General features: G+C 46.0%; 3 protein-coding genes across 3 annotated transcripts in view; 2 read left to right on the top strand and 1 right to left on the bottom strand.

Moving 5' to 3' along the window:
* Positions 1-19512: 19512 nt before the first annotated feature.
* Positions 19513-37674, bottom strand: prodhb (proline dehydrogenase (oxidase) 1b). Its single transcript, XM_086169927.1, has 14 exons — positions 37343-37674; positions 35444-35637; positions 31965-31984; positions 31737-31871; positions 30616-30680; positions 30410-30526; positions 30241-30314; positions 29757-29838; positions 28371-28463; positions 27208-27354; positions 26627-26802; positions 24411-24509; positions 24185-24273; positions 19513-21910 (listed from the first exon to the last, which is right to left on the bottom strand). Exons 1-14 carry the CDS (start codon positions 37571-37573, stop codon positions 21720-21722), a joined length of 1713 nt encoding a protein of 570 aa, XP_086026053.1. The 5' UTR covers positions 37574-37674; the 3' UTR covers positions 19513-21719.
* A 5354-nt stretch (positions 37675-43028) lies between these two features.
* scarf2 (scavenger receptor class F, member 2) lies at positions 43029-59511 on the top strand. The gene is made up of 11 exons (XM_086169938.1): positions 43029-43757; positions 46156-46214; positions 46297-46398; positions 46974-47493; positions 47919-48137; positions 48222-48350; positions 48595-48698; positions 49668-49782; positions 49876-49973; positions 55016-55171; positions 56667-59511. Exons 1-11 carry the CDS (start codon positions 43642-43644, stop codon positions 57896-57898), a joined length of 2850 nt encoding a protein of 949 aa, XP_086026064.1. The 5' UTR covers positions 43029-43641; the 3' UTR covers positions 57899-59511.
* Positions 59512-70012: 10501 nt separating this feature from the next.
* Positions 70013-71390, top strand: part of selenoe (selenoprotein e) — a 2431-nt gene continuing 1053 nt past the window's right edge. The window contains exon 1 of the mRNA XM_086169937.1: positions 70013-70822. Coding sequence (XP_086026063.1) covers positions 70697-70822 — 126 coding nt within the window. The 5' untranslated portion in view covers positions 70013-70696. The remainder of the gene's footprint in view (positions 70823-71390) is intronic.

The raw sequence follows: 71390 nt of genomic DNA, 5'->3' as shown, positions 1-71390 counted from the left end.
TTCTATCGCTTAGCAGCAGCTAAGCTTAGCTTCCTGCTCCACATTGGGAACTCCCGCCCCCAGCACCAGCTGCTCTCCTATTGGCATAGATGTCGTCACAGCGTTTTGACGCTCGAATTAAAAATGTTTTAAATCGGGTGTCAAGCGTCAAGGCGTCAAACGCCACCCTTGCGCGACGCTCTGCGCTCTGTCGCTGACGTCGCACATACACAATGGATGGCTGCGCTGACGCCACCCAGCGCTTGACGCGTTCAATGTGTAGCACCTTTAGCGGTACGTGCGCTGTATAACGGGCCGGCGGGCCAGATGTAATACATATTTGAAATCATCTCGCGGGCCAAATATAATTGTAGTGCGGGCCAAAATTGGCCCGCGGACCTGAGTTTGACATGTCGGCCATACGGAGTCGTACAACAATCCACCCTCTCATTCATACGGAGACCATTTGAGGTCTTCCATGAACCTCCTGCAGGCTCTGGACTGCGGGAGGAACCCGGAGAACCTCGGAGGAAGCCCACGCAGACACGTGAAGAACATGGGGACAGGAAGTGGGAACCCAGAGACAAAACGGACCCCACCTCATCATCGGTCCATAAAAATACCCGATTGCTTGCTTGCTTGATGTTGACGCCCGCTGTTGTACCAGACAGGAAGCGTCTCTTCAGTTATTCACAAAATCACAGCGCCCCCTACTGGCCCGGCATGTGTACTACAGCGTTTCCAGGCATTTTCTGATGCTTCTCTTGCACAGAGATCCTTGTCAAACCAATGGAAGCGGAAACAGAAATCTGCCTTAATATTTACAAATTTAGCCAGCATGACAACACACAAAGACTCCATTGTAAATTGTCGCGTCAAATGAATCATCGTGGCAAACCAAGCGAATTGAGATCTATTTCTTCGAAGTTCAGCTCACCAACGCGACGAGGTTCCGGGCCCTTGCGTCCAATCGGTTAGTAGCCGCTCTTTACACGACGTGTTTTTTGTCTTTTTTTTTTTTCTCGAGGATCGCGTTTTTCTCTGTTTCCAATTATGGGGACGAGTCAAGAGAGGCGGCGCCGCGAATCCGGCCGATTGCAAACAAATAAACCGCGCAGTCGACAACGCACTTTGAAAACCCCCCCCGAAAAAAAAAAAGGCGATAATGAGAGAAATTGCCCGCAGACAACCCTGCAGCCACAGCTATCGGATGCCGCATCTACAGCGATTCTCCCGTCTTGCTCATCCGTGGAGATGGGAGGAACGGTGCCAGGAGGGCCGGAGGGCTCGGGAGGGGATCCCTGTCAGATCGCCAGCGATTGACTGGCTTATATGCGGCTTATTGCTCGGATGGTTAATTCATGGGGGAAATTAAATAATTGATTTCCGGGGTAATTGGCCCATACATTTATTTACAGTGTGATATTTTTAAAACCCCGCCACGCACACCAGAGGGGAAAATACTCGTGATATTTCACTTGCAGGGGATTACGGCCCGATCGGGGTTTCGTGACACGATACGAAATGAGGTCTCCGCTCCTGATCCCCCCCCCCCCCTTGTACGATGAGCGACGCGAGACGAGAAATAAACCGAGAAGCTTTTTTTAACAAAACATCAACTTTGCCCCAGCCTGAATCCACGCACGCAGGAATGTTCACGGTCGGCCCCTCGGGCCGGTAACGAAAAATCCTCGGCAGGGAACCAGACGCCGATGAATCCCCCGGACTTCCGCGCAGCTGCCGGATAAACTCGGCCTCGCCGAAGCGGAGAACGCCCACTCGCATCTGCAGCGTCTGCTTCATCATTTGAGTGGAAATCCCACCCACCCAGCCTCCCACACACAAACATTTTGTTTTGTTTTGTTTTTTTTTTTCTTTCCCTCTCCCCCTCCACCTCTTCCTCTCGCCCACGCCGGTACACCCAAACACTCTTAACACTAAATCGCACGGCACTGATAGCGTCAAACGCTTTAAATGCCAAGCCGCCTTCCCCGTATGCACCGGTTGCAACCCACGTGTACAAGAGGGAGACGGTCAGAATACAGATGTGGTGTTTCTGAACACACACACACACGCACACACACACACACACAGTCGTGCAGACAGACACATACAGTGTCCCGGGGTCCTTGAGGATGGGGGTTAATCCCCTTTATTTCTCTTCCTCACACTGTTCGGCTCAGCTGCTTCCACGCGGCAGGCGTCCAGGGAATAGGGGACTTTTTAATCTGCCGGCCTCGATTCAACCCTCCTCGGATCACATGACCCGGGTGACTGAGGATCTTGAGACGTTTCAACGTTTTCGAGATTTTAATGAACGTTCCAGAGGTTGTTTTTCTTTGTTTTTATTTTCTTTTGTTGGAACTTTTCTACTGATTTTCTGTTTCAAATTAGTGAGGTGCACTAGTCTTTTGGGTCTGCTTGTACAATACCATCATAAAGTTTTTTTTGATGTTTTTTTTTTTTTTCCGCCAACAGATAAAGATAAGAACATTCGGTGAATATTTGGGACCTTAAAAGAGGTCAAAAAAAACTAATCAAAACAAAGTATTAATTCAGCTGATTGATCTGTCTCAACTAGATAGAAGGGAGGCATTTCTACATCTTTGTTTGTTGGCTTCGTCATTCGGCGTTTAAATCCGCGGCACGTAACACTTTATTCTTTTTATTAAATTAACAAAGATCCTTAAACAAAACAAAAAAGAAAATATAAGCTGTAAATATCTAAATGGCCACGTTTGAGGAGATAGACGGCTTATTCAGTTACATTTCTTGTCATTTGTGTTGTTTTTTTTTTTATTGCGGTGATGTTTTCAAATGTTTCTTTGTAATTGAGAATTGGAAAAAGAGCCTCTATTAAATGTAAAATAGAACTGTTATTCTATTATCTTTTTTTTTAATGTATAATTTATGAGAACGCAGTTTAACAAAGGTTTTTGAGTTTTATTTTTATACCGCTAGGTGTCGCTGCTGTGCCGGATCCAGCCGAGAACAGCCGCTCTCAGCACCCGCCGGTCGGCTGGTTTACTATTTGGAAAGACCAGCCGTATCCTGTCGCTCCACGGGTACGTAAAATGCGATTTTAAGCCGTAAATATGTTTTCTATGCACCGTTAGGTTGTTAAACTCTCCCCCTGGTTTATTTGTGTGTGGAATAAGCGATCAAAACCGAGAGTTTTGCTCCCCCGGTGTTGTGTTGATAGCCTAGCACAAGCTAGCAAGCGTCGTCTTCAATGTTAGCAAGCGATCGCTTTCAACGCAAAACCCGGAAGTTAGCAGGGTAGCGATTTGCTATTTTCTTCGTATAAACTACTTGGAGAAAAAGAAGGATTCATCTTTACACGTTTATTGATATTTATGTTGTTTGACATTTGATGCGACACAATTTAGTTATGGACCTGTGCTATTATCTGTTTTAGCATACTGAATGCTCATCCTATTGTAATAATGTTACCATGTCAAAACTGTGTATTGTTTTTTTCAGTGAAATAATATATAGTGTGATGCACTTCCTTGTAAGGATTATGGATGTTTATTGTGAAACTATTTGGTTCATGACAATTGTACTGAATATGGAAGCCTTTTGACTTGATAAAGGAAGATTAACATGGTACTTGAAGTGGGGCAAGTTTAGGCTGTCATCCAGACAGGTACTTCCATCCATCCTTCCATCCATACATAAAACTGTGTTTTTTTTTCGTCACAATCAAGAGAATCCTGCAAATTCTCAAAGACGGCACTGCTGTAAAGAGCTTTTGTTTGAAATGTCTTGGAAATGGAACAAACTAGCACAAATAAAGCGATTATGACACCAGCGGTGGGTTTGATGATTGTCACGCACTGAATGATTTTCAGGTCTGTTTTGAAACACGCTTGTCCTTAAATCCCACGGTGATATTTGTTATGAAGCTAGATCTGATTAACTCATATATCTGTGATACATTCAGGTACTTTTACAGCTGATAATGGCAGGGAGGGAGCCATTACTGCTAGGTGTTACAGTTGACAAGATTATTGCACTGTGGTGTGTGTGTGTGTGTGTGTGTGTGTGTGTGTGTGAGCAAGACACACACACACAGGACAAGAGGTGGGTGGATCATAGAAAACACTATTCTGTTGTATGAGACCCAGTTAAGTGTAGGAAATTGAAAATCATTTAGGTGTACCAGAAGTGTGTGGGAGAGAGACAGTGAATGAGAGACAGTAAACTCGACACTTGGTGTCATGATCTAGCTTCTGAATTATTTTATTGTGAAGATAGTTGGTCTCTTTGATTTCATCTTGGTCAGCTTGTTTCATATTACCCCGCATCTTCGTTGTTTATGTTCTTGTTACGATCCCTGTCTCCGGGGTGGTTCCCGGGGCTTCTTTGCCTTATTGCCTTCCCTGCCACGAAGCGTGTTTCATCTGTCTGTAATCAGTTCCACTTATTCCGCCTCCGATCCTCCTGTTCTCGTCCAATCAGCTCCCTTATCTGGCATTTACCCGTTTCTTCTGTGGATGGGTTTGTGTTACACCCTGTCACCGGTGACGGTCAGACTCCACGATCCCCATGCCAGTCCTTGCATTCTCTTGTATTTGTCGTTCCCGGTCCTGTTTCAGTTCGCTCTGTTTTGTCGGAGATATTTTAATGAATCCCCGCGGATCCCTGGCCGGTAGGTGTGTGTTTGGGCCCTGTTACCGCCAATACCGTGACAGCCAGACCACTTACTAAATGTCAACCCCGGCCTCATCCTAAGGTCAACTGAGACACTCCTGTCCAACTTACATTCGCCTCGAGAAATCGCATCGGAGTCCAACGATCATTCCGGGTGACAGCGAATGTGAATTTGATGATGGGATAAAGAATGAGATGAATTTATATGTCAGTGTACGTGTCGCTGAATATATTTGAGAAGTGACTCACTGCTCTTGAATTACTCTGTTTACATTCGGAAATAGTCTTAGCGCACGTCGGCCACACCTCGCTGCTCTTTTACGCTGAAACATCGCCAGCGTCAGAGGCAAATTTCCAGAGCAGGACTCTTTTGCCAAGACGGAGTACAAGAGTAGAAACAACGGGTAAAATACTTAAACACGCTCCGTGTAGGATTGTGTCTATATGTCATTGTCAAATGAGCTGAGATAATAACCACCGCCGCTGTGCCTTGCCTGCGCTTTGGCTTCCTATCTACTCCTGTGTGCTACATAACACAACAAACACACTTGAAGACCTTGGAGGCAATTCTTTCTTTCCTTCTTATGCATCTCAGCGTAAGGAGGAATAAAAGTTGAAATAGCTGTAGGCCAGGCTATGATGTACTATATATATAGATATATAAATATATCTATACACAGCCTCTTGCCACACGTATCATATATCCAGAAAGCCCACGTGGCTTCATGTATGTAGGCTAGACAAACACTGTTAGTGAGTCTTGCGAGCTTCGGGAGCTCATGAAATGGAATCCTGCATTACACCACCGTCCTGCTACCTGTGTTTACTGAGCGACTGCACACCGATCCAAGGGGGGATGATTTGATCATTCCGCTCTCAAGAAAGGGAGATTTTGTGGCATGAATAGTATCATTTGAATGAAGCCGAGACTTGAGTGCCTTTTTTTGGTGAGGCAGTCACTTCTGTTATCTTTAAATGTGCTCGTTGATGGGATTCTCGCTTGTGTGTAACAGGAACTATGCGGAGAGAAGCCCAATTATGCCCCGGCTCGCATTGTGCTGAAACTGAAACCTACTTGTTTACACCTCTGCACCTAGACAATACAGTGTGTCGTTTCCCTGGCAACAAGAATCTGTACTTCCATTTTAATGTCAGCTTTTCAGGGTTTTTTTTCCTCCTTTTTTTTTTTTTTTACTGGTTAGTTTGTGTCTTGAAATATGAGTGAAGTCCGCAGTCCTTATCTCCTACCCTCAGCTGCCGCGTATCGCCGTAGCAAACATGTTGGAAATGTTGAATCGTTAATTTCGACTTTCGATAGCGACTCTCACGTATTTTCATCTTTGAAGGCCCTTCTCTTACTGTCGGAACCAACAAATACTCACTCGACACCAAACCACGAATCAGAGATCGGACATAGATGACACGGGGGAGGGTAGGGGGATTTTCAACATTTTAAACAGAAATATTACTTCTGCTACTTTTCAGACTCATCGCGTCGTCCTCGCAAAACATTAGATAGGTGCTAATAAGTAAGACTCGATAGAAGTTTACTGCACAACGGTGCGGAGGTTTGAGGTGAACCTGCTTCAAGCCAAACGCATAAAAATTAGATAACTTTTTAGGGCGTCGCAGAGACTCAACGGTGGTTTGCCGGGCTGATAAAATAGACAACAATTCCGGATTCTGAAATACACCGCCGGTGACCCGACGAGCTGAACCGTCAGTGCTTTCGCCCAGCTTCTCGGACGCGTTCCCTGCAAATGCGTCCTCTTCATCACTGCCATGCCGCTGACCTGTGACATCAAGCGATCTTACGACGCGACCCCTCTCAGAGAGCACAGCCGCGTCTGAAGGTTTCATAACCCGTCGTTTTTCTGGAGATTGCTGGGAAATCAGAAGAGAACAGCCCCCTGGCAGTTTTGTGAAACAAGAGATCTTACAGTGTGCTCCTAAAGTTTACACTTCATAAGCTTCGCCGTCTCAGGTGACTTCACATTTTGGGCTAAAATTAGTATTTATTTACCCTCTAGTAATACAACATTTTTTCAAGAAAAGAAAGGATGTGTCAGATGATGTCACGGTAAAAAACTTTTTGATATGTAGCCCTAGTGCTGTCTGGCACCGGTGATTGATGTCATCCCTGCTAAAAAAGAAAAATCAGATAATGCAGTTTTACATTTCAGAATTATATTTCATCCTGATATGATGATATGAACAATTAGATTTCAGCTGTCTGCTTTCAAAGATGAATGAATGGCAGACTGTCAGGCCGACTCGGTTCGCTTCCGTGCTTCTCCCATGTGACATACGTTGAATCCGTTCGCGTTTCTCCGCTGTCGTGCGACAGCTCCGTGCGGCGCTCTTGCGCAGAGAAGCGAGCGCAAACATCAGGCCAATGATCACCGACGCGTGCTATAACCTTACGAATCCCTGCCACAACATTTCTCACGATTGTGTTTTTTTTTTTTTTTAAATACCTCAATCATCCCCTCTTCTCGTTCCGCAACGAACAAAGACGCTGAACTGAAATTAGCATTAATAATACCTGCGGTACAGTAAAACCTACATGTGCCTGATTAGCATCACAAAGCGGTCGCTCTCCGATGGAGCTTCCGCGCAGGGGGGGGAGGGGAGGACGGCGATGCATTCGGCGAACGGAGCCAGATCAAGGGGCGAGGCGGCTGCGGTGCCCACATGGGCCGGAGCAGGCGAGGAACAATGGGCACAGGGGAGGTGTGTCGAGGCAAAATTGTTTCCCAGAAACAGATTTGTAAACTGCCGGAGCAGCTTGTAAGCCGCTTTCACTCCGACAAAACAATTCCAGCAGCGGCGCACATCTGCTTGCTCATGAGACATGTGCTTTCCGCGGATGAACACGGCAAACTTACAGCGTGCATCCGCTCTTATCTCGCGCACTCCTTGATGGGAGTGGAGGCATTCCTGCTCGCCACCCCCGTTCTATGGGATACAATTTCTACCACTTTTTCACTCATACTGTGTTTCACAAATATATAGGTATTTGCTGTGAGTAACTCGGGGGGTGAGGAGCCATGCGAGGCAGAGGAAGCTATAATGATGTGCTTCACCGTGAGTGATAATGAGAGTTTAGGTAATCCTGGCCCGGGACCACGCACTCCTGCCGGGCAACAAACACACATCACACTCGCGGAACAAAATGCCACCAAGATGCCTCTTCCTCTCCGCCACACACGCACGCACACACACACACATTTAGACACCCGCTACATTGGTGCCTGTGTCTTATCAGTCTGGATACTGAGTAAGCAGGGAAATCAGAGCTGCACAATCTTGCCCCCAGGAGCTGAACTTGTGGCCCCTCATAGGCTGTTACGATGATACTCAGCCTCCTTCCTCGTCTCCCAACAGCTTTATTCTTTTTATCACACAGGCAATCAGGTAGATAGCGGTGCTCTGAAATCCTTCCTGCAGCTCCGTGATGGGGGACTGCAGACCGAGGACCCCACTAATGCAGCCCCCCCCTCCCATCCCTAAGCCTGGGGCTTGTTAGCCGGAGCCATTTCTGTAAAAAAAAAAAAAAAAAAAAAAAGAAAGGTAGGAAAAGGAGATGAGTGCTGAAGTGAAGAGGTGTGTCTGGAAAGAGGGCAGTGGAGTTTTTACAAGTGTGTGTGTGTATGTGTGTGTGTGCGTTGTGCTTGCAGAAGGGACACAGTTGTACTTCCATAGATAAAAGGAAGGAGAAGTGAATCTCTCTCCCATGTGTCATGAGTCTGTCCTTTTGAATGAGAGTTAAATCCATCAAGTCAAAGTAAAGGAGCGCTCTCTCTCTCTCTCTCTCTCTCTCTCTCTATCTCTCTCTCTCTCTCTCTCTCTCTGTTCCCCTCCTCCTCCTCCTCTCTTTCTCTCGCTCGCTCACTTCCTTTTCCACTTTGATCTGATTGTTTCCCTCTCGCTGGACCAAATCAATCTGCCACCCACAGATCATGTCCGCACGTACCCAAGACGAGGCCGCACGTGCCTCCGCCTGCCCCGCACGACACTTTATGGTTATTTCCTCATGGCTATTAGCGTTTGTTTAAGCGTGCACAACCAAAATGATGTTTGTGTGTGTGTGTGTGTGTGTGTGCGCCCCCTTAATGTCCCATCGCATGCACGGTAGCGGCCTCCCTGTTATGCTTATGAATAAAGATGATATTAATCCTAAAACATGGAGGAGGGGATTACTGTGTTTACTACAGTGCATGTTGCTGGAAATGGAGAGCGCTCACCCGGTGATGGATGCACGTTTGAACTTCCGAAAAGAACTAGCAGGAAACCGTGGAAACTTAAGAACAGAGAAGAAGTAGGAGGAAGAAAGCATGTGAGAGTCTTACATGTGTGTGTGTGTGTTTGTGCAGAAAACGTCAATGTTGGCTTTCCTCGCCGCCATATGTTCTTTGACTAATTTATGGAAAATAAAGACGTGGAGTGTATTATGGATCTATTTTTAGCACCTAACAATCTCCAACCGTTTACTGGTGCCGCCATTGGTGTTTAATCTGCCCTTGAAACTTGCCAATATTTATTCTGCCTTCTCAAAATCCTGATCACGATATGAGAGGATGTATATATATGTGTGTGGGTGTGTGAGCGAGTGTGTGTGTGTGTGTGTGTGTGTGGCAAATTCAACCAAGCCAAGCAACCAATCTCCTAAAATAGGTCAGTTTGAAAGCACGATGAATTTTCATACAGCCTTTTAAAAGGCTTTTTAGGACTGAGGATTGTGGAGGAGAAGATGCTGCTGAGGATCTCACTCTCTCTCTCTCACACACACACACACACACACACACACACACACACACACACACACACACATACATACATACACAGCTGAGCTGAGTTTCATAAAATGCCCATACAGATTACTACTGCCCCCTTATGTTCGATTGAGGCACGGCAGTTTGTTCTTCCCCTTTGGTTTGCAGCCGGTCTGCTCTCTCCCGAGCATTTGGCAGGGCAGGAACGTGTGGGTTCACTTTCCTCTTATAGGCATCATGAGCACGGCTTCAGTGAAGAGGTGGGTGTCCAAAATGTAGAACAAGAACGGATGTCCATATTTTCTCCTTCACGCCCTCTTTCTGCATCTCCCATGGCTCCCCGAGAGCCTACACAAAGCGGGAGAAATCAATGAAGATGTGCCAGACTCCAATCCCTCTTTTATTTATTTATTTGCTTGTTTACAGAAAATGGGTTCTTTTGGCTGTGGCCCTCACGTTCAGACTCAGGTTGCGTCGGTATCGAGGGAGTTGCTCTCTGACTCATCACCCAAAATTAAAACAACCAGTTACTCATATCCTGGTTGGAGAACAATCAAATAATTCAGATGGTTCTCGCTTTGTTACCCCCCCCTTGTTTTTTTTTTCTTTAATTGTACTTCATTTTTTTTAGCTATTTAATGCAGTTGTATAGTCTAAGCTTTATGACAGAATTTGTTCGCCAGTCCGTGACAAAGTGTCAAAATAGTTCTATTCATTCAGCCTTTTCATCTACAAAATATTAATTTATTGTCGTCCGGAGAGAGCACCTTCACTCCTCTGCTATTTTAAAATATTTCAATTAATTGAACCCCCTAAAAGCGACTGAATTGTTTCCATTAACACAAAGATTGAATTGACGAATAGACAAATGAAAACAAATAAAAAATGAATACAATGTCATGTTAAGCTGGACTGGATGAAAAAATGGGGGGGGTGCTCAACATGACTGAAATGGAAACACGTTTTGAATATGAAACCTTTATTGCAGCATTATACACTAGCTTTTTGTGCAAACAATGCACTCTTAAAATGCATAAAGTGGCACATTTGGGCGAAGGGGAAGAGTTAAAGGTCTGTTCTTTTCGCTGTCTGAGGAAAAACGCCACGAAGATGTTTGGGGTGTTTTTTTAACTTGGTTTTCAACAACACAAGTGCGCCGCTTCTCTGGTGCCTGTGTTCCACAGCCTTGGGCCATAATTGACCAACGCCGCATCACCAATTTTCTTTTTGCCTATTTCTGGAAGCCCCTAATAAACCAGGAGCAGACAATCGTGGTGTTCTCGAAGGCCAGTCTGGAACAAGCAAATTATAGCTTGCCCCTAGCCAATTTAGTGCTTTGTGTATCAGCAGGAAGACTTTAAATTAAGTCTAAATGTGTCAGGGAGCCATATTGATGATGTACTAGTATTGTCGGAGGGGAACCAGACAGGAGTGAATGCCTGACCCCATCTTTCAAATTCTCTGAAACGTTTCCAGTGCAGTGATAAAGTCTTTGGATTTAACCGTATACAGTGATGAAGCCGGAGTCATCCACTCTCTGATCGATCAAAAAGACATAAAGCACAGTCCCGCCTTTTTTCACACCAAAAGCAATCATCCCGGACTATTTTAAGGACAATGTTCCAATCGGTCAGTTTCTGGCGCTGTCGTGCGAATGGAGCCGTTCAGGTCCCGATGACTTTCACCGATGACAAACTCGTCGCAGAGACTCACTTCCCAGAAAGGGGTTATGCCACCGACACTATTCCAAAGATTTCTATCTGGCGCATTTAGAAAAAAAAGAAACGTAATGGAAGTTAGATGAGAAGAAGTCATTGGCTGAAGCAAACTTTTAAATGTACCCCTTTAACTCCTGACTGTTGTTTTTATCAGAGGATCATCGCGCTAAACAGTGAGTCTGAGAGAAAGTAGCCGACAACAACTCAATAAAGAAGGCCCCTCAGGGCCGCCACGCAGACATACAGTATCTTCACATTTAGGGGCTTGTGAAATGCTAACCAACATGCTAACGTGTCACTGTCACCAAGAATTTGACATCAGCAAGGCTAAAATTGTGCTAATCGGAAGTATAATCTGGTTTAAGGTCTATTCCTGGTTAAACCTTGAATTGAATATTTAAAAAAAAACTCAGCATCGCAGCACTACTTCACTTGAGATTAAAATGCGTTGTGACATTGGGATTGTTTGTATTTATGGACCGTGAGATTATGCTGGACCACACGACAACATGCCTGATACTCGGACACTGTGACACAGAGAAATGCTATTCCTTCATTGTCGTCAAGAAATCCTCTGTAGCCTCGGCTTAGCTTGAACAGTGGACGCCGCGAACGGCTGCCGATAGCAACCGGAGCAGAATCAATAACTCTGACCCGAACCCTGGCAATGGTAATTTGACAGATTTGCAAGGTTCAAACGACAGTCTGGCTCAAGTGCTTAAGTTCTGTCGTCTGTTCAGTGGCGGAGTAGTTTTAGCTGTTTGTAAATGTTTGTTGCTGTTTGTAAATGTATATCCTCGGGCTGAGGGGGCTGCATAATCCCAGCGGTGCGTAGCTGTAGCGTCGGATGAAGGCTCTGCCCTGAAGAAACATGGCGCGATAGTAGCCAAATATAGATGTGACTTGAGGGAACTTGGTCCTCCTCCTTGCAAAGTTAAGTTGTAGCACACTTTTGTGGTCGTCTTTATTTTTTTTAGCATCGTCATTGTGTTGGGAAGATGTTTGCCGGATTCTAAGCGGTAGATCATCTAAAATCTATTTTTGTTGAATTGCACCATATTGGGGTGAACACAGTATAACCCTTCGGTGAGCACTCTTTCTGCTCGGCTGAATGCCGCTGCTGACAGATCTGCGCTTCCCCGCTATTTATGTGTACTGACCCTTTTAAGAATACTAAGGGTTGTAGAAATGTATCGAGGTAAAACAAATGGCAGTGAGAACAGAGGAGACGAATCGGTATGTTTCGGCAGCGGGTCACATCCCCACCGTTTGGGTTAACATGGTTCACTTGGGTTTAGCCGTGGTGCCTGCGCAAAAAAAAAAAAAAAACCTTGATATTATTTCAGAACAAATCCAAACACCAATCTGGTTGATGGCGGTGTGTCTGTTCACCGCAGAGAAGCAACAAAATTGGCCTGGCAGTCTCTCTAACTCTGTCCCTCCCTCCCTCCCTCCACTTTCATCTCCGTGTGGCTCGCCGGGTAAACGCTCCCGTCATTGTTGTGGCGTCGCAATCAGATCCCCAAATTCAAAGGGCAAGGCGCCCTGTTTGTCTGGCAACATGCTAACAGAATTCAGGAGAGATGGATGCCTCACAGAAGATCGGGGGTAAAACTCTATTAATGGATCTACAATGGAGTAAGACTTTCTGTGCTAACCTTCTAAGTTCTGCTTGTTGACAGTCAGTGAGGCGAAAATGGTATTGTTCATGCCTACCTTTCCTTCGGGATTAATACAGTTCTATTCTATTCTATTCTATTCTATTCTATTCTATTCTATAATAGTTTGTTTAGTGAATGTATCATGCATGCTATCGTGTATGCTATCGTGCATCAAAGCACAGAACTACAAGTGTAGATGGTGCCCTGAATTAAAACTACAGTCATGTCCGCCTCGTAACTAATTCATGAGTATTTTGAGTCTCAACAACCACGACCGGTTTCCTAATCTGCTCCCCGACGCCAAGAAGAGACCATATTTTGTAAGTGTTACCAAAAAAGAAAAAGTCCTTCTCGTCTAACCGGTAACCAGTAATGACCCCGACAGGGCCGAGTTTATTAACGTCATATATCGTGTGCTGTGGTTTCATTGCAGACCATCAATAATCCATTTTGAGAAGGTTACGAACGAAACACCTTTGTTAATGGGCTTTTAGATTTTGAATAAAATAAGGATTTAATACAAGCTTGTTATATATGTTAATAACCGTCCGTATGATCGTACCAATAAAAATATTCCAACTTTACATAACAAGATCTGATGAGAAAAAAATCAGGCGCTTAAGTTATCATAACTAAAGTACTGATCATTTTAACTTAGTCTGTGTTCAATTTTTGATTTAACACAAAATATGAGTAACTTCTGGCTTTAATTGGCTCCGGCTGCCTCTCTGTGCAGAGGTCGCAAACTGAAGAATGCGTGTCTCTCCAGAGCGCCACCTCATTTCGTAAAGTGTTTCTTTTTTTGATTTTTTTTTTTGTTTGTTTTGTTTTTTTCCTAATGTGTTGGGGCCCAAAGACACGCATTCATTCTGGGTAGCGAGTGAAAGAAGAACACAATATGTAGTTTGACGGATGCAGAAATAAGGTGATGTGTCTTTGTGATGGATGCGGAGCCGGGCTCCGGCTTTGCTTGCTCCGTGCTTGCGGTTTTCATTTCGCCATTTGATGTCATTTTGCGGGGAAACATGAGGAAATTATGGGACGGCGATGTCATTTTCAGTGCGGGTCGTTTAGTGGCGTCGGCGGTGAATTGATGCAGTCAACACACACACAGACACTAACAGGGTGACGTCATGTGTGCTACGTTAAAATCAGTTCAGATCGTTTGAGACAAATGACAAAGCTGACGTTAGCTTCATTAGCTGCTAACGTATCCAAAGCGTAGAGTGACGGTTGACAAGAGCGTATAGGAGGAAAGAAAAGATACGCCGCAGGAGAAAGTGCCAAAAGTATGGAAGCACGACAAGCTTAAGCGAGAAAAAAACACCGCGCAGTGTCTTCATTGTTAAATGGAATTAATATGCAACACCAGCACGTCCTCCGTGCAGTAACATCTCAACACGAAGCATCTGCCAACTGCAGAATGTCTCAATTTTTGATCCCATCACTCAATTAATCGTCTGAATAATCGGAAGGTATCTCTATTGCTAAAATAATGGATAGCCGCCGGTTGGAAGTAAAGGTAAAAGGCGACAGCCAGGAGACAATCTTTAGATTGTGTATTTGGCAGAGACACTCCCGCGATTTGGGAAATGGCTAGCCGTGAGGATTTATGTTCTTTAAATTCACTTCGGTTTTTATTAGATCACAAAGTTTCACAATATCAGGAGTTTTCTGAGGGCAGTTTTGTCGTGTCTGAGATTGAAACAGCCTCCGTCGGGGCCCAGACCAATCTCCCTCACCCATTGCTATTTCCCCCCTGGAAAAAACCTCTAAAACTCCCGAAATAAAAAATTCATTACACATTTTATTTTGCTCTCTAACTCAAAATAGTGCAGTCTTACGTAATTTAGACAACAAGCACTTACCACCACTTTTCGCCTGGGCGCTTTCGTCAGGAACGGGTGAAATCGGACTTCGACCGTCAGTTAAAATGCTGTTTTAATAATGAAGAATTTGTTTCCTGGCTATTTTCCTGCAGCGGCTGGGCGCCTCGGGTTGAGAGCGCCACAGAAATAGGCCGAGGAACTCCGCGGACGGATATTGAGATGATTTGTACGTGGGAATACGACGTGATTATTGCCCTCGGAAAAGATTTATAGGTTAGTTCTTCGGTGGGGTTGTTTTTATATGCGCTGTATGTGGCACCGGGCGGGCAGGGGCGGCGTCATACGTATTCACACGGAGGCACATATAAATAACCACTCATCACACATAAACGAGGCTCTCCACAAACAATCCATCAGGTAGCCAATCCATCCTGCGCCTCACAATCTTTTTTTTTTTATTTATTTTTTATTAAAAGAACAGGTGGCCATGAGATAGCGGCCTCATTTTTCACCGCAGCTCCACTCGGCGAGTCCAAACTAATGATCAAAACATTGAGCCGCTCCAAATCATCTCTCAACCCAGACTGATAGATAAGGGAAACAGTTGAGGACAGACTGTGTTTGTGTGTGTGTGTGTGTGTGTGATGCAGGTGCGTTGAGTGTGAGGCTGCGCCGTTCGTGCATAACGGCGGTGCCGCGTGTTTGGAATTCGACGCCTATACGTCTTTGTATGATTCGCGTGGGCGCACACCTCAACGCCGGGGGGCCTCCTCGTGTTCGGGGCACAGGTGGAGAAACCCGGGCCCTGACCGGAGAGGGTTTGGAACAAGGTTGTTTTTGCCCGGCGGCCGTGACGGATGGCTCGCTCTGCTTCTTTTGCCACGCTGGTGACATTCTCTCAGCCGTTTCCTCTTCTTCCCCTCTCCCCTTACTCTCACCACTCAGCCCCAAACACACACACACTAACACACACACACACACACACTCATCGACCCCCCACCCACCCACCCCCACCCCGTCTTTCTTTTATCCGGTTCGTGGCTAATTTGTGCTGCAGCATGCTTATTGCTTTCAAAGGGAAAACAGCATGCGTCTCAAAGAGAGAAGATGAAAGCGGTTTAATGATCTATAATACATGGGCGCCATTCATTGGCACAGAAAAAAAGGTTTAGGTGTTGTGGGAGAAAACACAAGCTGCAAGAAACTGAGACAGCTTTCATTTTTTTTTTTTTTTCTTCTTTTTTTTTTTTTTGTCATCCAGCTTTGCGGGTGACTCGGCGGGAGAGGCACGACAAGGCCGGTGGTTTACCCGAGTAAGGATGGGTGCTTATTTAAACACGACTGGTAAAAGTACGAACTCAGCCTGTTCTGTAATGTTCTTACAACTTCATGTTTTCACAGGAACCTCTGTAACACAATTGTCATTTTAAGATGATCAAGCTGTTTCAACCCTGGGGGAGGTTTTTTTTTTTTTTTCTCCAGTCTGTGTTCAGTCTCAGCAGCATAATATGAAGCTTCCTGCAAACTAAAAACAAGGTTCTTCATCGCGATTTTCTGCATTTCATGCATGGATCGATCAACCGGTACGGGATCTTTTCCAGTTTCACTGTTAAACCGGTTGCGGTGGAATCCGTCTCGGTGCTTTGGATGGCGATCAGCAGTGCAAAGTAAAAATCAAACAATCACTCTTTCCCAAATCCATTAAACAGAGGAAGAGTAAACACAGATGTGCATTAATTCTTTTGAAGTAACTTTACTTAAAATACTTCTAAGTAATTTTGCAGTATCCCTGCAGCATGTCCTCTGGGTTTAACCCAAAGCCAGCAGGTCAAACAGGGTGCAACAATGCAACTTTTAAGTACTTTTAGGACAAAGTTATTTTTGCAATTCATTAGTTCCCAATGATGGCAGTGAGAAGCCTATTTTCAAATACCATTTTTCAGTTTTGTTGTTGTTGTGGCTTTTTCAAGCCCGTTTCAGGCAAACGTTAAAAATGAATTCATTTATTGAAGGCGGCACAGTGGCGCAGTGGTTAGCGCTTCCACCTCAAAGCAAGAAGGTTCCTTGCTTTAATTCCCACAGGGGACTTTCTGTGTGGAGACTGTATGATCTCTGTCTTTATGTGGGTTTCCTCCGGGTTGTCCGGATTCCTCCCTTTGTCCAAAGTTGGCCAAACGTGTGAATGGCTGCTTGTCTCACTACGACTGGCGTCCACGCTGAACCCCGCCTCTCGGCCAATCGTCGATGAATAAATAATGTATTTATCAATAAGTTCATCCATTTATTTTATTTAAAGAGCATTATAAATCAGGCGATTTTTTTTGACCCGCAGCTTTGGCGCCCAGTCGCTTCCCTGTCTGACCGCCCGCTAATGTTGCGCCGCATAGCATCTCTTCCGTTTCACAGGTTGAAAATGTGGCAAATGTTTGCGAACGCCTGCTTAACCGTCGGTCGATGCCACCGTCCACTTACTAAAAGCTTGTCCACGATGTCTGACTTTCAAAGTGAAAGTGTCTTTTTCCTTTTTTTAGCACCCTCCCCCTGCAGTATCCCTGCAGCATGTCCTCTCGGTTTTACCCAAAACCAGCAGGGCAAAAAGGAAATCTATGCATGAAGGAGGCGCAACATTTACAGGGTTACAGAAGCCTGTGCATGACCCTGAAAGTCACTGACCCCGATACTGTATGTTTTCACACTCGGCTCTACGAGTCATGCGGGTTCAGTACAGGAAAAAAAAATTACTGCGTAGACAGCCCAGCCCTTACATCATCCATAATTCCTTGCTGACATGTTCGAGACAGCCCAAATGAGATTCCTGGAAACCCAAACCCAGCAGCGATGGCAGACACAAATAACTAATTTCAGTGATTTGTGTTGGAGGACATCAGCAAAGCCGGCTCTTTGGTGTGTCAAATTAGTGCTTCTTCCATCAGAAATCAATCAAACCCTCCTTGCTTCCGCTCTTCCCCTCTTTTGATCAGCTTCCCGGGCTGACTCGTGCCTCTCTATTTGGGCCGACGAGATTAGTCATCGCCTGTCCCATCTGTTGTGTTTACGACTCATTTGTTTACTCGCTGGCTCACATCAGAGCTGGCTGTGGCCGGGAGGGGGGGATTCCTTCGGCGCAGAAACAGGGTCCAGGCTCCGAGGTCAACTTAGCTTAATGATTCATCACATTTCTCACTAAGTAGCCATGATGAACAGCATTGCCTTTATTTCAGAAGTTAATGACCGGGAAAATATTCCGTTGAGTTTTCGAGAGGGGACAACGAATGAGGGTTGAGATGGTGCGTTGTCGTCGACGCTGCGCGATTACCTCGGGTTACCCGCCGCTCTACTTCGAGGCCTTGTTAGCAATTGTTCATTATTTTTATGTCTTCGCAAACTGAACTGAAAAACAGCTAGATTCAGGTTCTTAAAACAATACGTCACGTGCCGAATTCTAATGCAAAATCTTGTAACCTCTCGGTGTCAATAAAAGTGTTTTCACTTTGTTTTTTCTCTCATTTTAAATTCATTGCAGAGTTAAGTAAATCAATCCTAATCGCGGGAAAGTGTCAGGAGTAAATTTAGCAAGGAATGACCTGGAAATCTACGGGATTGTGTCCTTTTGTTTTTCTTTTATTTTCTTTTGATTTATTTGTCAAGGGACCGTATTCGAAAACATTCATCCCACATACTGGGAAGAGATGCTTTAGATTAGATTCAGCTGATGCTCATTTCCATCTTTTCATCCCTGGGTACGTAAATACAATACAGTTTAACAAATATAAAAGTGCAAATATAGAAAAACAAAAATGGTGGTAAAAACAATACAAAGTGCATGCAGCAAAGACTACGTGCAAACTGAGGACACTGCACGTTCATGTAAGTGCACAGATACAAGTCGGCATTAATTAAAGTAAGAGAGTATTTGTTTTTCTGCAAAAGCTTTAGGTGTCTGTACTAATGAAAGGATTGGATCCTCTAGAATTGAACCCAATGAAATGTATATTTTTTAGATACATTGTCAAATGACGCTTTATTTTGTGTAATCGCGTTGAAGGGATTAGCGTGAAAGCTAATCCATAGCCTCTTACCTAGGTTATCTATGATGGTGTTTTCATATAGCCTCACTAGTGTTTGCTGTAAAACAATGATAATAAATTCAGAGTAAATGACAGAAATAATGTTTGTTTGGTATGTTTTTACATGATGCAGTTATCTGCAGTTGTCCATCGTGTAAGTCACCGTTTTCTGTTATTCAGCCATACGTTTGTGTGCATTTCCGTGGACCCGGTAGCTCCACGTAACCGGGATAAAGTGTCCGTATCCTGCAGGAAGTCAGTCAGTTTCTATATTTCGGATATTTGAACTAGACAAGTCTGAGATGATGAGACGAAATAGTTACACCATGTCTTTCTTCTTTTTCTTCTTCTTTTGCGGGTTCACTGGTGTTGAGTCTTACTTCACTTGTCATTCTAACCGTTCAAGTACAATCGCTGGCGAGACAATGTTGCAACATGGCGTAACCCGGTCTGCTGGCTGTGTATAGTCGAGGGTCCTCTCACTTTTTCACACTCCTTGTCTTCAAGAGTCGAGACATATTTTTTGAGAATTTATTTTATCTCTTTCTAAAGAGAGTAAAAAACATCAACAACGGGATGTTCTGTTTGGTTGCCAGCCGACACCCTGCAGGTGGCGCCGAGGTAGCGACGCAGAGGGTTTTCCTGTGGATTTGCCGTCCGAGCCTCACCAGGAAATAATGGAGAAATTTGAGCCGATCGTGCTACTTAACAGTTCTCAGGCAAGCTTGGGCTGAAATAACAGACGTTTTATTTGACAGGAGGGAAAAATAAGACTCGTATTCTTATTATGCTGAATAGATTCAAGATTCAGAGCGTTTATTATCACATGTGTATCACAGTGTAGAAACGAGTTTCTGTGTATTGTGAAATTCCTACTTTGCTGTCCGCAGTGCATTGGGATATGTGCTAGTAGAAGAGTGTAAACATTGTTGATATGATTATGGATATAATTGTGGGCTTTGCAATAGAGCAGTGAGTAAAATACAATGCAATAAGACATATGATTGCAATTCACAAAGTGCAGGTGCAAGGATGAATGCAAATTAAGTGGCAGTAGACTTTACATGAGAATATGTCATGATTTTAATGTAATCTTTAACTAACACATTTCAAATATCAACATTTTGTAATGCATAGAAGGGTTTTAATACACGCTATGCACATCATAAAACTCGTCACTAGTGCATATTATGATTGTAAATGGATCTGCACCGTGTGACCTGAACCCCTGTGAGGTCATACATAATACAAAGACCTTGATACCATAAGGTCCACGCTGCTGGTGAGGTTACAGCAAGGTGGTGCTACGGAGGTTTTGCTCTGTCGCCTACAAAACATACCCCCTCTCCCCCGTCAAAAAGCGCATAACTACTGTGTGCACTCGCCCTTTTAGCCTTGAAGCCCTGGGCGGTATCATGCAAACTCTAGCAGACGTCCGACCGCGTGGAACCAATGTCACAGGAGATGGAAGGAAAAAAGCTGCTACATGTGCCATTCCTCACATCTTGTGTAACACAATGTCAACATTCATTACATAAAGTAAATTAGCTCTGGCTCACCCCACACACTCGCCTGGGCACTTTAATTCGTGGAGAAGTGGTGATAAGTCTCTGAGAATTGGATGAATACGCCGAGCACTTGCTGCGTCGGGCTGATGTGACACGCGTGTGGAATTTTCCCATACTACACCATGCCCTTTATCTTCGCGGCTAACCAGGAAAGACGTCCGTCTCGTTACAAAAAAAAAAGGGGATTTGTTGGCAAATGTATACCCAAAGGCCAATCTCACATCAAAAGCGGGCTTGATTTCTAATTAAACCGATAGAATGAGGAAGCGGTGACAGCTCCTCGGTGCTTTGCCTCGGTTAAACCCGACTGCTGGTTTCTTCTCATTCATGATAAATGCGCCGGGCATCTCCAATCTGGCATCGAGCGTGGTATCACGGGCAATTACGTGTCTGCCGAGACCATAATTATCACGAAGCGTGGCTTCCCTCTGATTCAAAGGCTAATTGTGTATCAATAAGGCCGGGAGGTGCCACGGAATTAAAAAAAAAAAAAAATGCATTCGCTCAGGGCGACAAAACCAAACTCGATAGCGAAGATCATTTATTTATCGAGCAATTTCACAAATCCATAAAATGTAAAAGCAGCAAATTGAATCACCGGGTAAAACATATTCAAAGTTGTCCGGATGACAAATATATACTCTTACTGTTACACATGTATATTATCGAAAACCCACCCAGCCGGCCTTGTTCGTCAATGTATAAAAAAGGCAATTCCCTCCCTGGATGAGGTGTGTGTGTTTGTGTGTGTGTAACACTTCAGTGAACAAGAATAAAGCTCTCCCCCCCCCCGGTAACTACAATAACATGGGTACTCTGCTCAGCTACAGAGGGAGGGCTTTGCCGCGAGGAGCAATTTATACCTTTGTAATTGATTCATAAAAAGGCAGCGTTTCTTCACCAGCAACTTCGCACGCAGACACACCTCTGACAAAACGCCAGGCAGTACAGCCATCATATAGGTGGGGGGGGAAATATTGATATTCCCTTAACTACCATTTCAATCCAGGCTGTTATTTTTATTATTGCTGACTCTCTCTGAGATAGATGGGGGGGATAAAGAAACAACCGGCCCGGTCCCGCTGACGTTTCCGGTCGTCCTCTCTCACCAGTAAAGATGACCAGTTGATGGATTGGATGGCGCCGTGGACAGTGGCGGGCGTTAAGCGTAGAAATAGAGGCATGAGCGACGTGTACCAGAAAGGATCGGGGCGAAGGTGGATAGAAGAATAGAAAAAGGGGGGGAAAAAAAAATAAGTGGAAGTGTGGAAAATGACAGAAATATCAGCAGGAATGCTCCGCGACTGGTTGGGAAAGGAGCGGCGCATCGTCGGGGGAACGGACAGCCGCAGCGGCAGCCGTCAGACGGAAAAGATTAAAAAGAACCCCCCCCCCCCCTCACAAAAAAAAAAAAAAATCAAAAAAACTTGACACTTTGACACACACTTCTCCCTTCCTCCGCACTTTCAGTACGACGGCTGGTGGAGCAGCTCCCCGGAGGCAAGCCGGCGCCTCAGCTCCTTCCACAGCAGCTCCCGCTCCTTCTGGGCACCCTTCATGAAGCCTCTGTTCTCCTGGGCTCTGCGAGACAGGTAGGGCATCACCTCGTGCACCGGCCCGTAGGGGACGTACTTATAGACAGGGAAGCCCGCCTGACCTGGGGATGGAGGGGCGGGGGGTGGACGGCGGACAGCGGAGCAAAAAGAAACTTTGAATTGGAATATTCCACACACTGCCCGCTCTATATCCTGGATATACAGACAGACACGAGTGGCTCATCTTTACGGATCAATATTTTGATTATAGTATCGATCAGGAGGTTTCATCTGCTACAGGTAGACGTGGATATTTGGTTGGATGTAGGTTTTTGGCGCGGATGTCGGGACATCTAACCCGAACCATTTGTTTTCCACGGGTTATTCACATTGTATTGATTTGAAGTCGCCTTATCGTCCGAGCCCCTGGGTAATGTTCTTTAACAACCACCTCCCTTAAAAATGGGTTTATTGATGTTTAGATTTGGTTTTCTAGACACCACATTGACACGTCTGACACAAATCGCTTTGGCACACGTTGGACGGTGTTTGGTTTTCGAAATCTTTTTATATTCACCACCGCTTTTGGGGGGTTGCTGCTTTATTTGTTGATCTTCAAGAACCGTAATTTCCGGACGATAAGCCGCGACTTTTTTCACATAAACAACAATGCGGCTAATATATGGACCGTTTTTTTGGGGGGACGCTAACGAGCTTCACATCGCTAAAACGTTTATCCTCGTCACATCGGACCGATGAAATGACCGGGAAATTCTGAGTCCGTTCAATACCGACACCGAAGAAGACGACTTTGACGGTTTTAGTGCGCAGGAGGAAACTCAAGGTAGCGATCGGCTAGCCCAGGGGTCGGCAACCCGTAACACCCAAAGAGCCATTTGGACTCGGTTTTCTCGGGAAAGAAAACACTGGGAGCCGCAATTACTTTTTGACGTCTAAAATCAAGGTACCACTGTATATATTGCTTTTTATTACCTTTACACTTTTTATAAATAAGTGTGTAGTGTGTTGCTTCTGAAATTCACAAAGTATTACAGAGAAAATTTTATTTTATTTATGTAGTGAACTCATTTTGAGCTTTGGGCTTTCAGAGCGTTTAGCGGAGCCTTGACCTGAATTCGAAAAATAAATCGGGAAAAAAATCACTGTGTCAGCAAACAATAAAAAATAAATATTTGCAAAATATCTTCATAAATATTTCTTTTACCTGGTTTATGGGACTTCTACTCCTGAACTTCTGCGCACAGTATCTGCAAATCGGGACTTTACCGGCTGGCGGGTATACCGGCTTCCGCGAGGGTGACGGTATTTTGAGCGGCGAAAAATAATAAATATAATTTTATTTATTATTTCAAGATCACAATAATCTTCCAACTTAGAACTAAAAGTTAAAAAAAGGAATCAACACAAATGTAATATACTTCAATTAAATATTTATAATTTATTTTCCCAAGTCACTCGGAGCCGCAGTGTAAAGATGAAAGAGCCGCGAGTCGCCGAACCCTAGGCTAGCCGGTGCAGCTTATATTGAGGTGCGCTAAATAGCCTGGAAATTACGGTATATTTGTCAGGTTGTTTTTTGTTTGCCAGCTATTTCTGTAGCGTTGAATCTCATCTGCAATTTTAACCAAGTAGTTTTAGGACTGCAAAAAACTAGTCAAGAATTTGGAAAAGTTATTTATAAAAATGTATAGATATTTATAAATATAAAGCCATTGCTATGGCTTATAATATTATCATATGTAATATTTATAAATGTAAAGCCATTACCATCTCCGAGCCTAAAATTGTCAGGAGTGTTAATCAAACCAACAAAAAATAAGGGTTGAATCATAAAAAATATTTTATCCGAAAACATCATCTCGTAGCTTTGAAGGTAAAACAGGTTGCAGCTCCAATCCCGTGTATTCTCCAAAACAACGGGTTTATTGATTTTTAAAGACTCTGCACCGACGGCTCCCCCTTCCCTCCCCCGCTCGGAGGCAGGTAGGCAAGCACGGATCTGTTTACATCAGAATCAGTCAACCCCCGAGCGTCACGCTGACGGACAACTTCCTGCTTCCGTCTCCGCCGCCGCCGTGGCCGTCTTTTGACTGACAAACAAAGCGGCGGGAGCAACGGCAGGAAGACAACCTGTCAATATCGGCGGGGTGGGGGGGTCTCGGTTCATGTCACGTCACGGGCTGCCGGATTCTGTTGGCGGTCCGTGTGTTCTGCGCGGACATGTCAGGCCTCAGGAGTCCAAAAGCAACGCAGCCAATACTGATCACGCGGAGACCGAGAAGTGTTAAATCTGCCTCGTAAAGGCCCGGAAAGAGCAGCGGCGTCCTGCTAATGTTTGCTTTTTTTTTTTAAAAAAACTGCGCGCGTTTCCTCACCCAGCGGGAAGCTGATCTGATCGCACATGCCGAGCAGCTGGCCGAAGTACACCCAGTTCTCCCGCGGCATGAGACCCAATTCACTCATCCTGAATGAGAGATTAAAAAAAAAAACAAAACAAAAAAAATTATATAAAATAACACGTTTGAGTTCACAAAGACGCAGAAGTTCAAAGTGAAGTGTGTGTGTGTGTGTGTGTGACAGCGCCGAGCTGGGAGACCATACCTCTTCAAAGTGTGTTTCACCGTGTCCTCGTTATGAGACGCCACCATGACATTGGCTTTTCTGTTGAGCGCGATCTCATCCAGCACGTAGTCCAGACACCTGACAAGAAAACACACACACACACACACTCAGAAAACAATGTGTTGAACTGTTCTCTCGTTCCTGTTTGAACATCACCATGTCAAGTCCCGTTTAATCCCGATCCGCTGAATTAAGGAAACACTGCCCGCTAAAACCCCTTTTTGGAAAGTCTTAAAGCGCCTGAGGGGAGGCTTTTATCACAAATCACAAAAGAATAATTTTTCAATGAACTGTGTTTGTATTTATTCTTAAAACACCCTGGTGTCCAGTCGCTCTTCATTCACTCTGAGGTTGTACTGCTTAGCGGTTCCTCTTTGGAGAGTTGATGAATTAATACAATATTTGGCGGTCGCTTTTAGCCTAGCCTACTTCTTAGCTGCTTCCTCACAGTAAACTAAACCAGCTGGTTATCTGGTTCGTTAGCGCAGGCTTGGCATCTGGTTAGGCGGAGGTACCCATGTCTTGTCGCAACTCTCTTCGTACCTTTAATTTACCTCGCTCATTGCTTTAGCGTCAAGAGCAAACATGCTGTGAGCATTTATTGGACAGAAAATGACTTAAATTGATCAGAATTCCCTTCTGTTAGGAATTTCTCATTTGCTACCAGCGGGATACCCTAGATTTATTCACAGCTGATTCGATTAGGATTTATTATTGGTTTGTTTACTGATGTTTAATTTATCGAGGGCTATTCACGATGTTATTAAAAGTCAATATGTAATCGTTGTGACTTTAAATCTGCTTCTGGAAGACTATGTTTCCGATGAGTCAATGGTCCCATGATTCTTTTTTTTTAGCTCCTACAAGGCTTTATATAGTAAAAAAAGATGACAACCCCATATGAGACACAAATCCCTAGGTCTACAGAAATGAACAATCCATTGTGTGATTCGTCATGTGTTTTGTTTACCAACTTTAATCAAAGATCTTTCATTCTCATCCCGTCTCATGATTGAGGGTGGATTTGCTAACACCTTCTGCTAATCATAAATGTAACATCATAATAAAGATATAATCAAGTGCTTGAGGAAGGCAGCCTTTCCTCTCTCTTTTATCCGAAATTCAAGCCTGATGAAAAAGCCTGATGATGAGTAGATACTGGGTGTGCGCTAAATTGCATTTCACCGATTTCCAAATGGCAGCCTTGGGTGACTATTCCTGCACCATGGGTTCATTAGAAGTTCAACTTGCTCCGCCCACTTTGTTTGTTCCTGTTCATTTCCAACCCACTTCGTCCCCTGATATTCTGGTTTATTTAAGTGCAATGTGAAGTCAGCCGCACTACTGGGGAGAGAAAAAAAAAAAAAAAAAAAAAAACGCAAAACCCCGGCGCCGTCACAGGAGCGAAATGCTGCCGGAGCTCGCCGGCACGACGCTTTGAAAGAGACCGTTCTCCAGCAAAGGAGCACGGCGGTGAAGAAACCAGCATGACTTAGACACAGCACATGACTCTTAAATGCATTGTGCGGTGAATGGCTGGTCGAAATACGAATGTGACCAATATACACTGCTCAAAACAATAAAGGGAACACTTAAAAAACACATCCTAGATCTAAATGAATGAAATATTCTAATGAAATACTTTGCTCTTTACACAGTTGAATGTGCTGACAACAAAATCACACAAAAATGATCAATGGATATCAATTGTATCAACCCATGGAGGTCTGGATTCAGAATCACACTCAAAATTAAAGTGTAAAAACAAACTCCAGGCTGATCCAACTTTGATGTAATGTCCTTAAAACAAGTCAAAATGAATCTGTGTTGCTTCCTGAGTGGACACTATGATTTCACAGAAGTGTGATTGACTTGGAGTTACATTGTGTTGTTCAAGTGTTTGCTTTATTTTTTTGAGCAGTATATGTATATAATCCTATTTTTTAGGTCATTACAGCCATTGTTTTGGAGTTGTGGTGCTTCATTGCGTATTGTGGCTTCGACTTGTGGCTACATGTTTCTGCACTGAGACTTTAGACGCACATTTCGCCATAAATGTCAAATGAATCATCCGGTAGTAAATTTCTGTCTGGCATCAAAATAAGGCAAATGCATTTTTTGAAAAAGGGATTAGGTTTTGTGATAAGAATGAACGTTAGCCCGTGCTATCTGGCGCTTTTATCCGTGGCCTTCACCTGTGATACATCCTGTTAGTGGACTCGTAGTCATCGTTAATAGGGTCCTCATAGCCCGCCTCCTGGGCTCGCTCCCGTTCCTGATCCATGTAGGCCCCACGAACCAGCTTGGCCGCGAAGCACCACCCCTCGCGGCGAGACAGTTCCACATCAGCTGTGACATTGTCAAAGGCCTCCTGCGGACCAGGAAATGAGCACACCCGAGTCGGGATTAGATCTGCTCTTAGACCGCCTCGGGTATGAGCCTAGCAGTTGAAAGTATAATTTTTCTAAACAAAGATGCAATCAGCCAAACAAGGTCATGTTAATTTTCATGCCTTCTCATCTTTATCTCATCTACTCGTGAAAGTACTTAGCCAACCAACAAACGGCACAGTAGGGTTGTTTGTGTATCAACTTTACAAGGAACGTGTTCTTAAAGGCATGGAACACAAGAACTCCTTTTCTCAGGATTACAAATGACATCGAGTCCAATGACTGATGAAAGCTGGGTTCAGTGGTTTCAATGTCTATGTGGAGACACAGAACCCAAATCGTCCCTTCCATCCGCGCACATTAATTGACATTTACGGTAGTCGGACCTTGAGGTAACACTGGTAGGTGTTAAAGATGACGGGCCTCTCTTTGTTGTAGACCCTCTGCATCTCCAGAGTCAGTCTGCTGATGGCCGGTTGGAAGTAGGTTTGCTCTGCATCCACCATCAGGCGCACCCCATGCTCCACGGCGTGCTGGGAGGGGAAGGGACCAGCGCAGGGAACAGGAACAAAATGGGAAATAAATACAGAATATCTAACAATACACATACCCCGAGTGTGCTGAGTTGCATCCAATATCAAAAGGTGATCATCTAAATTAAAAGGTGTCTGTCCTTTTGCCCGGTACGAGCTAACCGATTTGCTAGCTTCTCGAATTAGCAGCTTCGGTCGTCGTAATGGACATAGCTTAATGTCAGTAATAACAAAGCTCCCCCCGTCTGATTGGTCGTCCGTTCCGTCGTGTAGAATAAGTCTTGTTTATTTGCAAGGATCTTTTGCGGGTCAAATTAGTCGCCCCTTCAGATTCCAATAGAGACGGACGATGTCGGTTTGTCGGGTTTATCGGAAACGTTTTTTTTTTTTTGCTGCCAGTGCTGGCAAACATCGGAAGTGCATCAAAATGGATGTTTTGATATGAAGACTCTGTCCAGTCACAATCATTCTACATCTTTATAACATACACTCCGAGTTGAATTTCATACAATTAAAACTCCTTGATGGTTTGGATTGATTTGATCTCTTCTTCTGTGGACAGAGAACTTGTCTTATTTTTTCTTTTCCTAAAATAAATTTTTTTACAGCGTTTGTGGTTGGATCGATGAGCAGCCCTGCAGTAGCTGTGGCGATGCTATAAATGCATCCGCGGTAAAGATGACAGCCGGGAGGGGCTTTGCGTGGACATGAAAGATACCGGAGTGTGTGTGGGTGTGAGTGTGATTGTCTAGTGCAGGGCTATTAAAAAAAAAAAAAAAAAAGGGAAAGAAAAGAAAAAAATTGTAAGAATTAAAAAGCATTACACGATGCACCGCAAGCAGCTAAAAGGGCAGTTAGCAGTAAACCATCAGTGCTGCTGAGTGTTCAACCAATAAACACAACATTTGATTGCATTCTGAGTGCTCTCCTCGCAGCTCGGTGTGTAATGCATTTGCCACTAGGTGTGTGTGTGTGTGTGTCTGTATACATACAGTACTTAGTCACTTAAAAATTACCTTTGCCAAAACATCCATACGCTTTAAAATCCTCTCCATTTGCCCCTCCTCCTCAGCGGCGAAGTGCTGCAGCAGAGGCTCCAGCTCACCTAGCTGACCCAACAAGCAAGAGGAGATTGTGCGCAGAAAGATGCTAATGAACGGGGAGTCACGCGGCGTGACATCGCTTTAAGGTCATCACACATGACTGAGCGCCGTCTTTAGTCTTAAGGTCATCTGATACGTCACCTCGCGTAGTTTAAACAATGCGCTGACAGGTCGGGCTTCGGCCCTGACATTTCAGCTTATCTCACCTTTGCATTTAACTACTTTAGTTATGCGAGCTGGACGCGACCCAGTCGGATATAATGAATCGCCAAATGTTGCAAGGTTTGCTAGAACGCGTACGTACGGACTGAGCCACAACAATTGGAGTGGGAATCGGCTGTCCTTGAAAGGCACCCGCGTTAAGCACAAGTTAACATGGAAAATTATAAAAATCCACAATGGAATTGGAATTTAGACTTAAACAGTGGTTAGAAGTTCCGTCTGGTAGCCAGAAGGTCCCGGTTCAGGTATGCATGTTCTCCCTGTGTTTGCATGGGTTTGCCTCCGGGCTCTCCGGTTTCCGGCCGAAGTCCTGAAAACTCGCAGGAGGTTCGACGGAGACACAAAACCGCCAAGATGTGTGAACGGCTGCACGTCGCTATATGATGTGTGAATAAGTGAGCGAATGTATGCGTTGATCGACTGGCCGCCGATCCGGTGTGAACCCGGTCTCTTGCTCAGTGACAGCTGGGATAGGCTCCAGCCCCGAGTGCAGGATAAGCGGGATACATAATGAAAGAATGAATAATGAACATTAAAATTACACTCTGTAAATTCATCCCTCCTGCCAAAATAAACAATTAACAAACGGGCGAGGGTCTGTTGGAAGAGTAATGTAATTACGACTCAACAGCCATTGTGTTGTGCAATCAGCCACTACTTGATAATCACAAGTCGAGGCAAAATCGTGCCGGCAGCCAATTTCTCTCACATCATTCAATGAAACATTTTTCATCTAATGTGTTTTGTTTTTCGAAAATGTTGTTTTTCCAACAACAGCGGAGGCTTGCGGACATCAAGGAGCTCAGTAAGATTACACACTCAATACACATTGTGTTGCCTCACCGGCGTGTGTGTGTGTGCACAACCAGTGTGTTTTCATACTCCCTTGACTATAAAGTGCATTTGTGTGTTGGTAAATAGAATTTTGATGAGGAAAAACCATTGACTGCTATTATGTGAAAAGGGAATCTAGAAATATTTCTTCATAGGGCAGCCTTTCGCTTGAAATGCAGACAAATAATAGCACTTTCTCTTTTTAAGGTTTGTATAATGTTTTCGTTTTTCCGTGTCTCTGACCTTAATGTTCGGAACAACGAGCAGCTCCGATGTCTGCGCTCTGTCGTCTATGAGGCCGTTCCAGTCGAGCAGGTCAATCGTTCTGTCGGAGCGGAGGATCGAACATTTCAATGGGAGCCGCGACGGCTTTTTTTGTTACTTAGCTATCCACCATCCCGTACTGGAAATCATTTAAAATAAAAAGTACGGGGAGAGGGGGGGGAGGTCAATTGGTCCACAACAACAATCTGGGAGTTGCTATATCTCTATCTTTAAGAGCCGGTTAAAGATTGAATTCTTGAAATAACAGCGGGCCGTCTCACTGAGGCCTTAATAGTGATCGACCATCTCTCATTTCCATTTGACAGATGGGGTGTGGAGCTGGGAACCTCTGGAAATCCCTTGAGCGTAATCCGACACGATCCTATAGGAAACCGATAGCATCCGATATCCAAAACTGACACATTCAATGCGCCCTGTATATGAAGGAATTCTTAGTGCTTACCCAGAAAAGTCCCCGTTCCTCCCTTGAAACCAGCCGTGGAAGTCTCCCTCTGCACCCAGGCTGGTCAGGACTTCCTTGATGGGCGGATGGATCGTTTGTTAACAACTGAAATACGCATAACGCTGCAGTTTTCTCGCCATGACATCATGGGGAGAAGAAAGGTCCCCACCTGCAGCTGTTCCAGCTCCAGCTTCTGCTCCAACACCCCGAGGCCGTCTTTCCTTTGCTGCAACGCGAGGAATGCAAAAAAACGCCGCCATTTCACCAAGACTTCGGAGAATTGGAGCTTAAAACAAAGAAGAGGGGAGGAAAAGAAACGTTAACTCATCCCGCTCCCGTACATTGACGTTAAAACTTTGAATCCGACCGCCCTACCAGAAACTGAGGTCGACCCAGAGCCGTCATTTTGATGGCGGAAAAGCCGTCCATGGAGCTCCCACCTGGAGGTCAGACCAACGTCGCCGCTTCATAAAACGTGATTCTAAGACTCAAATGTTAGAAATGGAGGCAAACCCTTACAGCCTGAAGCTGTAAGATGACCGGGTAAGAGAACGCAAGCCTTTAACCACCAGTTCATTCAGCAGTAATTACAAAATCACTGAAGCGCACTCAGGGAAGTGACTTTATTTAATGGCTAATTTTTTTGTCTGTGTAATTGTAAATGCGCTGCAGGGGCTAGCACTGCAGGGATTAGCGCTACTTCCTCACAACAACCAGATCCCCAGTTCAATTCCGACATGGGATGGCCTTTCCGCGTGGATGTTCCCTCTCCAGACTGTGATCGGGAGACTCTAAATTGCCCAAAACAGTGAATGAGAGGGTGAATTGTCCCATATCTCTATATGGTGTATAAATGAGAGGGTTGTATGTCTATATGACATGAGAATGAAAGGGTGAATTGTTGGTCCAGAACGAACCTCTCCTTTCGCCCAACGACAGCAGAGAAAGGCAGGATCAGCAGGATAGATAATGAATGGATGAATAAAATGAAAAAGCTAAATTGTTGCAGCTGTCATTGCAGCCATGTTTTTCAGCGATCCTAAAAGGATGACCAACAGATATTTGTGTTTGTGCTCTTTTCCGCCACTTGCACAAGGCGCCTGTTGAAACACTGAGGTGAGTTCACCTGGTGTGTTTTGAGCCTTATGCAACATCACCGGCTGGAAATGTGTTTCAGTCTGCTCTGATCCGCTGTTAGCATTAGCTCCAGCGTGGGCAGGTTATTCATTTCTTTCAAGGATTTTCTTTTTCTCTCTCTGTAAACATCTTTTCGGGGGAAATTGTGCAAAATCGTCTGGACAAGATGACAGCAACAACAAGTCGAGCCGAGGCTCCATTACGTGCCTTCTAGCAAAAATGGATATTCAAATAAACATAATGCTAAAAAAAAACAAAAAAAAAAACATAAAAAATTCAAACTAGCCATCTAGGGCTCACGCACTTCCAGCTTACCACCCAAAATTAGGGAATTATACATAATTAAAATAATTGCTCACCAGATGCCTTGATGCATTTGATAAAGGTTTCCATGTGCCGATCGCATTTCGCTTCATCCGCGTGGAAATACGCGCAGGCGCCGCTCACGCCTCCACCTTGGCCGTCGCGGAGGTCGGCTGCTCCGCGGTCCTCGCCTGGGGACGTCAACGCATTTCGCAATCCCTTTACTTCTCGCTACGCCCCTTAGTGACACGTGCAGAGGTGATGCCAAAGCAGAGGCCGCTTACCCGCACCGGCTGCACGTGGGCTGCGGAAGTAACAAGAAAGATGAATGAGTGAATGAAAAACTGGAGCGGCGCGGTGATGCCGCTTCACAGTGGGAAGATTGGATTCCCACAAGAGTCCTTTCTGTGTGGACTTTTGCTGCGTGGGTTCCCCGGTCCCAAAAAATTTCTTAATATATTTCATCGAGAGCCATACAGTATTTGTAACGTATAATAAATTAAATATGTCTTACTTTTAACGCAACCTCTGGTGCTGGATGGATTTGTTCGTATTGCCGCTTTATATTTGACCGTTTCATCGATGTAATTTTATCATTGCATATTAGACATACCGCAGATCCAAATGCAAATTCCTCTGTCCTGGAATGCATAGTAATCATCGTCTTTTTTTTCTTATCGACATCTTTTCCGTTACGAGGGTTGACGCGGATAAACTAGTCGGCTATCTGATAAAATTTCTGTTTACTTTAAAATGACAGAGTCTTATGCAGAAATATCACAAGTATTGTAAAATCAGTCCCAAACTGATTTTTTTTCTTTTTCAACTCAAAATTGTCCGGGAGCCATACGCCGTTGAATTTGTTGAATGTTGAATTTTCACCTTCAGTTTTGGCAGGAGGAAACCCCACACAGACACAGGAACAGCATGGAGACTCCAACCATGGTCCTTCTTGCTCCGTCAACATTTGGACTTTTTAAAAAGACACTGTTATGAAACTACACGTTGACTGATTTGACTTTAAAGGCCTGAGGTTTTCAATGAACCGCTTATTGTTTGTTGGGTATCCTTATGAGATGTTTCTTGTCGATGGCCTGTTTCCTCCTTCAGCTCACTACATCACAGGGGAGCGTATATACATATATATATATACACATATATATACAGTATATATAGGTCCCATTGTGAAATGAGATCTCTTCTCGCCGAGGGTCCTTGTCAAGACTGCAGCACAAAAAAAATTTCCTCTCTTGGAGAAAGTGAGGAATATAACTATGTAAGACACTTCTGTTGAAGTCCAAAAAAGGAAAGCGGAGAAGACAAACCGGAACACGAGCCGCACGACAGCATCCGCGGCGCAGCGCTGGTGTTTTCCAGCCGGCTCCACGCTCGGGGCGGGGGCAGAAAAGGACAAAGCTGTTTCTCCAAGTTCTGCGCCGAGGGATGCTGAGCCTTTCAGCTGCTGGTGTCAGAGGACAGAGGGATGGAGATATAGCTCGCTAGTATAACAAAATATAGAGATGTATTTTTTTATGAACGTTAAAAAAGCTCGAGGGAGACGGCGGCGCGGGGGTTAACTAGCGTAGCCGCCTTGTAGCGACCCTGTTAGGATGTGTGGAGTGTCCATGTTCTTCCCATATCTGTGGCGGTTATAAACCATGCAAGAGGCTCAGTGAAGACTAAACAACTGAATAGTTGTTTGTCTTTATGGCTGTGTGATTGAGCGGCGGTCCAAGGTGAACCCCTCCTCTCGCCCAATGACAGCTGGGATAGGCTGCAGCATCCCTGAGCGCAGGTTTCGCAAGTGTAGATGATGAATGAATGAGTGAAAAAGACGCTTCGTGTCTAGCAAAAGCATGTAAGAACACCCAGGGCAGCAAAAAAAAAAAAAAAAAAATGCCCCTTTTGTTTCTATCTGGTTGCTGACAGCCTTTCTGTCTGAAAGTCTTATGTAGTCGCCTCACGCTCTCCCTCTCTTTCCCCCTCTCTCTCTCGCTCAGCGTCATGCAGGACGCGACTCCCCGCCTCTCATCTCCTTCACTTACGGCGAGCGGACTAATGTTGTCGTTTCCACCGTGACAGATCTTTGGCTGCCTGTCACAACACCGCTGTCTGGGATCAAGCCGCCTTAATACGCCCCGCCACCGCCACCCCGACCAACGCCGAGGAGGCTGTTCACGAAGCGAGAGGCTCCTCTGGGCTGGAATTGAACACCTCTTGTTGTGTCTGCGTTGGCGTTCTCTCAAAGGAATGCCCCACAGCGACGCCTTGTTACTAAATATACACGCACAGCGAGGGAGTTTTGGCACCGAGGTGCCGAGGCCTCGTACAGGGTACAATCTTTCTGTCAGGTGTGACATTGAGGAGTTTTGCTCGCCGTATCTGAACGGCGGCTCCTTAAACACACAGTCGTGTTTATTCTCGCCGTCTGACCTTTGTAAAACTACACCCGGATCCGCCGCCCTCAAATACTAACCTCAGGCCCAGACGCCCCAATGTCGTGAAGACTCGGGTCTAAATGGGCACAACGGGTGGATTTATTCGGGATTTATTCGAGATGTTCTTGCTTAGAAATAATGTGTGAAAAGTCTGAGCAGTAACTCGTCGCCGTTTGCTGGGGAGCCTCGTTGCACTTTTCCCTTTAACGTGAGCCACGTTGGTCTCATGTGACAGGATTCCGAGCGAGCCGGCAGCCGCTCCAGAACAGAGCTTCAATAACTCACTGAAGTGAACATAAACAGACTGTATATATTATACCGATATGTATACAGTATATAATCCAAATACTCGCCGAGGTTGAGGTTAAACTGAGGTTCGCCATTTGTGATGACACAAGAATATAGACATATAGACATGTTGTTTATATCTTTCTGGGTGTAACTTATTACTGTAATCGGATTGCACTTTTGCCTTCATAAACATGTGTAAGAAAATTTATTTTAATTAAGTCAACGTACATGTGTGTATATGCATGAGTGTATATACATACAGGACTGTCTCAGAAAATTGGAATATTTTGATAAAATTCTTTATCTTCTGTAATGCAATTAAAAAAAGCAAAAAATTACTTTTTCATGATATTTTGAGATAGAATTTTTGAATTTTCTTTAGATGTAAGCCATAATTAGCACTATTAAAATGATAAAAAGCTTGCAATATTTCAGTTGTTTTGTAATGAATCCAGAATGTATGGCATTTTTGTTTTTGTAATTGCATTCCAGAAGATTAAGAACTTTATAACAATATTTTAATTTTCTGAGATAGTCCTGTATGTGTTTGTATACACACATACACACATATATATTTGCATATTTAATTTATATCAAAAAACTATTTTTGTGTATGTATGTTTATATATACTTTTAACTGTAAACACCTTTCTGTATATTTTAATCATTTTATTATTTTATATTTTATTTATGTAAATAAAACTGTATCTTATTTATGTTTTTATATCTATATATATCATCTGAGGTTATGTTAAAAATAAACAGCAATATATTTAACGTATCCAGGTATTGTATGTTTATCCTGTTATCAGTATTTATTTCACAATTTCAAAGCCGCTCAGTAGTTTTAATCAAATCAAAATGCCAAAAGCTCCTCATAAATAATATTAATCAATTATTAAATAACGAAATTATATTGATTTTTGTTTATGACTGATGAATGTCTTTTTTTTGAGGGGGGGGGGGTTAATAACTCTGGAGCCCCTCTGTGTTTGTAATATCTGACAGGTTCGGTAGCGCTTCGGCTCTCTTACTCGGCCGCCGTCTGGCCGATATCTTCCTCCACGCTGTAGTCCAGGACCGAGCCCACACCGAAGGCCTGGTTCCTCTGGATCAGCGGCCTGATGGCAACGTGGTCCTCGCCGGCCACGAACTGGCCGTAAAAGGTCATCTTCATGAACTGGTCGAAGAGTCTGCGGCCCAGGACCTTCCCGGCGAGGTCCATCATCTGGGAGGGGACAGGTATTGTTTACTATTTCACTCGTCACGCAGCGGGTAACTGGAATTCGGCGAGTACGACAAAAGGGGGTTCGAAATGAAATAAACGTGTGCGCAAATGGTCACATCACTGATGCGGCGCCGCGACTCTTGTCTGGAGCGTTTAAGCAGAAACCCAAATTACACGGGAGCCAAAGGGAGGAAGGTCTCCTGCCAGGAAAAACAGGTTGTAATTTGAGAACAGGGAGCGTAACGTGACAGCCCGGGGGTTCGGACGCAGCAGCCAGCCGACTTTGTTTGCTTGGATCGCAACAGGCAACAGGCAGCATTAAGTAGAGAATAAACACACGTCTTGCTATTTGCGAAGTTCTTTAGCAAATGTTACTATTACAATAAAATGGATGATAAGTCTTATCGCAGATGAGTGTTAGTTGCCCCTTTAGCACGACGACAGCCGAAGCGTAGCCGTTTCATGCCTCGCCTTGATTCAACACCTGAAATAATTATACTATAAAATGCTTGTTCAATCGTTAATTGTTGGGAAAAGAAAAGAACAACCATAGTAAACACAAGACTAACTAGAGCGAGTCACTCTCCCAAATAAAGCGCGTACTCAGACGAAGACGGCTTTGTTTACATTCGCTGGTTGTAGTTTTGTTTTTCATTTATTTCGCTTTTCCTGGATACTTTTTCGCCCTTCATTATGGCTCCCGAACATAAGTCGGGCTCTTCTGACCGCAGTGCTTCACAGAAAAGAAACGCCATCACCATGGAAGGGAAATTAGATGGAATAAAATGCTTGGAAGGCGGCACGGTGGCGTCGTGGTTAGCGTTTCGGTCTCACAGTGTGAAGGACCTTCCTGTGTTGAGTTTGCATGTTCTTCCAATGTATGCATAGGTTTCCTCTGGGTTCTCCGGTTTCCTCCCCACGTGTAGCAGGTTAATTAAAAAAAAAATGGGAAAATAGATTTGAATGAATGAGTGAGTGAATGGTTGTCCGCCTGCGATTGACCGGGTGAACCCCGACCTCTCGCCCAACGGCAGCCGGGATGGGCTCCAGCGTCCCCCACAATGCAGGATAAGCAGCAGACAATGGATGGATGGATGGATGGATGGATGGATGGACAGACGGACGGACGGACGGATGGATGAAAACGCTCGGAAAAGGCCGAAACACAGCATAGGTGAGTTCTGATTTACGGCGGAAATGACAATTTTGGGCGCCCGTAGAGCTGCCTGGGGGACGAAATGCAACCCTGAGTCCCTGAAGCATTGCACATATTAAAAAAAAAAACAGCCTTCAACTCAATTACTTTGGTGTTTGTGACACGTTCACGACACGTTATGTGCCATTACATGTTAGTTTGACTGTGCCACGCCATTTTTTTTTTATTTTTCTTTATTGGGATTCGAGTAAACTGCACGATAATCCTGTTCAGTCAGTGCAGTAACTTCAATGCAACGTTCCTGCACCTGCATTATGAGTCAGGCTTTAAGCTCGGGAACATTTGTTTGGACTATGAAGTGTAAAACAAAAAACAATAGAAAAAAAAAGCCTTAAAGATAGTAATGTCATTTATATCTTGATGATGATCAAGCTGGAAAGAATGTTGCACTGCATCAAGGCAGGTGGGGACATTTTAACAAAACACAGGTACGACTACTTTTGAATTTTAAGTATTTGGATGTTAAGAGCTCGTAATTTCCCTGTTTACCTCTTGGTTGCGATCGACCAGGTAGTCGTAGGAGCAGAGCTTCAGGACCACCAGGCTCCTCAGCAGCTCCAGGGAGTCCTTGCTCCGGTAGGCCTCCCGGGTCCGGCCGAAGTCCACCGTGATCCCGGTGGCGCATCTCTCTTCCCCGCCGTCTCGGCCGATCTTCGGCCGGGCAGAGGCGTGCCGCCGCCCGGCGCGGACGGCGAGGAGCCCCGGGCGCAGGGACAACATGGACACCGGCAAAAACAAAAAAAACAAACACTGGGAAGTCGGCTTGGACGCGAGGAGGAGGGAGGACCGCCTGTCACAGGTGACAGACACACACACATACACACACGCACTCACACAAACACACACTCACAGCCACTTCCTGGTTTGGAGGACAGGACCGAACACGCAACCAATCACCAGCTGGCTCCGCACCACCGACACTACATGGTATTTTTATTTACTTTATTTCATTTTTTTTCATCCCACTCCTGCAGTTTCTGCAGATATCATCGAGTTCTTGCACGGGGCTTCATCTGTGTTTGTATAAGATTTAATCCAGCGATGGATATCGTTGTGGAAGACGATGTCTGTTAATTTCTTATTGTAGATTTATGACAAACATTTAGTGGAAACTGTGTTTGAGTGGCAAGAAGTCTCACTCTCGGCTGAGCAAGCCGGCGAGTCTTTGCATCTTAAAGTGGGCTCACACCTGATGATTGTCTCAATCGCAGCCCAAAGTCGGACGGGGATTTTCGTCATCTCGATCTTTAAATACAAGGTGTTTGTCTGAGCAGTCTAAGATCCGTCGTTTCCTGGTCTTGGGTTCATAACATCATCAAACCCAACCAATAACCAATAGATGAGTTCTAACTAAACCGGAAACAGGAAACCCGGCGGACAAACAATTATCAGAGCGGTACTGGCGACAGAGATGGTATTCATTGGCGGTATGGATGAACGGGAACGGCGACGGACGTCCTCCTCCAGGATGAGAAGCTGATGGTGGAGCTGTGGCCAGAACAGCCCGGCTTGTACGATGTCAGCTTTGAGACGAATCACGACCGATCGGAGAGAGAAAAGCTGGGGGCTTAAATAGCAGAGGCACTGCAAATACCAGATGAAAACATTGCACGGAGGGAAAAATAGCGGAAAGAATCCAGGTGTAATCTTGAAAATAGTGACCCAATCTTTGTAAAATCTCAGTCTTAGACTAACATCTCTAAAAACCTTTTCATTGTGAGATGTGTGAGATGATAGTTTTCCACAAATCCTTTCCAAATCTTAGCTTCAGAAAATTTAAACCTGATTGAAATATGTCGCGTCAGTCGGACATCTCTACCAAAGAGACACTAATTTGCTCAGACATGTGAACGGTTGTATGTTTGCATGACGTGTGAATGAGAATGTAAACGGTTTTATGTCTCTATATGTGGCTGTTTAATGTGTGAATGAGAGGAACCTGGGTGGAGATCAAGAAGTGAGAGGATTTCAAGTACTTCAACAGTCCAGAGCAACCAAGAGTGTGGAAAAGAGTCAAAGAAACAGGTCCAAGCAGTTTGGAATGGGTGGAGAAAAGTGTCAGGGGTACTGTGCTATAGAACAGGGGTGTCAAACTCAAACACGCAGTGGGCCAAAATCCAAAACTTGGACAAAGTCGTGGGCCAACATTAATATTTATTGAAAAAAAATCTTCCTCTAGATATAACAATGAACCTTCTCATATGGACCCAATCAAGTTTTGCTAAAAAACTAAGTATGGAACAAGCATAGCTTAATACTACACAATATATAACTTAATATTGCACACATGCAAAATCCCGTTTTCTGCCTAAGTAGCAAGGCGCCAGTATTAGCATAAGGTCGCTATGACTACTGTACACAGAGGAGAGGGTCTTTATGGGTCCTGTTGTGATTTTCGTGTCAAAACACCAGCAGAAAATTCCGAGATTTGTAGAATTATCGATACGTGCACTGTTGATTATACCAGCGGGCCAGTTTCAATAGTCGTTTGGTGTGGCTTTGCAGGCCAAATATAATTACAGTGCGGGCCAAATTTGGCCTGCGGGCCAGAGTTTGACACCTATGCTATAGAAGATTATCAGCCAGATGGAAGGAAAGATGTACAAGACAGTGGTGAAACCAGCGATGCCGGATGGTCCGGAACACGGGCGCCCGACACGCCGATCTCGATTTGGTCGATCGCAAAGGCAACGCGGGTCGATCGTGGAGCCCTGCCTTTCAAAATAAACTAACGCACAACTCAACTGTGAGCCACAGAATACGCTACAGTGCCGGTAGCATGGCTAGATCGCATGTCATTGAAATTAGATTTTAGCCTATCGTACGTCCCCGCCGCGACACTGACGCACTTGATTGACATACAGTACAGCCAATCCGAGATCTCGATCCGAATACGTTTCCACATTTGGAAGTGTGTTTGAGGCCAGGCTATCTGCTAGTTGACTTGAGTCCATTCAATGCAAGACATCCTCAGAGAAAGGCAATGGACAAAAATGGACACAGTTGTATTGTGCCATACATGTTCATGCAAGGGAAATAATACATATTTTGAATATTAAGTATACTTGGTGTATATATACACATATAAATACATTTTTATTGCTGGTAGGGCATTTTGACTGGTAGGTTATTTTAAAAGTAGCTCACAAGCTAAAAAGGAGTGGGACACATGTGAGTTTGACACATGTGCCTTGGAGGGAACCACAAGTCTTAACACTCTTTTGTGCACAGTGTGTGTGTTTATTTAGGAGAATTTGAACACTTCTATAAAAAACAAAATATATTCACCCTTAAGAGCAAGAAGAGGAAACGTGACTTCACCTTTTTTTATTTTTATTTTTATTTCGCCTCATGTCCGATCTAAAGCCTGAACTAAAGTCACCTGAAATTGTCTCATATGGCGCAGCAGCGCCCCTAGTGGCCAGAACACGCAACTGCGGGTCAACAACGCTCCTCGATCAGATAAGTTGGATACGTCTCGAAAGTCGGCTTGTCGGCACGGACGCCGAGCTAAAACGATTGACTGTGTTTTATAAGTGACTTCCAGCTCGGGCACCCTGTCGTGTCTCGCGTTTTTTGGTGTTTCCAACAGTTGTTGTCGCGGAGGAGTCGGCCCGTGGGTGTGTGTCGAGTGGACTGAAGCTCTCCCGTTCTTCTTTCTTTGTCCTTTGTCTTTTTTTTCTCGCCCGTCCTCTGCGTAGCTCTTCTTTATTCTTTCATAGCTGCCGATATGTTGGTTGTTCAAGGAACTGGAGGCTGCTGTTTGTTGTTTTCACAGCGCGACCAAACAGTCTGAATCTTCACCGCTTATGAAAACCTCCCCCATGTCTCCCTTTATACCAGGAGCTCTAGATCGCCCTGGAAGTGATGCACCTTCTTATTTACAATGCAAATGTTGTCCAAGAATTATATGAAATTCAGTGGACAATAATAATAATAATAATACATACCTTTACAAAGTGCTGTACAAGTGAAACATATGTATGTTTTGAATTATTTTATGGTAGTACAATTGATTTGATCGCAATTTCTGTCATTATGTGTTTAATTTGGGAAACAGCTAATTCTAGAGAAGCCCACCTTTTCCCTAATTAGATTCATGATCCATTTGTTTATTTTTATTATTATTTTTTTTTTAATGTGTGTATCTTTAATGACGGTACATTTGACATCAACTTTTGTCGGCTGCATCGCGTGTTTTTTTTTTTTTTGGATTAGACGGCTTGTTCCAGAGGAGTCCACCTTTTTCAATCAATGAATTATGTATTAATGGTATTTATTCATATTGACATGGCAGTTGAATTCAATTCAACTTTTTTCACGTTTACATTTAGTTTTTGATGACAAATGCAACAACTGACAACTAATGCTAGAGGAGCTCACTTGTTTCTTTGTTTAGTTATTTTAAATAAATAACTCCACAAAATTAGTTGTAAGAATTAGTTGAGAGATTAGATGTCCTATATTATATTTCAAGTAATTATTTGTATCATGTGTATGTTTTTTCTTTCTTATTTATTTGTTTGTTTACATATTTATTTATTTTTATTTAACTGCAGTTAAGTCATTTGACATCGAATTCTTGTCGAAAGCTTCTTGTCTCGGCAACTGGACTTGAATTTCTTCACGTTAAGCTTCTTTAGTTCTTCAGAGCAGATGAGGAGGTGAAACATCTTCAGCTGAAGAAATTCATTATGATTATTTATCTCTATATTTATTTTAGTAATTCTAATCCAAGAGGAGGGAGGGCAGGAAGAGGAGGACAGGAAACCAAATAGGAGGCACTTTATTTCAGCAGTGGCTGCATTTACCTCCTAACACCAGAAGGGAGCGCCATCGCCTCATGTGTCAGCACTTCACCCCCTCCCGCCCCACACACATACACACACACACACACACACACACACACACACAGACTCAGACCCCTCAACCAAGTCAATTAGAAATTACCAAAATTCATTTTTGATTTTTATAAATAAAAATGTATAAATATATACACACACACACACACACACACACACACACACACACATATATATATATATATATATATATATATGTAAATACAATTTTTTTATATTTTTCACTTTAATTTTTTTTTTTTTTAATTTACTTTTAAAAAACAATCAATTTGATAAATAAGGCTTTTTTTGTCTCTTTGCCACAGGCCTTCCTGGCTCCCGGAGAAACTCCCCAAATTCATTTTTATTTTTTTCATAATTTCACTTTTAAACTTTTTTTAAATTTACTTTTAAGATCAAATCAATTTGATAAATAATAATTTTTTTGTGTCTCTTTGCCGCGGTCCTTCCTGGCTCCCATAGAAGCTACTCAAATTCATTTTGTGTTTCAATAATTTCACTTTCAAACTTTTTTTTAAATTTAGTTTTAAAAACAAATCAAATTTATAAACAACTTCTTTTAGCTCTTCCTGGCTCCCATAGAAACTACCCAATTTTTTTTTTTTTTTTCATAATTTCACTTTTAAACTTTTTTTTTTTAATTTTCTTTTAAAATCAAATCAATTTAGATTTTTGTCTCTTTACCAAGGCCCTTCTTGAAATCATTTCTTAATTTTTATTATTTTATAATTTCACTTTTAAACTTTTTTTTTTAATTTCCTTTTAAAATCAAATCAATTTAGATTTTTGTTTCTTTAAATTATTTCTTAATTTTCATTTTTTTATAATTTCACTTTTAAACTTTTCTTTTTTTAAATTTCCTTTTAAAATCAAATCAATTTAGATTTTTGTTTCTTTACCTCGGCCCTTCCTGGGTCCTCTAGAAACCACACAAATTCATTTTAATTTTTTTTTTATATAATTTCACATTTTTTAAATTACTGTAAAATCTAATCTATCTGATAAATAACGTTTTTTTGTTGTTTTTTTTTTTTATTTGTTTTTTGTTTGTTTTTTTTTGTCTCTTGAGGCGACCCTTCCCGGCCCCTGGGGTCCCACGACCGGCAGCGGCGGGTCCCGGCCGGGCGGCCTCAGAGCGGAGGAACAAATCAGGAATTTCCCTCCTGCCACTCCTGAGAGGACAAAAGTTGAGCAGCACTTCTTCTCTTCCTCCTTGTAGGAGGAGGAAAGAAAAGAGAGAAAAAAAAGTATGGAAGGAGGCGGAGGAGGCGGAGGAGGAGGAGGCGGGGGGGCAGAGACCCACTCGCCCCTGGTTATTTCCATTTTCTCGCGATGATCGTGAAATCGCGGCGCTCGCCGGAGGAGGACCGACGGGGACTTAAAAAGCAGCGAAAGTAAAAGTGTTTTTTTTTTTCTTTATTTTTTCTTTATTTCCTGCTTTTTTTTTTTTAAATAAATATATATATATCATATTTAATTTCATGACTAGTTCCAGCAGCTGCGCACGATGGCCTCCTCCGGAGGTGTCCGCTGGAAGTAACGGCTCGCAGGAACACCGTGGAATCCGCTTTTGGCTTCTCTAACTTTTTTTTTTTTCTTGGGGCTCCGACATTGGAATTGCAGAATATTTATTTTACATTTTATTTTTATTCTCCCTCTCTACCACCTCCACCACCACCCGTGTGTTGCACTTTCCTCCATGGCGCAGGGCTTCTTCCTCCCCGCTCCCCTTCTTCATTCCTATCCCGACTTTGGACGCGGATTAGGATCCCACCCCGCCACCGCCTCTGGATTACACGCGTGAAAACACACTTTTTTTTTTTTTTTGCAGGGGTTCAAAGTCGAGTTTTTTTTTATTTTTTTTTTCTTTTCTGGAGAAAAGAGTGGAGTGAGAGAGGCGTCCAGAAGGATGCTGCCGCTTGTACAATGGAGGTGAAGAACTCTGTCGCTGCTACCGCGCTGGTTTGTCTCCTCTTCCTCTTCAGCTTCACACTCGGCCAGGAGCTCAGTCCCAAAGGCAGGAATGTGTGTAAGGCGCCCGGGTAAGGACACACACACACACACTCCTCTTCCACACCTTGTGCATGAGTGTGTTTCCATCGGCCTCACTGTTCTTTTTTTTACCCTAAACATTAATCTCACTCGCAAAACAATCCCGTAATCTTGTTTGTTTCAACTTCAGATCCCCCCTTACATACACATGCACACACACACACACACACACACACACACACACATTTAACGTGTTAGCAGCGGGAGCTGGGAGCAGGAGGAGGAGTTCGCCGGAGAAAGCAGCTCTACAGATGTGTGCATCTGGAACGCCTGCAGTACCGCGGTCGGCCTCTAGGGGGCGCTAACGGACGTCGGCGTCTGCAAGAATTTCTTTTTTTTTTATATACATATAAATCAAGCCAAATGGTGCGTTTTAATAACACACTCGCGGTTTTAACGCGTGGGAACGGAATCCAAACCGCGTACTGGAATTTAGAAAACCGTCCTTGATAAAAATGTCTTTTTTATTTTTATCTAAAATATAAAGAACAACAATGGATTTCTAAAGATAAATGTGTGTTTTTAAAGCCTGCATTAGATTAACGAGGGTTTAAAGCGGCAGGGTTGATAATAATTTTGGATAAGGATAAACAAAAAAAGTGCCGTGTTTACAGGACGACAATCCCTGTTGTCCTGTAAATAGTATAGTAAAAGCTGCACTCTATTTTTTATTTTTTCTGAGCAGGAAATGAATGTGGAAGCGTCCTTTTTATATCACCTAACAGATGTGTTAATTTTCTCCTCTCATGTTATAGTAAGCATAATAGTACTCCCGGCATGTTTTCTGCTGTTTTTAAAGCCCTAATATGGCATCTAGTCGCAGACCCTTTTTATAAATTACCCGAAATACATCTTAATGACGAGAGTTGTTCGCATCCTCCCTCTTTCTCTCGACGTCTGTGACCCCGGAGGTTTCGAGTTTTCCGCTCCGGCGGATACCGGACGGCGTCCGACTCTCGAATGTTCCCCGATGCGAAAGATCCCGCCTATGTCAAGAGCCGGCGCCGCCGTACGACCAAAGCCAAACATTCAATCACAGGAACAAGAAGACAAACACGTTCCTGTCCGGGGGGAGATTTCAACCGAGGCTGTTTTTAGTTCATTTTTAGTGGTTTCTGAATGAACACACATATATAGCCGGAGTTTGACATTTTGCCTTTCCTGTAGCATTCATTGTGGCGCGCTCTCCGCCCACTTTCTACCCATTATGTGTTCATTTGAATAGACGGCAGCGTTTATCACCGACCCCAAACATTCCCAGCACCAGTCCTCCATTGCCAGATCTCAATGGACCGGCGTCTGAAAGCGAAAAGTTTGGAGACACATTTATCAACCCCGGCGCTTTGTCGCCGCGGCGTGTTCCTGCGCAGATATCCCATCGCCAGAGTCGGGGTCTTTGAAAGGAAGCCGTGGAGAGAGGCAGCTCTGATATTAGTCTGGCGAATAGCCGGAGCTATCTTTCTTCCTGAGTGCTGACACGAATTGGCCTTGTGTTAAAAGGTCAACAAGGGTCAAGCCCATACACGACTGGGGTTTGTCAGACCTCGGAGAGGCGCGGCTGCACCCGAGTATTAAGGAAGCGATAAAGCTTCCCATCTAAACCCCACCTTTTTAACAAGTGAGCTGGGGTGGCCTATTTGGCAAGAGCGAAAAAACCACCGTCGCCTCTTGCTCAATGACTGAAGGCAAACCGCCATCTTCAGATACTCCAGTGGGCGGGTGGGATGGGGTGGGGTGGGGGGAAGCCGATGTGTTGCAGGGGCCCTGCCGAGGTCACAGGCGTGGGAGGAAGTGGAGACGAATCCGTCCCTTCCTGACAGGCCTGGAACTTGGCTGCAAAGTGTTGCCTCGAAATAGTCTGGCTCCTCTCTGCACCCCCCCCCAGCCCCCGGAGGTGCAGAGGGGGATGAAGATGCTCAGGCGCCGGGCGTCTTCAGGGCGCGGGGCTGCGGTTTTAAAGAAATGTTTTACTGCCTTTCGTTGGATGCTAGCAACCAGTCACTCGGGCATACACGTATCATAGTAAACCAGTAAATCGGGCATACATGTATCATGGTAAACAAGTAAATCGAGCATACATGTATCACGGTAAACCGGTAAATCGGGCATACATGTATCATGGTAAACAAGTAAATCAAGCAGACATGTATCATGGTCAACCACTAAATCGGGCATACATGTATCATGGTAAACCACTAAATCGGGCATACATGTATTATGGTCAACCAGTAAATCGGGCATACATGTATCACGGTAAACCAGTAAATTGGGCATACATGTATCACAGTAAACCAGTAAATCGGGCATACATGTATCACAAATCGGTGTGGCAAGGGGCCAGGGATGCTGCCTCTCTCTACAAAAAACCGGGTGCTTTGTCTTTTCCAGATCGTCGGGACCGGTGTGCTGCAGCGGTTGGGGCCAGCTAGGGGACGAATGCCCGACACGTAGGTCCAGGCAGGTTTACCACAGCATGTCTTATTGTACGAGCCGCCTAAATAACGTGGCCTCCTCTCGTTCCGTCCCAAGCCCTCTGCGAAGGCAACTTCACCTGCAAGGAAAACGAGGTGTGCGTCAGGCCAAACGAATGCCGCTGTCGCCATGGATACTTCGGTGCCAGCTGCGACACCAGTAAGGGACTTTGTATTGTGTTTCCTGTTCTTCTGCTGTTGTTTTTTTTTTTTTTTTTTTACCATTTAAAGGTCAAATGAAGAAAAGATATTTTTTAGTAAATTTAGCCTGGCATGGCCGCAGCAGTAGCTGAAGCCTTGGGTTCGTCTGGTCTACTTTAATTCTTTTCAGATTTCCAGAGGGTTTTAATAACCGCCGTAGACCAAACACTCAGTTTGGATGCTGTCTTGCTGACTTGAAACCTTTCGAAAACCATTCGGAGTTCCAGATTTTTTCGGCACGGATAGGCAGACGGCGCAGTTCTGGTTGGATTCCGCCGGAATTCCAGCGAATGGGTTGTTAAAAGTACTCAAAGTAAAGAGCCAGCAAAGCTTGTACCAATAGACTTTTCTCTCGTAAACGGCTCGCCGATATTTGGCGTTCCCATCCTGTAGTTACGGAATCATATCTCACCTGCTCCACCCAAGATGACCCGACACGACCGCTTTGGTATTCAGACGAAAAGCCCAAAAAAGGGCTACCTTGAGGAGGGTAACCCGGTTGCCGTTACTGATGACTTCCCTGTCTCTCCACAGAGTGTCCGCCGCAGTTTTGGGGCCCGGACTGCAAAGGCAAATGCTCGTGTTTCCCCAACGGCCAATGCGACGACCTGACGGGCAAGTGCACGTGCAATCACAATCGATGGGGGCCCAATTGCGAGAACGCCTGCCTGTGCCAAAAGGGCAAATGTGACCAAGATACGGGCACGTGCACTTGCCACCCGGGGGCCTGGGGCCCCCAATGCAACAACAACTGCTACTGCAGCATCAACTCGGTGTGCGACACCATGACGGGACGCTGCCACTGCAACCCCGGCTGGATGGGCAGGAACTGCGCCATCCAGTGCAACTGCAACAACTCCCCTTGCGACCAGTTCACGGGGCGCTGCCAGTGCCGCGAGCGTCTGTGGGGCCAGAGGTGCGAGCGGTACTGCCAGTGCGTCCACGGCAAGTGCAACCAGGCGGACGGCTCGTGCGCCTGCATGCCGGGATACCGTGGGAAGTTTTGCAGAGAGCCGTGTCCCGCCGGGTTCTACGGTCAGAACTGCAGGAACAGGTGGGGAACGAAACTTGGCAGCGTGCTAGTCTTTTTCGGAGGAAACGCGCAGTTTCACAGATGCCTGATGCTCCGTCCCGCCGCCACCGCCGCCGTTGCGCGCATATGGTCCAGCTTTGTGGTTTTCGATAGGAAATAAGATTTGATGCGTGCCGCAGCTGATAACTCTTAAAGCATCTGAGCGCCGCACTTAATGGGGCAATCATAAAGCGAGATTTGGGAATTGGCACTCGCGTTATCCCATAATCGTCAGCCAAGATGTAGCAGGCGGTTTAAAGTTAAGCGAGCTACCTTCCGCGGGCGGCGCCGTTCTCACATAATCGGAACGCCGCAAAATCGAAACCGACGGCGTCGAAATCCGCCGATCATTTACGGTCCATTGAGGTAAACCCCCCCCGCTGTCGGAATCGTCCCCCCCGTCTCAGGTGCGGCCACTGCAAAGGCCAGCAGCCCTGCAAGGTGACGGAGGGCCGCTGCGTCACCTGCGACCGCGGCTGGAACGGGACGCGCTGCGACCAGCTCTGCTCCAAGGGATTCTTCGGGGAAGCCTGCCAGGAGGTTTGCCCCACCTGCAAGGACGGCCACCACTGCGACCCCATCCAGGGCAAGTGCACGCACTGCAACCCCGGCTGGATTGGGGACAGGTGAGCTCGCCGCCGGCCCCCCCCGCGCCATTGTCGAATCCCCTGAGAGGCGACCGCCAACCTAAAACGCTTCGTGTGCGGCAGGTGCGAGGTGCGCTGCCCCAACGGCACTTACGGCGAGAACTGCGAGAACAACTGCAGCCACTGCTTCAACGGGATTTGCCACATGGTCACCGGGGAGTGCCTGTGCGACCAAGGCTTCTACGGCACCTAGTAAGTCACCAGTCGCCCCCCCGATAAAAACATACCGTTTTTCCTATTTTCGCGACTCGAAAAACGTAACGGCCGGGACCCGAAGTGAATATTCCCCTCGCAGGCAAACAATGAGGAGGATTTCACCTTGAACAGAGCCCGATGAGTAATCCGTTTTCCACATAATCTCGTGTCACGTGGTATAAATATTGAACAGATGTTTTTTTTTTTTGTTTTTTTTTTTTGTTTTCTTTTTCTCTTCAAGCTGCAATATGACCTGTCAGCCGGGGCAGTACGGCGTCAACTGCAACCGGACCTGCTCCTGCCACAACAAGAACTGCGACCCCGTGTCGGGCGCCTGCTACCTTCGTAAGACACCTTCCCTCTCTGTTTACGGTGATATTCCAAAAATTTTTTTTTTTTTTTTTTTCCGCAAGCAGAAGTCAGACAGCTTTTCCAACACAAACCGAAAGAATCCGAACGATCCGAAAGGGGGTTCGTTCGGTCCGGAAAAACTCAGAACCTTCCGTCCGGGTGTTACGTGTCCGATAGCCGGCCGTACGCAAACAGTACCAGCGAGCGTGTGTGTGTGTGTGTGTGCGTAGCGGGATGTAGTCGATGTAGCGAAAAAGGGGCCCTTGATGGCTTTTCCAGGCGCAGACCCGGCGTCCCGGCGCGCTGTGTTCGTTGGCTCAGCGCTCGTCCAGTCGGGGAGAAGAGGAAGGAAGGAGAAAATAGAGAAGAAGGGAGGGTGAGGGGGTGCGGAGAGAAGGAAAGAGGAAAACAGAGAGCGGATGGTTTAGTCATAAGAAGCGGTGGAAGCAGACAGGCAGGATAGTGTTGTGTTTAAACTCGGGGGGCGTTTTTATTTTTTTCGCGATATGGCGAGACCTTGTCAAAACACATCCGCCGTTTATCTCGCCCTTATGTACTCACCGAATGACAACATGCCACAGTGGGGCCGCCCACCCGTCCGTCTCAGCCCCACCTGACGGTGTGAAGACCCCAGGGATGCCGCTGTTTAATGTAATACCGTCAGTATTTTTGCGCAACGTAGCGCTCGCTCTTTATGGTCCGGATCGAGGGACGCCGGTACGTCTCGGAAACGACCCTCGGCGAATTAACGAACGCCGAGGGAAACGTTTCGACTCTCGGGCGACTCCGAATGCCGCGATTGCGCGGCGAGCTCTTTAACCCCGGGCGATGACAGACGAATTGAGGATGCGGGGAGGAGATTTGTTGAAACTGGCGAACCGGGGATTCTCTCCGGCCGTGTGGCACACCCAAAAAATTCCATCCGTCTCATTTTTTTTTTTTTTTGTTGTTTTTTTTCTCAAGAGCCCAACCAGCGGATGGGCGTGATCGCGGCCGGAACCCTGGTCTCCTTTCTGCTGATCGTCCTCCTGTCGCTGCTGTGCTGCTGCTGCCTGTGCCGGCACAAAGATGACCGCAAGTAAGCCGTCGTCGTCCGGGTCCATCGAGCGCCTCGGCTCGACTTTCCGCGGCGTCGTCTGGTTTCTAACCCCGAGAACTCTCTCGCCGGCAGCAAAAAGGCCAAGTGGATCCTGTGCGGACGATTCAGCCGGATCAGCACCAAGCTGCCCCGCATCCCGCTCAGGCGACAGAAGCTTCCCAAAGTCGTGGGTGAGCATCCCGGGACTCCCTCCGGAAGCCGCCGTCGATGACCACCACGGGGTGTCGGTCAGAGCGGGCGTCTGGCCGACACCCCCCCCCTCCCCCGGGGGGGGCCGCTTGTCCGAACCATGAAGGATGAAAAGCACGCGGCGGCTGCCAGGAGGGTGTGGGGTTTCATTTTGAAGGAATGCGCTGGTTTTAGAGCCCCTTATTATTCTTGGCGCCCTCCGACGCCTTGTGTTCGTATTATTGCAACCCTAAACTGGGGCTTTTTTTTTTTTTTTTTTTTTCTCCCTTTCCCGTTTTTCTTCGCTCCTTTCCATCGTTGTCTTACCCGTGAAGATTTTTCTTGGGTTGATGCGGCGCGCTGTGTTATTAAAAGAAGGCCGGCGGTCATGGAGGGCGGGGGGGGGGGCGGCTGCTGAGAGACGCGTCATCAAAGGCCGCACTGTTTGGGTGAAACGCCGCCGATCTCGTGCTCTGTGACAGATCCGTCTGTGACCCCGGTTTTTATGTTTTTCCCAGTAGACGGGCGGGCTGAGCCTTTTCTAACCCTCCCCCCTCCAAAGGAGTAGCTCAGCTGTTTTTGTCCTCTGACTATTCCGGCAGTTCCAACACGGAGACTTCATGTCATGTGACGCGAAAGGAATCCTTTCGCCAGTAAAAGCGAGTGACAACAGAGCTGCATTTGTGGAAAAAGAAAATAACACATCCAATCCTCGGTCCCTCCCTCCCTTTCCCTTTTTTGGTGAAATGGCAGAAACGGGCCGAGAGTCAGTCGGCGCTAATCGCGGCGGTTGGTTTCCCGTGCGCGTCTGCGCGTCTCCGGAATCGGGGGGGGGGCCGTCGCTAAGGAAGCGCTTTGCGACATCACGTTTGTTAACGAATCCGAGCAGAAGCGAAAAGCGGAAGTGAAAGACGGGATGTGACCTCGGTTCCTCCCGACGGTCAAAAATAAACGAAGTCGTGAATGACGGAACGCGAAAGGAACTAACGAAAGCTCGCTTGAGGAAACATCAGAACGGAGCGCTGACGTCTCGCCGATGTCGCTCGGTGAAATCGCGCCGTAATCGGACGCTCGGAAACATCGGCGCGGAGGCCAGGAGGAGTTAAAACACATTGACCTGGTTTCTCTCTCCCCCCCCTTAATGTCTGAGCAGCATGTGCTTCCTCTGCTTATCCAGCTGATTATCTGAGCAGGGCTCCGTCTCCGCTCGGAGAGAGAGCGGCCCTCGGCGTCGGACCTTGCTTTTTCTTTTTTTTTTTCTCGACGGTCCATTTCTCACCGAGTCCGTCAAGCCGCTAAAAATCTCAAAGTGGCTCCTGTGCCCCCCTCCCTTCCCCCTTCCCTTCTCCTCCCCCGGGGTTGTTCTACCCCCCAAATTTTTGCCACTCTGCTTTCTGTTGGGTTGCCCGCAGGAGCGTGGTCTGCCAACATTTGGAAACTCTAACTCCGACTGAGGCTGCACAGTCCTGCACACACGCATTCCAGAGGGGGCCCGGCGGGGCTGGAAACAGGAAGTGGTCAAATTTACCCCAGCTCGTGTCAGAACTGTGATTTATCCACACCAGGGTCAGCGGCAACAGATGTGGCGAGATAGAAAGAGAAGGGAACAAGGAGCGGGTGGGCTGCATTTACTCTGCCGGTAGCGCCGTTAGCTAGCACGCTCCGTGTCACTTCCCCCCCTTGGCGCCTCTGAGAAGTCACCCCTGGTCGCTGATGGGCGGCGAAAGGTGAATTTTCAGAACGGGGTGGTCGCCGGCCGCCCAGTAAAGCGGGCGGAGGGCGTTCTCACACCCCGAGGCTCCGCCGAGCCCCCCGAAGCAAAGCCGCACTGCTGCTTTTATTGACACGAGGTGCAGTTTCAACGCTGCGGCGGCGGTGGCGCGGCCAGTCGGGATGCTTTTTTATTTCTTCTAGTTTTATTTTTAAAGAACCACATAAAATCCTGCAACCCCTGTTTGGGTATGGAACCGTAACCGCCGGCGTTCATTTCGAAGCGGCGACCCCAGGTCCCGTGTAAAATCCCGCTGTAAATGCCCCTCCCTCATTGAGCAACTGTGGCGGTGGAGCTCTGCAGCTGGGGCGTGTCAATAATGACCCGCGGCGGCAGAGAGGGATCACAGTGGCGTCCAAACACTTCCCCCCCGCTCCGAGGGGACTCCTTTTCCAAAGGCACCAGTTGTTCGCGAACGGCATCTCGGGCGCGTCAGTGTGTCGCTTGTTGACTAACACAAGCGGAATAATTGCATTTGTGGGCTGTTTGGAATTCCTCGCTCTTGTTTGCGAGGCCCCTGCCCCGGAGCAAAGGTGTTGACCAATCGTGAGGCCGATAGGGATGAGGGAAACAGGAAGTGGGATAGTCAGAATACTTTTTTTTTTTTTTTTATTCATATATGATCACTTCAAGTATTCAATGCTAGCCGCTAAAGTATAGCATTTCAGTTAGCTGAGTATCAGTAGGGCTGCAACTAATAGCTTTTCAATCATCGGCTAGTCGTCGACCACTGTTATGACCGGTCAGATTATGAACTGTACAAAAAAAAAAACCCACTCTTCTTTATATTTATTGCTGCTAGAGAATAAAAAATTTTTCCATAACTTTTCATGACCATGTTTGTTGAACAAATATTAAATCCGGTTTCAACAAATATTCCAAGAGGCAGTAAAATGCTTCCCTTTACCCTTGAACAAAGTTGAATTTTGTGCGTATCGCCTACGGTGACGATTTGTTTGTCAGACAAACCACCAGCGTGACCAGTGTTGGCGCATCAGATTTTGGAAAAGCAAGACGTCTCTCTCCGAGCTGCTTCGATTGGTTATGACAAATGACATCACACACAATGACATCACTCACCAACCGTCGGCTACTAACTTAGTCGTTGACTCATTTTGTTGACAATTTGTAAGCTCGTCGTGAACATCACAACATTCAAACTAAGCGCTAGCTAACCAGCAAGCCAGCTAGCTCCCCAGACGTCCTCCTTCCACTCTTTATATTCTATCGAATCTATATTTATAGTATTTTAGATTGAGCTGGACTCTCCTTTTTAACTGTCAAAAATAGTGGCGAGCGGTAACAAGCAGATGACCCGAAGAGAATGGGTCAGTTTAAAAAGCCGTCTTTATCTAAGTTTACTTGAATGCCAGTCAGTCACCTCTTGGAAAAACTTCTGACATTTGACCTTTCTTTGCCTAAATAGATGTTTCCATATATCTGTCTAAAAAACAGGCTGGGTAAATATATCTTGTTATTGTTATCTCTGACCTTCATATGGGACACATGCTAGTACGAGGACGTGGAGCAGACCTGGACTTTTCTCGTCATTTGCTGATAAGACAGAAATATCAACACAGCTGCCCGACGGCACCGGTTTCTCGCACACGATGGTTTTCCGTAAAGGCGCGCGGTGGCGAAGCGGCGAAACCGTCGAGCGTCGGCGGAACGAGATGACATTCCCATCCGAGGTCTTGGCCCAGTTAAAGGAATTCCTTCCATAGATGGTTTATCTGTGGGCTAAACAAACGGATGGCCCTCGCGTGTCACCCGGCGCACAAACGGGGGGGGGTCCAATCGCGCGCAGACGTCCATCGGAAACCCGCCGCTGCCCCCAGACCGCCGGGGTCAGCGGGCCGCCGCCGCGTCTGCGGCGGAGGATGAAAGATATAAAAGCAGAGGGCGATGGCGTGAGAACAACAAGACTTGACCTACATATCAGAGGGGAGGATTCACAGAGGCAGCCGTTCGCACAAACAGATAAAACCCATTCGGCGGCTAAATACGCTAATGATGTTTAATCTATTTTAAATAATACCCTCTGTCTTGCTGTTTTTGGCCTCGCGTTATTCTGGTACTGACCTCCTGTACCAGGAAAGCGAATACTCGTTAGGATCCCTTTACTTTTTCACCAGTGTTTTACCACAGCCATGCGCGTGTGCACGTCGAGCTTTTTCACCAATTATCGCAAAAGTTTATATAGATTTGGCACCAGAAGCTGATGATTCCAGAGGGAGCTTTGGTGGATTTCATCCAGTTTCGTAACACAACAGTACAGGTTGTTATTTCTTTTTTTTTTCCCGTCTGTGTCGCGTGGCAGCTGCGCATCTCGCAGCTATTTCGGTACGTTTGCATCTCGTCGCGCTTATGGGTTCGATATGGAAGATACAGTGATTCTCTCAGAGGCAACAAGTCCAGTTTGTCCCGTTCACTCTGTATTTTCTACCATTTGAGCGAAAGAGGAGCCCCTCGACCCCCTTTCTACGCTCTCCCCGCTTTTTCGTCCGCATCGGTTCCCGAAATTCCTGCACGGCGGCCGGGCGCGGCAAGTTTTTGTCATGAAGTTGCTCGGATTGTTCGCAAAAACCGTTTCGCAATTTGGTTTAGTGCATCACCATTATCATGACTGTTTGGTTACAGCAAGACTATTAGCTTCATTTATTGTGTTTGTCCATCTATTTGTCCACCTATTATGTAATTTATGGTAAAAAAAAAAAAAAAAATCATTGTTTTTTCCATGTGGCACGTGCTAAATTTATCCCAGTTTAATTCAAAAACTCCTTTCCCGATGGTGAGATACTTCTCGAAAGTTGTAAAGTATCTTTCGTGGCCCCCCTCCCCTCATTTCCTGCTTAGTCACTCACAAAAATGCTCCGGTAATTTATTTTGTTAGTGTATTGAGAGTTACTCAAATCTAAATCGGATTGCTATTTTGCAAATATTTACCCGAATGCCATTTCTTGTTTATTTTCTCGTCTGTTAAGAATTACACTTCTCAGTGGGGGGGCGGCGGGGTTTGCTTTTCGGAGCCTTGGCATCGGAAAATGTGCAAATTTTGAGGAGCTTTTTATGTAAAAATATCAAGCCCCCACCCAGGCACCCGTAATGTTGAAGCCTTTGTTAAGTCACATGGAAAATCAATAAAACCTCATCTTTTTTTGTACGTCTCCGCCGCAGTTGGGAGCGTGAGTGAGAGCAGACTGTTGTTCTTGTAACGGGGTACAATGCCCTCGCGCTGACCTTTTGGCTCCCGCGTTTGTTTTCTGTTCTCAGTAGCCCACCACGACCCGGAGAACAACTTCAACTGCAGCTTCATCGAGCCCCCCTCGGTGGCCGAGCAGCCGTCGCCCTCCTCCTGGTCGTCCCAGGAGTCCTTCTCCTCCTTCGAGAGCGGAGACGAAGGTCCGGTTTACTGCGTTCCCCACGAAGGTGAGTCAGCGCTCGGACAAACTTCCCTTATCTGGGATGGCACGCGTCAATCAGGGAGCCGACTTCCCCTCCGCCCCGGCGTGACCGTACCGTGACTCACCCGCTTCTGCAAATGTCATTACGGGAGAGGGTTAGCACCGCCGATGTGCCGTCCAGGTCCAGATTGTGCTTTGAGGAGGAGCGCAAACAGGAAACGGTATGTTCAAGTCAGCATGTGGCGTCCATCCAGGCTCTGACCGGCGCCTCGATGTTTGGCGGAAAACACCCTTTTCATCCGTTTCTATTCTGGAAACCAAATCGTCCCCGGTCAGCTTTTTGTTTCGGGGGGGGGGGGATTTTCATACGTTTGTTTGGTTGTGTTTGATCCCCCCCCCCCCCCGCCCCCGTCTCTCACTGTGGGTCGGTTTATTTAGTCTCTGACTCCAGTCATCAAGCTGATGGTATCTGGCTTCTCGCTCACGTCCGTACAAATCGACAAAAAAAAAAAAAAAGCAAACAAACAGCGACGGCTTTCTCTCCCGGATGATTGGAGCGAACTGTGGAAGTGGTTTTCTCTGTGGGTATCAGAGATAGCGAGCAAGCGGCTCAACACTTCATCCAAATGAATGAATCGCACGACCGAAGCCATCATGTGATATTACAGTCTAATCTACTCTTGGTTTCCATAGTTGATTTTCCCAGACTGAAAAAAAAAACAAAAAAACTTGTTGTTTAGAGTAGAAAGGGCCGACCCGAGAGTCTTTGTACCGATTTTATCTTGTGTTTGGAACATACCGAAGTGTTGCTGTCATCATCTATACGAGCTGGGTCTTCATGCACTCCACAACGATTGGTCGATGGACTTGGGCGAGGTCTCACATCCGTGATGCTCGCAATTAATGCTCATTAGCTGAGAGCCGTTTGGAGAAACTGAGAAAAAGACTCGGCAGAGGGACCATAAAGATCTGAGTTGAGGGATGTTGGGGTCGGAGCTGCCAGGGAGGAGGTTAATGGACGGAGAGGAAGATTGGAAGTCGGTTGGTTTGAGAGGAGAGGGTAAGATGGAGGCTGGCGATTGGCTGCCGTGACCCCTGAGTGGAGCGGCCCCAAAGGAAAAGAAATGTATTCAATTTTTTTTAAGGCACTCGTCAGATAAAATCAAGGCCACGGAAAGCAGAAGGCAAACATCCTTGACTGGGATTAGCAAAACTCAACACACACAACGTTTGTTAGCATTTTGATAGAAGTAAACATGTCCGCGGAGGTTCTCCGTCACGCGGGTCACGGTGAATTCTTTTCGAAATCTTCTTCTTGTGGCAACCGGACTTGAATTTCTTCACTCGGAGACGTTTCAACCCTCATCCGTCAGTTCTAATGACCTGTAGGGAGTTTCCGAATATAACCGTACGGAATGGAACGATAGCACCATATTTGCTAAGCTAGTTCACTGAATCTGAGAACGGTGACGTTTGAATGTAGAATCAATTGCTGACCAACGCTTGTTGCTGTGCCGCAGAATCTGTGAACGAAAGCAAGGAGAAGCGCAGCCCCAGCCCGGCGACGGAGAAGCCCGACGCCGCTCACAACGAGGAAGATGCGGGGGAGTACACCTCCCTGAAGGACACCAGCGTCGCAAAGCCGGAAGGTTGCGAGCAGCCGCTGCTGAAGTCGTCCGACAGCGAAAGCTCCACCAGCGGCTCCGAGACCATGACGGCGACGCTGTACGCCCGCATCGCCCGCCTTTCCAAGCAGTCCAAGGAAGACGAGAGCGGCGGGAAAGACGGCGAGAACGCTCCCACCCCGGAGGTCAAGCGCAACGGGAAGCCGCCGCCTTCGCCCGGCAAGCCCAAACCGCGTCCGCCGGACCCGTCGACGAAGCCCAAGATTTCCTGGATCCACGGAAATACTTCGGGTTCACCCCAGCCGGAGCCGCAGGGGCACGGCGGGATAAAAGTACTGGCCGTCCCCAAGGAGAAGAAGAGGAGCTCCAGCGACGGCTCGGCCAGGAGCGAGGAGCGACAGAAGACAAAGGAGAAGAGCCGCGAGCAGCAGAAGAAGCAGGAGGGCAAAGAGGCGGACGCCGACGGCTCCCCCGGCAAGCACAAACCTCTGCGAGGCAAGAAGTCTGGGGACGAGCACGGCGGCCCCAGCCACATGGAGCACATCAACGGAGTGGTCCAGAACGCCCTCAGGAAGATCAGCAACTTCCACAGCTCCTCGTCCGAGAAGAAGAGCGCCGAGAGTTCGAAGGAGACCCCCAAGGACCCGCCCAAGAGTCCCAAAGTCCTCCACCCTCATATGAACTCTGAAGCCGCCACCCTGCTGGCCGCCCAGCTCAAGGAGAAAACCCAAAGCATCAACAGGAACGAAGGGACCGGCCTGACAAAGACTAACGGCCTGTCCACGCCCAAGGGAAACCGGGAGAAACCCACCCCTCCGCAAAAGTCCAAGAGGACCCCGTCCGCCGGCCCGGGCCAGCAGGGCTCCAACAAGCCCCTGCTGCCCACGTCCAGCAGCCTGCAGAAGATGGTGGCGCCCGTCGCCGCCGACCACATGAACCCTGACGCCAAGAGCCCGGAGAAGCAGGACTTGAACGGCTCCAAGGCAGGGGACCCGGCGTCGGACCCGACACCCAAGAAGACGCCCATCAAAAAGCCCCCGAGGAAGAAAGGAAATACCCTGGATTCGTCGGAGAGTAAAACGCCCCCGCAAAAGACGGCCATCATGCCGCCGCAGATCGTGAAATAAGCGTTTTGGGGGGTTGTTTTTTTTTGTTTGTTTGTTTGTTTGTTTGTTTGTTTGCTCGTTTTTTGACGAGACAAAACGACCAAGGTTTGTGACGGATTTCGAAGAGGCAAACACCGATTTGCCGGAAGACGAACAACATCGCTTTTTCGATCGAGGAATTAAATTTTCTCTTCCTGTGTGTGTGTGCGTGCATACGTATGCTTGCGTGCATATGTGTGTGTGTGTGTGTGTGTATGTCTGTGTGTGCGCGCGCGAATCCAGGAACAGCCGAGATGTATTTCTTAAACCGAAGGTAACTTGAGTGAGTTGTATTACATGACTTCAGTACACCATTGTATTACATTTCAAGAGTATTTTTTTGTTGCGTGTAACATTTATCTACCAGTCTCCACACCACAACCTGTGGCCCGAGTCCGACACAACTGTGAGAACAGTGGCGCACAGACGTAATCCATGCATTCATCCTTACCGCTCTGCACAACGTCCACCACTATATTTATAAGCGGGCTGCAGTTTGCTTGGCAAAGGTTTTTTCTAAAGAACAGATGAGTTTTATGAACGTTCTCCACAGGTACTAAATGTACAAAAAATGAGATCCTCTAAGGATTGCAAGCTATATTTTTTACATATCAGTGGACCGGGGTGAACCGAGAGGCGTCTGATAGCTTAGGATAACCCTCGCTCTCTATCTAAAAGCTTTTCTATGCAGATGACATACTACAATATGTTAATCACTATCGGAGATTTATTTTAGTATAAATTGTTAAGCAACGAAAACGCATGAGTTATTCCATTGCTTACCCGTATTACTAACAAGCGCGTTTCAGACGGACAAAGACTTTTTTTTTTCATGAAAAATTAGAGATATTATGCTTCCCTCAACAGCTAAAGCACGGCGTGAAGTTTTTTTTTTTTTTTTTTTTAGTAAAACAAAAACATATTTCAGGACATGAACAGGTTTCTTTGCAAACTGGGTTTGTTCGAGGCCAAACAAATTCTTTTTGATCCTCTTGCTCTTGTTTCAATAAGGGTTTATTTAGACCTCTTTTATTTTTAAACCTGCACAAACACCAGATCAGCAAAATTGCTTATTTTTATACGCTTCATTCCATCAGCTAAAACTACCAACCCCTGCGAAAATAGGAAATCCCAGGGTATTATTCGCTCTTAAGTTTTTAGTGCCTTCCCTGGGAATCTGTACTCCAAAAGCATCTGCCCAGTGCTTTACTTCCTAAAATATCCGAACACACACCTCAGGATAACATCCGTAGAAATCACGCACCGATCATTTACCAATCGTCACTCTCGGCAGATCGATCGATGTGATTGGGGTATGATTTCACCAGCAAACGGCAAAGAGAAATATGATGGAAACATTTAATACACGCACGCGAATAAAAAAAAAAAAAAAAAACAGATATTAGCTCGATGCTAAATCCGCATACAGCCGGAGCGCAGTCAAACGGAGCAGTACCACCGGAAGCCATCGGGGGGCGCTATTGCGCAAAAGCAACAAAGAAGACACCAAAACCGCGATGGGTTCGATGGACGCCGTCTGCTACGCAGCCTTTTTGTGTTTCCGTCTTTACATAACCACCGCCTCCCCCAACCCCGTCGCCACGTTTTGTCTCCGTCTGATCCAGAACTCAGAGATAAACCCTGATTCTTGCGCCGCCATCTAGCGGACGCATGGCTTTAAAGAAAACACGGCGACGTAAAGCACGAATGGGAAGCAGGCGGGCGGTGATGTAGCTGTTTACGTACGTAACGTTCGCACAAATGAGCCCTTATTTTTAGATTCTCGCCGACGCAAACAAGTTGACCAAAGCTTTTTAATTCCCCGTAGGACTCGACGGTATCGAACCTCTCGCATTGAAAGAAGTGCCTCGACTGTGGATCAGTTTAAGCAAAAGAAGCTACGTTTGCGGAATTCCTTTTCAGAGTCAGTGTTGTTTGTTTTTTTTTTTTTTTTTTTTTAAATATTAAATGATCAAACCACATAAAGGTAGATCAAAAGGTACTTTAACTGGACTGACTCGGCTTCATGTTTTTTCCGGTTATCGTCGGACGGCTATTTTGAAAGTAGCTAAGGATCACGGGCTAACGCTTGCGGCTCAGTCGGGGGGGTAGAAGGATATTTGACATTCACGGCTACAACTTTTTTTTTTTCTTTTTTTTCAAAGGTACAACTCATTTTTTCCGGTTACTCTTTCAGCGTTTTTTTACTCGTATACATCGTGTACTTTTTTTTTTTTTTTTTATCGTGTTTTTGTAAGCTGTGCTTATATGACCTTTTTTTTTTTTTTTTGGTGTCAATGAACTGGCTTTCATGTTGTATTTGCTGTTTTTTTTTTTTTTTAAATATATCTCTCCAATACTCTTCTGTAAAGTTTACATTGGCATTGTAGTTGGTCTCTGTTGATGTTATTGTTTTTATGACACTTGACGCAGAGTGTAATTATACGGCATTAATAGCTGCACAGGAAAACTGTAACCCCCCCTCCCCTCAGTTGTTATTACCGCCTCCCGTAAAATCAACTCGTACAGGAATGATTGTAAAATGCTATTATGATACCACTGTTGAATCAACCGCATATAACCGTGACGTCGTGTAATTCCGAAGTGGCGTGTTTTTTTGATTCTTTTTTTTTGTTTGTTTTGTTTTTGGTCTGACTGGCCCACCCTTCCTTTTTTTTTTTTTGTTTTTAATTTAGATGCATTTCTTTTTGTAAAGGAGGGCCTGAAAAGCTGCAGAACCGTTACCAACTGTAAGGTATGTTTTTTTTTTTTTCTTTCTTTTTTGCGCTTTTTTTTTTTTTTTTTTTTAAGCAACATTGATTTGTGTATGGTCATTAAAATGGGTTTCTTCATTTATTTCTCTGGAATAAAAAAAAAAGAAAAGAAAAGTAGTACATGGAGCTACAGTGAAGCAAAAACATTGCGACCTCTCACGCGCTTCTAATCGCCATATTGTCCTCTGAGCCCACAGAGCACACAGGGGCTAAAATGCATGCTAACATCCAAAATGTATCTTTATTCATTCATTAATTCATTCATTATCTCCTCTTCTTATCCTACTTATCCATATAGAGACATTAAATGAGATGAGATGAGAGATGAGGGATGAGAACAACTTTATTTATCCCGAAGGAAATTGTTGTGCCAGAGTTTCAAGCAAAAACATAACAGTAATAGATAATAGTAGGAAGGAGGGAGAATAAGAAATACAATAAAATGTAAATTGTCAAGGTTAAGGCTAACAAGTGTTTTAAGGTCTTAAGTACAATACAAGTAAAATTAGTTAAATAGAAGTTAAATAGAAGTATATCCCTTTTATTAGAAAAAAAATAATCATTCACGTCATACAGACAAAAAAAAGAAACATTCTACCTTTTCTTTAGGGCCTCCAATATTCCTGCCGCATGTTTTCGGACTGTAGGATGCAACCGGAGAACAGGGTGAACGTGCAAACTCCACACAGGAACTGAGGGAATCGAACCAGGGAGCTTCTCGCTGAGAGGCGGAAACGCTAAACGCCGCGCCGCCCTCCAAAAAACAAAACGTATCCGCTCCCGGAGAACTTCATTTAAACCCCCCTGTTTGATATCCGACCCACTTCCTGTTGCCCCCGGCCCCGGCTGAGCTCCGACGCCGGGGCCCTTCGGCCGCCGGGGTTCTTCAAAGAGGGTCAACAAGGCCGGGCGGGGGGTTTATTTGGAGGCTCACGGAGGAGCGAGACAACGGCTCCTTTCACGGGGGGCGGGGGGGGGGGGGGACAGTGGAAGTCTGTGCTTAAGAGTTAATCACGAGCCGCATTATGTCCTCTTTCAGAGCGACGCAGCCCCGGACCGGGCCGGGAGGCAGCCGAGAAGGTCGTGGAGAGAGATAGGACAAGGGCCGGAAAGGTCATGTGATAGGTAATCCGAACCACTAGCAGAGGCAGATATTTCGAGTACGATGCATTTTTTTTTTTTTTTTTTTTTTTTTTTTTTGAGCCGGCGGGCAGGAATTAATTATACGTTCTCCAGTACTGAACTCAAGTATAAATTTGAGGTAACTCGTGTATTATTTCCATTTGATTCTACCGCGTGCTTCATTTCAGAGGGAAATATCATACTTTCTCTGCTTTTATGTATCCTGGTTGCGGCGCTTTCTATTCAGGTTGGAGTGAATTAAGCTCTAAATGTGTCGCCTGCATGCGGTAAAGTCGGGGATTAAACAATTTTTTTATGAATTATGAACATTCGCCCCGCGCCCTGCGGCGGTTAACTCTTCATAATCCTTCGGAGAAATCATGGAAAATGCGTCGTCACGAAGCCGAACAACGTTATTCTGATTTCACTTTTTTTGAGATACACGGTTCTCACGGGGCTCCGTTGCTGATTTTATAGATCCAACTAGCTAACTGCATATCAAGTAGGCCTGGCACTGTGGATGAAGTGGCTCTTGGGGAATTTAAAATTGGCCATTGGGTCTTTTATTGGCCTCTATAACAGCACTCGCGCCGGGTTCACATCGCGCTAGGTTTATTTCTGCGCTAGGTTCGTGCCAGCTCGCTCGAAAGCACGCCGGAGCATCGGAAAGATGAAAGAACAACAGTGAGATGATTTATTACAAAAGCAGGGGTGAAGCCAGCCGTTAACATACTGTTCTTACTGAGCGCGCTCAGATTTACACACCAGCGGGGTAGCATTTAGCCCGGCTGGCTGTCTGGAGGCTAATAACGGCTAATTAGGCTCACGTTAGCTGAGCTGTCGAGTCAGCCGAACCACCGTTATTCTCCTTTACGAATCCATCTGATGATGCTAAGCTAGCTAGCCACTTTTTTTGTTTGTTTTTCTTCCACAAAGCTACACTGACGCATCTATTTGTGTTGTCTTCTCGAGGTCTGTCTAACCAGATACACACCGGAACAGAAAATTAGCTCCTCCAGTGCTGCGCGAGACAGCTTCAACGTTTATTTACGATTGTCCCGTCGAAGTTTACTGGCCCGCAACATTCGAAATGTGAACAAAATAAAAAGTGCCAAGTAGTACATCAAAAATTTACAATGTTCTCAGCCTTGTCAGTAGATTTCTTCTTTTATGCTAACGTAGCATTAGCATTGCCCTGGAATGAAGAGCTGAGTTTCCATTGGAGAAGGAAAACTTTTTTTTAAATCTCCTCTTGTAAATGTTTTTAGCTTTTTATTTTGTATCCCAGTTATCGTCCGGGCTAACTCCCTCCCGCCTGAGCTCCTTTTCAGCTAAAATCGTGACTTTTTGTGTTTTGTTTTGTTTCCTCCGCCCCGGGGGCTCGTAAACGTCGCGCGACGGCCCTCCGCTTTTTAAACGTATTGCAACGGAGAACCTGGCCGCCTCCACCCTCCCTCCTCCGAGGGCGTTACGCAGCTCTTGTTTTTCTTTTCGTATAGACGGCTGACGTGTGAAACATAAAGTCGCGATGGTCCCGCCGCAGAGGGGGAGCACAAAGGAGCGACTATACGGTGCGACGCAGGGTACCGTCAAAGAGCGGCGGTTACAAGCGTGGGAGGGGGGGGAAGGAGGAGGACGAAGGGGGAGGTGAGTGACGTGTTGCCTGCCAGTCTAAACAAGACGCCGGGGCCCGTGGCGATCTCGCTGTGCCAAGTCTGCAGAAACACTGGCGCTTTAAAAAAAAAAAACAGGCCCAGTGAGTCAGCCAAAAAAGCCCCGGACTCGGAGAGCCCTATTCCAGTCCCCGTGTTGCCACGGCGACGGGGAACAGATTGGAACCACATCTGGTAGCCATTTCAGTGCCTGCGAGGAGAGAGGAAGAAAGAAATTTATGAGTGTGTGTGTGTGTGTGTGTGTGTTGGGGGGGGGGGACAAATATTTTCTGCAACGCAAAGCAGAAAAGAAAAGCGGAGTCGAGTTTCACTTGAAAGGGGCGGGAACGGGGGGAAGGGGGGGGGGGGCAAAATATTAATTCTGCCACAGACCCTCGGCCCTCGGAGATTCGGTTTCTTATTTTATTCAAATCCAGGACCGGGTCTTTCGGTCTCGGCCTCCGAGGTGGAAAATCCGCAGAAATGTCCTACGCCGACCCGGTCCTGGGAAAATTCACTGACCAACTTCCTGAAACTCTCTTTTGTGCAATCGGAGGAGCGCTATCGAATCGCCGGTGCTAACAAACCCAAAGCAGCTGAGGGAGGAGGAGGAGGGAGGGTGAAGGTTTCTCACCCCGCATCCAATTCCAGTGACGTCCACTCACTCGTTTTTCAGACTCGTTATTAAAACGGGTACGAAATTCCCTCGCCGCGGCGGCGGTGGCGGGCTAGAACCTCCAGGCGACCTCCCAGGTGGACTCTGGACGGGACGGGAGCGACGAGAAACCCGAGTCCAGGTCGCCGCGGGTGGGGGGGGGCGAGAAAGGAGGGCGAATCACTGGCGTTTAGTGGAATCACTGGCGGAGTGGAACCGAACCCAACGTGGAAACACAAGTGGCCAGAAATGTAATTAACTCTCTCTCTCTCTCTCGCTCTCGACCCAGATGGAGATCTCTTCCCTCGCTCCCTCTCTCCTTCTTGGAAGAGCGGTCGCAAACAGTTGTCTGGGACTTCGATTTGCCCCGGAGTTTTCCCCATTTGTCAGCATAATTCTATGGAACGAGCATATTATAATATTTGGACGGCTAATAGAAAGCAGATTGTCGTGTGCTCGCGTCTCTTCTTTCTCCCTCCTCTGTCTTTTTTTTTTTTTTTTTTTACCCCCCCCCCTCCCATCTTGCATTTTTTTCTTCCCCCCATTCCCTCACACACACACACACACACACACATGCACGCCCATCCATCTGCTCGCCCCTCGGCGGAGCGGGACTCCGGGCTCCACATCGCGGCTTGAGGTTTCAGCTTTCACGTATTCGGAGGGCCTGACCCCGAAAAAGTTCCCTTTTTTTTTCTCCACCTCCTCCTCCTTCTTCTTCTTCTTCTTCTTCTTCTTCTTCTTCTTCTTTTTTTGTCTTCTTTTCTTCCTCTCACCCACTTCGACCCGGAGGAAGAGGGCGAAGAGTCCACCCTTCTTCCAGATATTGAGGTTCTGGGGGGAAAATAAGCAGATGCCTGGTTTTCACGCCACATCTGCGCCGTCGGCGGGCGACGCGCCGACGCTCACGTCGCTCGCTTCGTTGCCTCGGATGCAAAAAAAAAAAAAGAAACTTTTTGATCCATTTTTCTTTCCACTTCCTCTCCTTTGCACGAAAACACATTCGCTCGGAGCGTCCGGTCGACTTCGACGGGAGCTCGATGAACGAGTCGTAGCGTGTGACCGCTGCGGCGAACAGGAGTTTAAAGGGAAGTGTGTGTGTTTGCCATCGTTGCAGGCTCTACACGCCAGTGTGTGTGTGTGTGTGTGTGTGTGTGTGCAATCTTCACAGCCCCGCTCTACTTCACAGGACAACACTGGAGCCATTATGGGGAGCCATGTGTTTCTGATTACCCAGGCAGAGATTAGAGGGAGGGGAGCAGCGGTTGGTGTCTGCTCCCCCCAGCCGTCGCCCCCGGCTCCTCTGATGTGGCCCGCAACTGGACATCCATCCATGCAGATCCCGAACCCCCACCCCCTTTCCCACCTCCACCCCAAAATACTCTCCCACATCCGCCGTTATGTCACCGGCGGACCTACCTCTCACCTCGTCCCGCTCCGCATTTGAATACGTAAACACCGAGGGTCTTTGTGAAACCGCTCCCCGCTTGACCTAGATAATATGGCCGCCGCCTTATAATATGTGTTTTTTTTTTCTTTTCTGCTAAATCGGAAACCGATGCGCTCCCCGTCTCGTGACGGCACGCAACAAAGGTCCCTTTTGATACGCGCTGTTCTTGCATCGTCCGGTCGGCACGCATGGTGCGGTGGCGGTGGCGGTGGCGGCGGCGGCGGCGGCGGGGGCATCAGAGGTTGTCCAAGCAAACACGAGAGAGGGAAAATGTTTACGGGGGCTAAACCCACAATGGTTGCGTTTGTATGGACTCCATTAAGACAAAGCGCAGAACGGGGCTTCGGCATGCATGACCTCATCCCGGCTGAGGTCATAGCCGGAGAGCGAGCGCGCTTCTCTTTAGTCGTACGTCGAAAGTTCACCGCAGGCACGCTTGCAAAGGTACCATGGTCTAAGGTACCGTGCCGTGGGAGCTTTTTCCAAAGAAAACAAGACCAAGGTGGGGATGTTGTCCGATGCAGAGCAAGTGGAAGGCGAGAGCCCTCTGCTTGTCCTCTGCCTTGATTCCCAGCGTAACACTGTTCGTGTTCTGGGGGCTAGCAGATGTGCAGCTAGCTAACGGAGCGGTACCTCCGGAGGCCAGGGGGCGGTATGCTCTTGTATGCTCGATGGCACTCGTATGCTCGAGTGCCATCGGACCGCGGCAACTAGAAGTATGACTCAATGTTATTTCAAGAATACCTTCTCCCTCTCGTTCACAGATATCTATCCATCGGCACGGTTTCGGTATGACTCCGAAGTATTGCGCCCCCCTTTGATGAAACAGCGGCGGATCTGACAGATCGCACTCAGAGGGAAAAACAGAGATTTTCAGCCCATTTGTTTTTTGGAGGCGGGCTCTTTTCCACTGAACTTCTGACAGCACTGCCGGATCAAATACTGCGAAAGTAACTAGTGAGTACAGCTGTCGGCGTGCAAAGAACAAGATTTGCCTCTGAAAGTATGAAGTACAAGAACAATCATGTAGAGTCCAAATAGCTCCAATGTATGCTTAATTGGAGAACTCGGCTACTTCGGTACCTTAGCATGTACTCGTTAGTGAACTTCTGTTTTTGAGTGGCATTGCATTCGAGACAGGTATTTCCAGAGTGGTCCTCCAGACCGCGCTCTGTAAAACCCCGTCAGCCGAATTGAGTAGCCGTGTCAAAATATTTGTTCCACAGAAAAATATAGTTTCCTGGACCGGGCCCCTGGTCCGCAGTGAGAGAAAAACTCGTCGCTTGGAGGTCAAGTGGATGTTTAAACCTACACATGTTTAGATTTCGGTGGTACAAGTACCTCGGAGGTATAGTCGGTGTGACAAGTGTACTCCGTTAGCCCGGACGACGGGATTAAAAGTACTCGGAGAACGGGAGCTCCTTCTCTCACGCCTCCGCCTTTGCAAGGATTCCGCGACTGGTAATAAGTCGTTGAGTGACGTCGCAAAAAAATTAGCTTCCTAGCCACAAAGATGTCGAGTCCTATGGGAGCCTGCAGTTCCTGCCGTCCTTCAGAAGCAACACACAGACAAATTCCACCTCCCCGTCCTCCAGCCGCCGTCCCGAGGCTCCAGGCTCGCACAAACACACATTTACTCAAACATATATTTTTGTTTATCTCCTCCGCCCGCCCTCAGCCATATAGTTATCCGGTGCAAAGCAGGGCAAAGCACACACTCGGGAAGTAGATTTACTGTCTCGTCGGGAAACGATAATGTGTGTGTATATATGTGTGTGTGTGTGTGTGTGTGTGCATGTGCGCGCAGGCGGCCTGACAAAAAAACAACAACCCCGACTGGTATGCAGTAGTTTGGGACCTCGGGAGGAACAGGATACGCGCGTCTTTATTACGAGCTCTCTGAAGGAGGCGGAACCGCGGCGAGGTGTTCGGCCCGTTTGATCCTTCGCCAGCTGCGATTGTTTGCAATTTTCAAAAAAAAAAAAAAAAAAACTCCTACTGGAAAAAAAAAAAAAAAAAAAAGGAGAAAGAAGTTGGCGGGTTTGGACGGGGCCGCGTCTCCAGCCGCTCTGGAAAACGACCGCTCTTTCCACTTTGTCAGCGGTGGATTCATATAACAACATTTTGGCGTGCGCGGCGTGATGTAAGCTGAAACATGCTGATCCCGGACACATGTGGTATGCATCCACACGTATGGAGGAGCCACGGAAAGACCACCCCCCTCCCGTCCCAGCCTTGTTTCTCACACACACACACACACACACACACATTCCAAATCAAGTTGGCCAGGCTTTTCCTTTCAGGCCACACTGTATGGGGTTTGAAAAAAATAGCAAGTATAAAAAAACGCCATCAGAAAATATCGCAGGTTTACGGCAGCGGTGGCGGCGGCCCGGGGGAGGAAACCCTGTTGAAGAAAAAAAAATACAAAAAATTCGGGGGGGGGGGGGTTTGGTTTTGGTTTTTACAGCCATTTGACACATAATCTCTAACAGCGCACGCGGAGCGTTGGGACGCTCGGCGTCTGGAAAAGATAGAGACGGAGAGACGGCTTCGCGCGTCAGCATTCCAGGCAAGAATGGTTTATTTATTTTTGTTGGAGACATAATTGTCTGTGGCGAGGATTTTGGAAGTACATTTTACTCGCCAAACGTTGCCAGCGAGCGGCCGGCGTGGGTTCTACCGCCCTCTAGTGGTGACCCGCGCCCCTCCCCGTCGAGCGGGTTCGTCGGAGGGAGACGTTTTGCCCTCGTTTCGGAGAAAAACGCAAATACGCAACTTTTAATTCCTGCAAAATGTCCTGATTCGTCAAGATTTTGTTTGCACAAATAGCAACATTCATTAGCTATGCAGCTAATCCTGCATGTTGCGCGGTCGCCGGTGCCGATCGCAGCTAATCCGGATCCATCGCAGACGAGAGATTCACCCTCTCATTCAACCTTTCACTCTCTTATTCACGCGTCACGCTGGGCAATTCAGACTTTCCGATGAACCTCCTGCATGTTTTTTGGACTGTGAGAGAAACCCGGAGAACCCTGAGGAAACCCGTGCAGAGACGGGGAGAACATGGAGACCGACTCTAACCAAGGACCTTCTTGCTGTGCGCTAACCGCTGCGCCACCGCTCAACCCCCAACTATCCAATTAATGTGTTTATTTGTGCTCATAATGGACCTGTGGCAGCATATACGGTCTTGTTGGTGTGTGTGTGTGTGTGTGTGTGTGGTTGAGCGCGGCGGAGGGGGAATTTAGATCTAGCGTCCTTAAATGGGCGCTTGCCAATTAGCACCCAGTGACTTTTTACACTGGTTATTAAAAAAAATACAAAACAAACCATTTATTTCATAAAGTACAGTCGAACCTCGGCTTGCTCACGAATTTAATTCGTTCTCTGACTTGAGAACCAAAATGTTCACGAACCGAATCAATGAAATCAGTGTAAATCCCATTGATTCGTTCTACAGCCCCGAAAAACAATGTACTCTTTGGGAAACTTTTTATGGGTTTATTTGTGGCAAAAATATAGGAAGGAATTAAAGATAACCTTAATTATAACCGTACTTCCGGTGTTCTCTCTCTTCTTGCCAGCACTTGTACTCCGCCTTTCATTCACTAAATCAGCAAAAGTAAAGACTTTCGCTGAGGCTAGCTTTCATTAATCCAAGCTAACGACAACTTTTCTACTTCTGACAGGGGTGCCAAACTCAAATACACAGTGGGCCAAAATTCAAAACTGGGACAGTCGCGGGCCAACGTTGATATTTATTGAAAAAAATATTCCTCCAGATGTAACAATGAACCCAAAAAAGTTTTGCTTCAAAACTAAATATGGCACAAGCATAGCTTAATACTATACAATATATAACTTAATATTGCACACATACAAAATCCTGTTTTCTGCCTAAGTAATAGGGTGCCAGTATTAGCATGAGGTCGCTATGACAACTGTCAACAGAGGAGAGGGCGTTTATGGGTCCTGTTGTGATTTTCGTGCTAAATCACCAGAAGAAAATTCTGGGATTTGTAGAATTAGCAGTACATGCAGTGTAGACTATCCTGGTGGGCCAGCTCTAATAGTCATTTGGTTTGGCTTTGCGGGCCAAATATAATTATAGTGCGGGCCAAATATGGCCCGCGGGCCAGAGTTTGACACCTACGTTCTAAGACTTGAGACCTTTGCTTCGTTCATGTAGCCTCCCTTCAGCCACAGCGGCCGGCGAGATGGCGAGATCTGTAACACCGACACCGTTCTCGCCTTTAGATATTATTTCCTGTTTCAGGTTGACCATAATTCTCAATTTGACACCGTCTTCTTACATGTTTTGGGAGCCATAATGAGGGCTAACTTACTGAAAAAAAGCCCAAAAAGGGTTCTAACAGGAAAGCACAACGATGTAAACAACGCAGAATAGCACGCACGACTGTCGCTACCTTACAACACCACAATGCGGAAAAAAACGAAAATGTCTTCGCTTGTGTGTTAGCGCGGCGAGGCTTGTTCGCAGGTCGTTTCAAAATTTGATCGAAAACTTCGCCCGTAGAACCGATTTGGTCATAATTAAGCCGAAGTCCGACTGTATTTATATTTCGACCATTTTTGTTTTGGGACCGACTGCCAACGGGGTCCGCAGAATCATTTCCACGCTCATTTAAGTCCAAAGCTTAACAAAACAGCTGCCACGCAAGGCGATAACCATTTATTTGGGGACTTTGTGATGTTTGGATATCCGGACTCGGACCCCAGCCTTGTATCCGTCGTTATTCACCCGCGTGGTGGGAAAACAGATAAGGGTGCAGATGCTCGGTGTTTTCTTTACACCCCCCTCCCGAAGTCGTCTGATGTGGAAGGAACTATCCCGTCAGCGTCCGTCGCCCGGCTGGAAAATAAAATACCAATAAAAAAAGGACTTTTCAGTTGAGTTCTCACCTTAGCGTCCGACGGTTCTCTAAAGGTTGAGAGGAAACTCGGACCGTAAATGAGACCCGACGGGAAAAACTAGCAAACACGTCCGACGCCCGCGGACGATCGCCCCCTGCAGGTCCGCGAGGTGGTTCTGTCCGACCGGACTCGGCTTCCGGGTGGAAATAAAAGCAAACCGAGACGAGATTTCTGCCACGTCGGGATCAAATGCGGTACCTCCTGCCGCTGCTGCTGCTGGCGACCGCGGCCCCGGCCCTCGCCGGCGGGGAGTCTGAGACCAACCAGAGGAACTCCGGTGAAGAAGAACTCGGCATTGCTCGAGGGAAGCTGCTGGTGAGCTCAGAACAACCCGGTCTTTTACTCCGCTCTTGATGAATTTTGTTGATGTACTTTTGGGTAATATCTATTCATTCTATGTGTTTTTTTTTTTTTTGTTATTATTGTCTTTATCATCAGTATTGTTGTCGGTTGCTCGACTAAGTTTTGTTCAATTTCTTGGTTATTTTTTTTAAAAATATTTATCAACTATTTATCAACTATTTATCACCAATATGGTTCTTGTTGATGTCTTCATTATTTTCGATGTATTTATGGGTAATTTCTATTTATTTTCTACCATCATACCAATACTATTATTGATATTGATTTGGATTTTTACCATCATCAATTATTTTTAATCTATTTCTTGGTTTTATTTATTAGCTATTAAAATATATGATATATTCAACATTGTTGATTTCTTCATTATTTGGATTTATTTTGGAGTAATTATTATTAATTTACCATCATCATACCAATATTATTATTATATTATTCATTTTCTTATCATCAGTTTTGTTATTGTAGATTTTTTGGTTATTTTCAATGTATTTCCAGTTTTTTTTTTTAATTTATTTATCAA

Source organism: Fistularia commersonii, chromosome 22 (genome assembly GCF_037954325.1).
Source record: "Fistularia commersonii isolate RoL2024-O1a breed Wild chromosome 22, RoL_Fcom_v1.0, whole genome shotgun sequence".
NCBI classification, from domain to species: Eukaryota; Metazoa; Chordata; class Actinopteri; order Syngnathiformes; family Fistulariidae; genus Fistularia; species Fistularia commersonii.
Note: the sequence above shows the minus strand (reverse complement) of the source record. Positions and strands in the feature narration are given on the sequence as shown.

What these genes read in the sequence shown, in the direction of transcription:
- prodhb (XM_086169927.1), bottom strand. Translation starts at nt 37,573, where the DNA reads ATGTTGTCCCTGCGCCCGGGGCTCCTCGCCGTCCGCGCCGGGCGGCGG. An exon ending in TGGGTCGACCTCAGTTTCTG is followed by an intron (nt 30,527 to 30,615) that starts GTAGGGCGGTCG and finishes CTTTGTTTTAAG; the next exon opens with CTCCAATTCTCCGAAGTCTT. An exon ending in AGGAACGGGGACTTTTCTGG is followed by an intron (nt 29,839 to 30,240) that starts GTAAGCACTAAG and finishes CCGCTCCGACAG; the next exon opens with AACGATTGACCTGCTCGACT.
- scarf2 (XM_086169938.1), top strand. Translation starts at nt 43,642, where the DNA reads ATGGAGGTGAAGAACTCTGTCGCTGCTACCGCGCTGGTTTGTCTCCTC. An exon ending in CCCGGCTGGATTGGGGACAG is followed by an intron (nt 48,138 to 48,221) that starts GTGAGCTCGCCG and finishes CGTGTGCGGCAG; the next exon opens with GTGCGAGGTGCGCTGCCCCA. An exon ending in GTCGGGCGCCTGCTACCTTC is followed by an intron (nt 48,699 to 49,667) that starts GTAAGACACCTT and finishes TTTTTTCTCAAG; the next exon opens with AGCCCAACCAGCGGATGGGC.